The sequence below is a fragment of the Coregonus lavaretus genome (assembly GCF_964263955.1).
Source record: "Coregonus lavaretus genome assembly, chromosome: 22".
NCBI lineage: Eukaryota > Metazoa > Chordata > Actinopteri > Salmoniformes > Salmonidae > Coregonus > Coregonus lavaretus.
Genome location: NC_140009.1, coordinates 5816556 through 5888644, shown reverse-complemented (window position 1 = coordinate 5888644; position 72089 = coordinate 5816556). Strand labels below are relative to the sequence as shown.

The 72089-nt window shown below is 44.9% G+C and overlaps 2 protein-coding genes across 2 annotated transcripts; both read left to right on the top strand.

Moving 5' to 3' along the window:
* Window positions 1–23098: 23098 nt before the first annotated feature.
* LOC311149473 (monocarboxylate transporter 5-like) lies at window positions 23099–58309 on the top strand (the record flags this gene model as incomplete). Its single annotated transcript, XM_084186668.1, has 9 exons — window positions 23099–23103; window positions 23207–23357; window positions 23711–23843; window positions 24107–24250; window positions 26420–26581; window positions 26745–27428; window positions 42886–43097; window positions 48890–48983; window positions 58092–58309. The coding sequence occupies 9 exons, from the start codon at window positions 23099–23101 to the stop codon at window positions 58307–58309; spliced, it is 1803 nt and encodes a 600-aa protein (XP_084042794.1).
* An 8851-nt stretch (window positions 58310–67160) lies between these two features.
* Window positions 67161–70807, top strand: LOC311149441 (uncharacterized protein; the record flags this gene model as incomplete). Its single annotated transcript, XM_084186642.1, has 5 exons — window positions 67161–67180; window positions 69241–69516; window positions 69729–70148; window positions 70361–70693; window positions 70798–70807. 5 exons carry the CDS (start codon window positions 67161–67163, stop codon window positions 70805–70807), a joined length of 1059 nt encoding a protein of 352 aa, XP_084042768.1.
* Window positions 70808–72089: the final 1282 nt, after the last annotated feature.

The following is a 72089-nucleotide window of genomic DNA, read 5'->3' as shown; positions in this document are numbered from 1 at the left end:
GCCTGCTAAGCCCTTGTTGACACAACACTCCAAAAGGAGTTGGATGCTGTAACTGTAGGTAACTGAACCCACTGGGCATAGCCAACGTCAATTCAACGTCTACGTCAATTCAAAGCAAAGTTAATAAAAATGTGAACCATATCATTGGACTTAGGTTAAAAGTATGTTCAAAGATTGGATTTAGGTTAAAAGTAGATTAAAAGCTGGGTGAAAAAAAAAAAAAAAATCTGGAAATGAGTTTACGTTGATGACATTTTGGTAAATCCAATTAGTTTTTCAATTGCATTTTTGTTGAAACGATGTGGAAACAACAGCGATTTATCCAGTTTGTACCCAGCGAGAAAGCTTCTAACTAACACTTTGGCTGACCTGAAGGTTTCCATCATAGGGTTCTTATATAGATAGAGAGACAGGGCCCTTTGGCCTTAATATAGGAAATGAATATGCTAGCTTAGCTATCCAGATAGGGCTAGCTCTTCACACGGAAGATGGATATGGTAGCTGCCCAGACATAGCACACAGCTAGCTACGTGGCGTATAATGTGACATAATATAGTGTATGTCAGTAGCTAGCAGCCTCCACCTCAGGGCCCTAGCACCGCTCAGAAACTCAGCGATACTAGTACGCCTCCACCTCAGAGCACTGCTCAGGACAGAGATACTAGCATGTCTCCACCTCAGGGCCCTAGCACTGCTCAGGACAGAGATACTAGCATGTCTCCACCTCAGGGGCCCTAGCACTGCTCAGAACAGAGATACTAGCATGTCTCCACCTCAGGGCCCTAGCACTGCTCAGGACAGAGATACTAGCATGTCTCCACCTCAGGGCCCTAGCACTGCTCAGGACAGAGATACTAGCATGTCTCCACCTCAGGGCCCTAGCACTGCTCAGAACAGAGATACTAGCATGTCTCCACCTCAGGGCCCTAGCACTGCTCAGAACAGAGATACTAGCATGTCTCCACCTCAGGGCCCTAGCACTGCTCAGGACAGAGATACTAGCATGTCTCCACCTCAGGGCCCTAGCACTGCTCAGGACAGAGATACTAGCATGTCTCCACCTCAGGGCCCTAGCACTGCTCAGAACAGAGATACTAGCATGTCTCCACCTCAGGGCCCTAGCACTGCTCAGGACAGAGATACTAGCATGTCTCCACCTCAGGGCCCTAGCAATGCTCAGGACAGAGATACTAGCATGTCTCCACCTCAGGGCCCTAGCACTGCTCAGGACAGAGATACTAGCAAGTCTCCACCTCTGGGCCCTAGCACTGCTCAGGACAGAGATACTAGCATGTCTCCACCTCAGGGCCCTAGCACTGCTCAGGACAGAGATACTAGCATGTCTCCACCTCAGGGGCCCTAGCACTGCTCAGGACAGAGATACTAGCATGTCTCCACCTCAGGGCCCTAGCACTGCTCAGGACAGAGATACTAGCATGTCTCCACCTCAGGGCCCTAGCACTGCTCAGGACAGAGATACTAGCATGTCTCCACCTCAGGGCCCTAGCACTGCTCAGGACAGAGATACTAGCATGTCTCCACTTCAGGGGCCCTAGCACTGCTCAGGACAGAGATACTAGCAGCCTCCACCTTTTTATTTATTTTATTTAACCAGTTAAGCCAGTTGAGAACAAGTTCTCATTTACAACTGCGACCTGGCCAAGATAAAGCAAAGTAGTGCGATTTAAAAACAACAACAACACAGAGTTACACATGGGGTAAACAAAACGTAAAGTCAATAACACAATAGAAAATCTATATACAGTGTGTGCAAATGTAGTAAGTTATGGAGGTAAGGCAATAAATGACCGGGAGCCAGTGGGTTTGGCGACGAATATGTAGTGAGGGCCAGCCAACGAGAGCGTACAGGTCACAATGGTGAGTAGTATATGGGGCTTTGGTGACTAAACGGATGGCACTGTGATAGACTACATCCAATTTGCTGAGTAGAGTGTTGGAGGCTATTTTGTAAATGACATCGCCGAAGTCAAGGATCGGTAGGATAGTCAGTTTTACGAGGGCATGTTTGGCAGCATGAGTGAAGGAGGCTTTGTGGCGAAATTAGTCTGCCAATAAGAATGCGGTGATTGACGGAGTCGAAAGCCTCAGGGCCCTAGCACCGCTCAGAAACTCAGCGATACTAGTACGCCTCCACCTCAGGGGCCCTGGCACCGCTCAGAAACTCAGCGATACTAGTACGCCTCCACCTCAGGGGCCCTGGCACCGCTCAGAAACTCAGAGATAATGATAAGATCTGGACACACACACCCTACAGCCCCACCCCCACAATAGCTCATCTTCCTGCTTTTGAGCTTCTCCCTGGTATAACCCAACAGACAGCTTCTCCCTGGTATAACCCAGCAGACAGCTTCTCCCTGGTATAACCCAACAGACAGCTTCTCCCTGGTATAACCCAGCAGACAGCTTCTCCCTGGTATAACCCAACAGACAGCTTCTCCCTGGTATAACCCAGCAGACAGCTTCTCCCTGGTATAACCCAACAGACAGCTTCTCCCTGGTATAACCCAGCAGACAGCTTCTCCCTGGTATAACCCAACAGACAGCTTCTCCCTGGTATAACCCAGCAGACAGCTCCTCCCTGGTATACAGTGGGGGAAAAAAGTATTTAGTAAGCCACCAATTGTGCAAGTTCTCCCACTTAAAAATATGAGAGAGGCCTGTAATTCTCATCATAGGTACACGTCAACTATGACAGACAAAATGAGGAAAAAAAATCTAGAAAATCACATGGTAGGATTTTTAATGAATTTATTTGCAAATTATGGTGGAAAATAAGTATTTGGTCAATAACAAAAGTTTCTCAATACTTTGTGGCAATGACACAGGTCAAACGGGTTCTGTAAGTCTTCACAAGGTTTTCACACACTGTTGCTGGTATTTTGGCCCATTCCTCCATGCAGATCTCCTCTAGAGCAGTGATGTTTTGGGGCTGTTGCTGGGCAACACGGACTTTCAACTCCCTCCAAAGATTTTCTATGGGGTTGAGATCTGGAGACTGGCTAGGCCACTCCAGGACCTTGAAATGCTTCTTACGAAGCCACTCCTTCGTTGCCCGGGCGGTGTGTTTGGGATCATTGTCATGCTGAAAGACCCAGCCACGTTTCATCTTCAATGCCCTTGCTGATGGAAGGAGGTTTTCACTCAAAATCTCACGATACATGGCCCCATTCATTCTTTCCTTTACACGGATCAGTCGTCCTGGTCCCTTTACAGAAAAACAGCCCCAAAGCATGATGTTTCCACCCCCATGCTTCACAGTAGGTATGGTGTTCTTTGGATGCAACTCAGCATTCTTTGTCCTCCAAACACGACGAGTTGAGTTTTTACCAAAAAGTTATATTTTGGTTTCATCTGACCATATGACATTCTCCCAATCCTCTTCTGGATCATCCAAATGCACTCTAGCAAACTTCAGACGGGCCTGGACATGTACTGGCTTAAGCAGGAGGACACGTCTGGCACTGCAGGATTTGAGTCCCTGGCGGCGTAGTGTGTTACTGATGGTAGGCTTTGTTACCTTGGTCCCAGCTCTCTGCAGGTCATTCACCAGGTCCCCCCCCCGTGTGGTTCTGGGATTTTTGCTCACCGTTCTTGTGATAATTTTGACCCCACGGGGTGAGATCTTGCGTGGAGCCCCAGATCGAGGGAGATTATCAGTGGTCTTGTATGTCTTCCATTTCCTAATAATTGCTCCCACAGTTGATTTCTTCAAACCAAGCTGCTTACCTATTGCAGATTCAGTCTTCCCAGCCTGGTGCAGGTCTACAATTTTGTTTCTGGTGTCCTTTGACCGCTCTTTGGTCTTGGCCATAGTGGAGTTTGGAGTGTGACTGTTTGAGGTTGTGGACAGGTGTCTTTTTCACTGATAACAAGTTCAAACAGGTGCCATTAATACAGGTAACGAGTGCAGGACAGAGGAGCCTCTTAAAGAAGAAGTTACAGGTCTGTGAGAGCCAGAAATCTAGCTTGTTTGTAGGTGACCAAATACTTATTTTCCACCATAATTTGCAAATAAATTCATTAAAAATCCTACAATGTGATTTTCTGGATTTTTTTTCTCAATTTGTCTGTCATAGTTGACGTGTACCTATGATGAAAATTACAGGCCTCTCTCATCTTTTTAAGTGGGAGAACTTGCACAATTGGTGGCTGACTAAATACTTTTTTTCCCCACTGTAACTCAACAGACAGCTCCTCCCTGGTATAACCCAACAGACAGCTTCTCCCTGGTATAACCCAACAGACAGCTTCTCCCTGGTATAACCCAACAGACAGCTTCTCCCTGGTATAACCCAACAGACAGCTTCTCCCTGGTATAACCCAACAGACAGCTTCTCCCTGGTATAACCCAACAGACAGCTTCTCCCTGGTATAACCCAACAGACAGAGCACCAGGTCTGTGGTGGTTCAATGCATGTCATGCATGTGAGAGGTGACATTTAGCCTACTCCAGCCCTGGCTTGCAGGAAGGAAATTCAATCTGGCATGATCTAGTTTGAACCTGCTCTTGCTCTTAAAGTAATATTAAGATGCTCTGTAATGACATGACAGTTTTTTGTAGGACATCTTCAACTGACTTCCAAATGTTGCGGCATCTCTCCAATTTGATTTTAATAATATAACAAAAATACATCTATAGATTATCATTATTTCTCCATCTTTTTGGATGGTGAAGTGAGTAGTAAGGTCTGACTATTGCTTTATGTCCTGTGTTTCTGTCTGTCTGTCCAGAAATGCCTCTGCTTTTTTCAGAGTTTCTCAAAGAAAGATGGTCATTGTGCTAGTGGTCATCGTTGACGAACAGCCGAGTGTTTTTGAAAAAAACGGGGATCTTGTCTCGTTCATTATCTCAACACTAGTTTGTCCTGATCCCTGGGTCCTCCTGGGTGATCTGTTAGATCTATTTGATCACCCTGAAGAGAATCTGGAAAGGCACGAAGATAGTTGCATCATTTCTGCAAAAGGTGGTCATAGTGAGATCTCTCACTCAAATGGATCTCATTTAAATACTGTGTCTTCACTCTCATGTTTTGATGGGTGGTTATCTGTGTATGACACTTGCTAACTTCACTCAGGGAAAAGTTTTTCTCTCAAGACAAGTCACACCGTTGCCATGAATTTCATTTCATTTAACCTTTATCGAACCATAAAAGACCCTTGAGGTTAAAAAACAAAAAATGTTAGGGTGATTTTGATGTTATTTCTAACTTGTGTGTGTGTTGTTACAGGTGCAAGGCTAACCTTGAAACAGCTGTAGATGCATCTCCCGATCCACACACCAGAGGATGACGCTACAATAGACAACAGATCTGCCTTTCACCATGCTACCTAAAGACCACAACAGGTAAATGAAACCTCCAACTGTTATCTGTACCTGTAACCGCTAATGTCTGTTATCTGTACCTGTAACCGCTAATGTCTGTTATCTGTACCTGTAACCGCTAATGTCTGTAGAGCTCCTATGGCTGTTTTTAATTAATCTAATTACTAATAATAATATGTATAAATATGTATAGGATTCCCGAGTGGCGCAGTGGTCTAAGGCACTGCATCGCAGTGCTAGCTGTGCCACTAGAGATCCTGGTTCAAATCCAGGCTCTGTCATAGCCGGCCGCGACCGGGAGACCCATGGGGCGGCGCACAATTGGTCCAGGGTAGGGGAGGGAATGGCCGGCAGGGATGCAGCTCAGTTGGTAGGGCATGGCGTTTGCAACGCCAGGGTTGTGGGTTCGATTCCCACGGGGGGCCAGTATGAAAAAAAACAAAATAATGTATGCAATCACTAACTGTAAGTCGCTCTGGATAAGAGCGTCTGCTAAATGACTCAAATGTACAAACAACATAGATCATACAGTGATGACTATTACAATATTACTTCTACAAATGTTGTGGGAAAATGTCCATTCAACTGAAAGGTACATTTGTGCCGTTGGCTATTTACTTGACAAAATATTACCTTCTGTTTTTAAAGAAATGACTTATGACTAACTAATGTAAATCTGTTGATGTGTTTATGGGAATGTTCGCTGCAGTGTTTTCTCATCTTCCCTTCACTTAGTGTCACTGTGTCACTCAATGAACATGATTCACATACCTTCAGCATTTTGACCTATACAAGCTGTACATGTCTCTTCTCTGATTCCTTACACACAAACACACACTCATTCATTACAAGTGAACCAACCAGCGTCATGTTCTGATCGGCCTGATCGACCTGTTCCCAGATCTGAACCAGCGTCATGTTCTGATCGGCCTGATCGACCTGTTCCCAGATCTGAACCAGCGTCATGTTCTGATCGACCTGCTCCCAGATCTGAACCAGCGTGATGTTCTGATCGGCCTGATCGACCTGTTCCCAGATCTGAACCAGCGTGATGTTCTGATCGGCCTGATCGACCTGTTCCCAGATCTGAACCAGCATCATGTTCTGATCGGCCTGATCGACCTGCTCCCAGATCTGAACCAGCATCATGTTCTGATCGGCCTGATCGACCTGTTCCCAGATCTGAACCAGCATCATGATCTGATCGGCCTGATCGACCTGTTCCCAGATCTGAACCAGCGTCATGTTCTGATCGGCCTGATCGACCTGTTCCCAGATCTGAACCAGCGTCATGTTCTGATCGGCCTGATCGACCTGCTCCCAGATCTGAACCAGCGTCATGTTCTGATCGGCCTGATCGACCTGCTCCCAGATCTGAACCAGCGTCATGTTCTGATCGGCCTGATCGACCTGCTCCCAGATCTGAACCAGCATCATGTTCTGATCGGCCTGATCGACCTGTTCCCAGATTTGAACCAGCATCATGTTCTGATCGGCCTGATCGACCTGCTCCCAGATCTGAACCAGCGTCATGTTCTGATCGGCCTGATCGACCTGCTCCCAGATCTGAACCAGCATCATGTTCTGATCGGCCTGATCGACCTGTTCCCAGATCTGAACCAGCATCATGTTCTGATCGGCCTGATCGACCTGCTCCCAGATCTGAACCAGCATCATGTTCTGATCGGCCTGTCATTGTTTGGTATGAGAATGAGTGACAAGGAGTTGGCATTATAGCACAAACAGATGCACATCTTTGTTGAGAAGAAAATACTAGCTTTGTATACTGGTTCTAATGCGTTCTGTTAATGCCTGTGTGTGGACAGTAGCACAGTGGTGGTAGACCTGAAACATGTATTTTGTTGGTGGCCCACTGTTGGAAGGTATGCACATTAAGGAGTGTAGCTTTAATGCTTGTGTCTACGGCGGCGGTGGTAGACTTGAAAGGGTCTTAAAAACGTTCTGCTGCTGATCTGTATTGGACACATGGTAGATCACATGGTAGGTCACAGATGTGGACAAGTAAAAAATGAAGCAGACGCAATAATAACTTTCACTACACTTTTTCCTCTCTCAGAGAGTTTTGTCTCTCTCTCTCTCTCTCTCTCTCTCTCTCGATCTCTCTCTGTTTCTCTCAATTCAATTCAATTTAAGGGCTTTATTGGCATGGGAAACGTATGTTAACATTGCCAAAGCAAGTGAAGTAGAGAGTAAACAAAAGTGAAATAAACAATAACTATTAACAGTAAACATTACACTCAGAAGTTTCAAAAGAATAAAGACATTTCAAATGTCTTATTATGTGTATATATACAGTGTTGTAACAATGTGCAAATAGTTAAAGTACAAATGGGAAAATAAATAAACATAAATATGGGTTGTATTTACAATGGTGTTTGTTCTTCACTGGTTGCCCTTTTCTTGTGGCAACAGGTCACAAATCGTGCAGCTGTGATGGCACACTGTGGTTTTTCACCCAGTAGATAAGGGAGTTTATCAAAATTGGGTTTGTTTTCGAATTCTTTGTGGATCGCTGTAATCTGAGGGAAATATGTGTCTCTAATATGGTCATACATTTGGCAGGAGGTTAGGAAGTGCATGTCACGCCCTGGCTCGGGGGACTCTCGTATGTTGAGCCAGGGTGTTAGTTTCTATGTTTTGTGTTGTAGGTTGTTGGTCTAGTTTTGCTTTTCTATGTTGGCCAGGGTGGCTCCCAATCAGAGACGGCTGTAGCTCGTTGTCTCTGATTGGGAGTCATACTTAGGTAGCCGTTTGGCACTCATTCATTGTGGTTTCTTGTTCTTATTTGGTTTGTGTTAAACCGTAGACGTCACGTTATCGGCTGTTGTTTTGATCGTGTGATCCTTCTCTAAATAAATATGTTCACCCTCAACGCTGCGCCTTGGTCCTCCTCCTTAGACGATCGTGACAGAAGAAACCACCTCGACTGGATCAAGCAGCGTGACGAGGAGAGAGGATGGACTTGGGAGGAGATGAGTGCGAGTCTGGCAAGAGGGATGGAGGCCTTGGCCACGGGTAGGAGTGAAGCCCATACATTTTTTAGGGGGGGGCTAACGCCGTGGACGACGGGGCAGCAGGAGGCCGCCAGGTTACGGGAGTCACTGGTCACCAGGGGGAAGGAGGATGTAGAGGCACGGCGAGAGGTACTGGCGTGTGTTGCCAGTCCGGTCCGGCCTGTTCCTGATCCCCACGTAGGGCCAGTGGTGTGTGTTCCCAGTACGGTCCGGCCTGTTCCTGCTCCCCGCACCAAGTCAGTAGTGCGCTTCGTCAGCCCGGTCCGGCCCGTTCCTGCTCCCCGCACCAAGTCAGTGGTGCGCTTCGTCAGCCCGGCTCGGCCCGTTCCTGCTCCCCGCACCAAGTCAGTGGTGCGCTTCGTCAGCCCGGCTCGGCCCGTCCCTGCTCCCCGCACCAAGTCAGTGGTGCGCTTCGTCAGCCCGGCTCGGCCCGTTCCTGCTCCCCGCACCAAGTCAGTGGTGCGTTTTGTCAGCCCGGCTCGGCCCGTTCCTGCTCCCCGCACCAAGTCAGTGGTGCGCTTCGTCAGCCCGGCTCGGCCCGTTCCTGCTCCCCTCACCAAGTCAGTGGTGCGCTTCGTCAGCCCGGCTCGGCCCGTTCCTGCTCCCCGCACCAAGTCAGTGGTGCGTTTCGTCAGCCCGGTTTGGCCCGCTCCTGCTCCCCGCACCAAGTCAGGGGTGCGTTTCGTCAGCCCGGCTCGGGCCGTCCCTGCTCCCCACACCAAGCCAGGGGTGTGCGTCGTCAGTCCGGCACAGCCCGTGCCTGTTCCACTGGTGCCTGGTTCGGCACGGGTCAGCTGCTTCACGCCGGAGCTAGAGCAATCCGCTCCACCAGTGTGCAGTCCAGCTCCGGTCAGCAGGACCAGACCGGACCAGGGGTACTTTGGGGGGTTAGAGAGCGAGTGGGGATCATGCCCGGAGCCGGATCCGCCGCCTAGGCGGAGTGCCCACCCGGTCCCTCCCCTGTTGTGTTTGGTTGGCGCGGTCGGAGTCGGCGCCTTTAGGGGGGGGTACTGTCACGCCCTGGCTCGGGGGACTCTCGTATGTTGAGCCAGGGTGTTAGTTTCTATGTTTTGTGTTGTAGGTTGTGGGTCTAGTTTTGCTTTTCTATGTTGGCCAGGGTGGCTCCCAATCAGAGACGGCTGTAGCTCGTTGTCTCTGATTGGGAGTCATACTTAGGTAGCCGTTTGGCACTCATTCATTGTGGTTTCTTGTTCTTATTTGGTTTGTGTTAAACCGTAGACGTCACGTTATCGGCTGTTGTTTTGATCGTGTGATCCTTCTCTAAATAAATATGTTCACCCTCAACGCTGCGCCTTGGTCCTCCTCCTTAGACGATCGTGACAGTGCAGCTCAGTTTCCACCTCATTTTGTGGGCAGTGTGCACATAGCCTGTCTTCTCTTGAGAGCCAGGTCTGCCTACGGCGGCCTTTCTCAATAGCAAGGCTATGCTCACTGAGTCTGTACATAGTCAAAGCTTTCCTTAAGTTTGGGTCAGTCACAGTGGTCAGGTATTCTGCCACTGTGTACTCTCTGTTTAGGGCCAAATAGCATTCTAGTTGTTGTTGCCTAATAGTTTTTTGGTAGGTTTCAACACTACTTTCCTTCCATCTATAGCATTTCTTATTATTATTCAGTTCCTTTGGCTTTGATGCCTCATGATTGAGTATTGCTCTGTTCAAGTAGACTGTGATTTTGCTGTGGTCTGATAGGGGTGTCAGTGGGCTGATTGTGAACGCTCTGAGAGACTCTGGGTTGAGGTCAGTGATAAAGTAGTCTACAGTACTACTGTCAAGAGATGAGCTATAGGTGTACCTACCATAGGAGCCCTCGAAGCCTACCATTGACTATGTACATACCCAGTGTGCGACAGAGCTGCAGGAGTCGTCACCCGTTTTTGTTGGTTATGTTGTCGTAGTTGTGCCTAGCCCCCCTAGGGAATGCTGTCACCTCCAGGTAGGTGTTTGTCCCCCTGTGTGCTGAGGGTGTCAGGTTCTTGTCCAGTTCTGGCATTTAGGTCGCCACAGACTAGTACATGTCCCTGGGTCTGGAAATGATTGATTTCCCCCTCCAGGATGGAGAAGCTGTCTTCATTCAAGTATGGGGATTCTAGTGGGGGGATATAGGTAGCACACAGGAGGATATTTTTCTCTGTTGAGATAATTTCCTTTTGAATTTCTAACCAAATGTAAAGTGTTCCTGTTTTGATTAATTTAATAGAGTGAGTTAGGTCTGCTCTATACCAAATAGTGAAGGCTTTGTGTTCCATAAAGTGTCTAATGTTGTTGGTTGTGTGGTTTGGCTCTCTCTCTCTCTCTCTCTCTCTCTCTCTCTCTCTCTCTCTCTCTCTCTCTCTCTCTCTCTCTCTCTCTCTCTCTCTCTCTCTCTCTCTCTCTCTCTCTCTCTCTCTCTGTGTTTCTCTCTCTCTGTGTTTCTCTCTCTCTCTCTGTTTCTCTCTTTCTTTCTCTTTCTTTCTTTCTCTCTCTGTTTCTGTTTCTCTGTTTCTGTCTCTCTCTCTCTCTCTCTGTTTCTCTCTTTCTTTCTCTCTGTTTCGCTGTTTCTGTTTCTCTCTGTTTCTCTGTTTCTCTCTCTCTCTGTTTCTCTCTCTTTCTTTCTTTCTTTCTCTCTCTGTTTCGCTGTTTCTGTTTCTCTCTGTTTCTCTCTCTCTGTTTCTCTCTCTCACGGTTTCTCTTGCTCTCTGTTTCTGTCTCTTTCTCTCTTTCTCTCTCTCTCTCTCTCTCTCTCTCTCTCTCTCTCTCTCTCTCTCTCTCTCTCTCTCTCTCTCTCTCTCTCTCTCTCTCTCTCACTCTCTCTCTCTCTCTCTCTCTCTCTCTCTCTCGCCTTTTGTGCCAGTGGATCTCGTATTTAGAAACATAAAAACATTAGCCAAGTAGCCTATGAATAAAGGGGTTTTAAATGGTCTACTGAAAGTGCTTTGAAATATTGTGGAGTTTTTTTTGCCTTCATGCTTTTCAATGATTCAAGTACCTGCATACTTCATTTTGCTTGTTCAAGTAGGTTATCCATCCCCATTTTCAAAGAGCGCCCCTCGTCCGATTACCAAAGACACGCTCCTTCAAACTATTCAGTCCTCCTATAATGCCATATTAATGGGGAAAATATGTGAGTCTGCCTTGCACATAGGCAATGATACAATTGACAGGAGCCTAGTATTTTGTATACAGTGCATTCGGAAAGTATTCAAACCCCTTGACTTTTTCCACATTTTGTTACATTACAGCCTTATTCTAAAATTGATTAAATTGTTTTTTCCCTCATCAATCTACACACAATACCCCATAATGACAAAGAAAAAGCAGGTTATTAGAAATGTTTGCAAAAAAAATTAAATGAAATATGAAATTTACATAAGTATTCAGACCCTACCCTTTACTCAGTACTTTGTTGAAGCACCTTTGGTGGTTCCAAACTTCTTCCATTTAAGAATGATGGAGGCCACTGTGTTCTTGGGGACCTTCAATTCTGCAGAATGTTTTTGGTAACCTTCCCCAGATCTGTGCCTCGACACAATCCTGTCTTGGAGCTCTACGGAGAATTCCTTCGACCTCATGGCTTGGTTTTTGCTCTGACATGCACTGTCAACTGTGGGACCTTATATAGACAGGTGTGTGCCTTTCCAAATAATGTCCAATCAATTGAATGTACCACAGGTGAACTCCAATCAAGTTGTAGAAACATCAATGTTAGATTGATGAGGAAAAAAAATAATATCATCAATTTTAGAATAAGGCTGTAATGTAACAAAATGTGGAAGAAGTAAAGGGGTCTGAATACTTTCCGAATGCACTGTGTATATACAGTACCAGTCAAAAGTTTGGACACACCTACTCATTCAAGGGTTTTTCTTTATTTTTACTATTTTCTACATTGTAGAGTAATAGTGAAAACTATGAAATAACACATATGGAATCATGTAGTAACCAAAAAAGTGTTAAACAAATCAAAATATATTTTAGATTCTTCAAAGTAGCCACCCTTTGCCTTGATGACAGCTTTGCACACTCTTGTCAAAAGTATGTGGACACGTGCCCGTCAAACATCTCATTCCCTTTGCTGCTATAACAGCCTCCACTCTTCTGGAAATGTTTTCCACTAGATGTTGGAACATTGCTGTGGGTACTTGCTTCCATTCAGCCACAAGGGCATTAGTGAGGTCGGGCACTGATGTTGGGCAACTAGGCCTGGCTCGCAGTCGGCGTTCCAACTCATCCCAAAGGTGTTTGATGGGGTTGAGGTCAGGGCTCTGTGCAGGCCAGTCAAGTTCTTCCACACTGATTTCAACAAACGATTTCTGTATGGACCTCGCTTTGTGCACGGGGGCATTGTCATGCTAAAACAGGGAAAGGGCCTTGAATGTCATTGTATGCTGTAGCGTTAAGAGTTCCCTTCACTGGAACTAAGGGGCCTAGCCCGAACCATGAAAAACAACCCCAGACTATTATTCCTCCTCCACCAAACTTTACAGTTGGCACTATGTATTGGGGCAGGTAGCGTTCTCCTGGCATCCGCCAAACCGAGATTTGTCTGTCGGAGTGCCAGATAGTGAAGCGTGATTAATCACTCCAGAGAATGTTTCCACTGCTCCAGAGTCCAATGGCGGCGAGCTTTACACCACTCCAGCCGACGCTTGGCATTGCGCATGGTGATCTTAGGCTTGTGTGCGGCACCTCCATTTCATGAAGCTCCCGACGAACAGTTATTGTGCTGACGTTGCTTCCAGAGGCAGTTTGGAACTTGGTAGTGAGTGTTGCAACTGAGGACAGAGGATTTTTACGCGCAACGCGCTTCAGCACTCGGCGGTCCCGTTCTGTGAGCTTGTGTGGCCTACCACTTCGCGGCTGAGCCGTTGTTGCTCCTAGACGTTTCCACTTCACAATAACAACACTTACAGTTGACCGGGGGCAGCTTTAGCATGGCAGAAATTTGACGAACTGAATTGTTGGAAAAGTCACTGAGCTCTTCGGTAAGGCCATTTTACTGCCAATGTTTGTCTTTGGAGATTGCATGGCTGTGTGCTCGATTTTATACACCTGTCAGCAACGGGTGTGGCTGAAATAGCCGAATCCACTAATTTGAAGGCGTGTCCACATACCTTTGCATATATAGTGTACGTCACTCACTGACACTCAATTAGCCCATGTCAGTTAAAACATTTTAGATTGGTAAGTTAGTCATGCCGGCTAACTTAACTTGTAGTAATGAACGCAAGATTCATGATGCCTCCAGTAGGCACCATTTGATTTTCACTCTCACTCAGATATCATATTAATGGCATACGGTGCATTCGGAAAGATTTCAGACCCCTTGACTTTTTTCCACATTTTGTTACGTTACAGCCTTATTCTAAAATGGATTACATTGTTTTTTCCCCCTCATCAATCCACACACAATACCCCATAATGACAAAGCAAAAACAGGTTTTTAGAAATTTAAAATTGTAAAAAAATAAAAATGATATATCACATTTACATAAGTATTCAGACCCCTTTACTCAGTACTTTGTTGAAGCACCTTTGGCAGCGATTACAGCCTCCGAGTCTTCTTGGTTTTAACGCTATAAGCTTGGCACATCTGTATTTAGGGAGTTTCTCCCACTCTTTTCAGCAGATCCTCTCAAGCGTCGCTGCACAGCTATTTTCAGGTCTCTCCAGAGATGTTAGATTGGTTTCAAGTCCGGGCTCTGGCTGGGCCACTGAAGGACATTCAGAGACTTGTCCCGAAGCCACTACTGCGTTGGCTTGACTGTGTGCTTAGGGTTGTTGTCCTGTTGGAAGGCGAACCTTTGCCCCAATCTGAGGTCCTGAGCGCTCTGTAGTTTTCTCTGTTCATCTTTCCCTCTCCTGACTAGTCTCCCAGTACCTGCAGCTGAAAAACATCACCACAGCATGATGCTGCCACCACCATGCTTCACCGTAGGGATGGTGCCAGGTTTCCTCCAGACGTGACGCTTAGCATTCAGGACAAAAAGTTAAATCTTGGTTTCATCAGACCAGAGAATCTTGTTTCTCATGGTCTGAGAGTCCTTTAGGTGCCTTTTGGCAAACTCCAAGCGGGCTGTCATGTGCCTTTTACTGAGGAGTGACTTCCGTCTGGCCACTCTACCATAAAGGCCTAATTGGTGGAGTGCTGCAGAGATGGTTGTTGAGATGGGAGAACCTTCCAACAATCAGGCACTCTGGAGCTCCGTCACAGTGACCATTGGGTTCTTGGTCACCTCCCGGACCAAGGCCCTTCTCCCCCGTTTGCTCAGTTTGGCCGGGCGGCCAGCTCTAGGAAGAGTCTTGGTGGTTCCAAACTTCTTCCATTTAAGAATGATGGAGGCCACTGTGTTCTTGGGGACCTTCAATGCTGCAGAATGTTTTGGTACCCTTCCCCGGATCTGTGCCTCGACACAATCCTGTCTCGGAGCTCTACAGACAATTCCTTCGACCTCATGGCTTGGTTTTTGCTATGACATGCACTGTCAACTGTGAGACCTTATATAGACGGGTGCGTGCCTTTCAAAATCATGTCCAATCAATTGAATTTACCACAGGTAGACTCCAATCAAGTTGTAGAACATCTCAAGTATGATCAACGGAATTAGGATGCACCTGAGCTCAATTTCGAGTCTCATAGCAAGGGTCTGAATACTTATGTAAATAATATTTATTTATATTTATTTATATAATATTTATTTCAGTTTTTTATGTTTAATATATTTACAAACATTTCTGAATACTTTCCGAATGCACTGTAAGTCATGGTAAAATGTGTAGAATTGCAGGAAATTAGCTTTTAAAACACTCCAAAACATGTGGGATGTGGCTGGTTAATTGTATTTATTTTTGTTTGGAGAAGCGCATCTTTGGTATCCGATTTGAGAGGTTCTCTTTGATGGGGATGGATACTTGAACAAGCCAAATGAAGTATGCGGGAAGGCCTGTGTGTGTGTATGTTTTAGGATGTGCAGTATCTTTTCAATTCAAGGCACTCTGACGAATAGACCAACATGCACGAATAAAAAACAAGATTGTTATTTTTCCCTTTCATATGATTAAAAACCAAGCCCTCCATTTACTCTAGTTCTAGACTACTATAATGAAGTCTGGTTCAACAGCAATGCGTCAAGTATTTTTTATCCTGGCCTATTCATCAAAGGTGTTTAAATGGTCAAAGTGCCTTGAATAATATAAGATTGCCTATCTAGTACATGATGCAAAGTACCAACCGAGGTCAACAGACACCAAAAGGAAGTGTGGTCAGTAGTCAGGGGTCAGGGGTCAGTCAGTATCCATCACCTATCTGTGTGCTGATGTGAATGACCCTCTGTAGCCAGAGACTTTGACCTCTGGCCTTTGTCCAGGACTGTGTCAGTAATCAATGAAGTATGGAATATGTTGCAACGTTTTGGTTGTTGTACGAGAGGATATGTAGTTCACTTGAAGACTGCTGACTCAGTGTGTGGCTGTTGGGAATAGTTCACACATTACATTTCAGTCATTTACCAGACACTCTTATCCAGAGCGACTTACAGTTGGTGGGTGGGTAAGACAACCACATATCAGTCCCTACACCCAAACGAGGGCATTGCGTTCATCCACCTCTGGCCTGCTGGCTCCCCTACCTCTGCTGAAGCACAGTTCCCGCTCAGCCCAGTCAAAACGGTTCGCTGCTCTGGCACCCCAATGGTGGAACAAGCTCCCTCACTGTCAAGGGGTGCTGAAGGTGGGTGTGGTGCATGAATCAGGCGCAGGACGCAGAGGCTCAGTCCAAAATACTTTAGTGTAATATACGTAGAGAAAAAGCACAATAAGCCCGAAGGCGAAAACACGGCGCACACAGGCGTCAAATAAACGGTGCACAAACATGTGCGGAAAAACCTCTCCAAAACACTGGAGGGAAATACTTAGCTCCAACACGAGAACAGAAGAGCAATCACACACAAAGACAAACACAACTAACGAGAACTAAATAGGACACTAACGAGGACTAACAAGACACAGGTGTACCACATCAAGACAAAACCAAACGAACATGAAACACAGATCGGTGGCAGCTAGTACTCCGGGGGACGACGATCGCCGAAGCCTGCCCGAACCAGGAGGAGGAGCAGCCTCGGCCGAAACCGTGACAGTACCCCCCCCCTTGACGCGCGGCTCCAGCCGTGCGCCGACCCCAGCCTCGGGGACGACCAGGAGGACGAGGAGCAGGGCGCGCGGGTGGAACTCCGACAGGAGAGATGGGTCTAGGATGTCCCTCCGCGGCACCCAGCACCGCTCCTCCGGGCCGTACCCCTCCCACTCCACGAGATACTGGAGACCCCCCATCCGGCGTCTGGAGTCCAAGATGGACCGAACGGTGTACGCCGGAGCCCCCTCGATGTCCAGTAGGAGTCTCTCCTATCTCATTGTCCTGGAGTGGACCAGCTACCACCGGCCTGAGAAGAGACACATGGAACGAGGGGTTAATATTCTTATACTCAACAGGTAGATGTAACCTATAACACACCTCGTTCAATCTTCTCAGGACTTTAAAGGGCCCCACAAACCGCCGACCCAGCTTCCGGCAGGACAGGCGGAGGGGCAGGTTTCTGGTAGAGAGCCAGACTCGATCTCCGGGTGCGTACACCGGCCCCTCACTGCGGTGGAGATCGGCGCTCGCCTTGTGACGAAGGACGGCCCGCTGCAGGTGGACGTGGGCAGCGTTCCACGTCTCTTCCGAGCGCCTCATCCAATCATCCACCGCAGGGGCCTCGATCTGGCTCTGCTGCCATGGTGCCAGGACCGGCTGGTAACCTAATACACATTGGAAGGGGGTTAGGTTTAGGAGGAGTGGCGTAGAGAGTTCTGGGCCATCTCGGCCCAGGGAAGGTACCGTGCCCACTCCTCAGGCCGGTCCTGGCAATACGACCTCAGAAACCTACCCATATCCTGGTTGACACGTTCTACCTGCCCGTTACTCTCCAGGTGGTACCCTGAGGTAAGGCTAACCGAGACCCCCAAACGCTCCATGAACGCTCTCCAAACACGGGAGGTAAACTGGGGGCCTCGATCAGACACTATATCCTCGGGCACCCCGTAATGCCGGAAGACATGGGTAAATAGGGCCTCAGCGGTCTGTAGGGCAGTAGGAAGACCCGACATAGGGAGAAGACGACAGGCCTTAGAGAACCGGTCCACAACGACCAGGATGGTGGTATTCCCCTGAGAGAGGGGAAGGTCTGTCACAAAATCCACCGAGAGGTGGGACCATGGTCGTTGTGGAACGGGCAGGGGTTGTAACTTACCCCTGGGCAGATGTCGGGGCGCCTTACACTGGGCGCACACCGAGCAGGAGGAGACATAAACCCTCACATCCCTAGCCAAAGTAGGCCACCAGTATTTAGTGCTAAGGCAATGCACTGTCCGGCCAATACCCGGATGTCCAGAGGAGGGGGACGTGTGAGCCCAGTAAATGAGTCGATCCCGAATCTCGAGCGGAACGTACTTCCGACCCTCAGGACACTGTGGAGGGCTGGGGTCGGTACGCAACGCTCGCTCGATTTCGGCATCGACCTCCCACACCACCGGTGCCACAAGGCAAGACTCCGGTAGTATGGGAGTAGGCTCAACGGACCTCTCCTCCGTGTCATACCGCCGGGACAGCGCATCTGCCTTACCATTCTGGGATCCAGGGATGTACGTGATTTTAAATACGAACCTGGTGAGAAACATACTCCATCGAGCCTGGCGAGGGTTCAGTCTCCTCGCTGCCCGGATGTACTCCAGGTTCCGATGGTCAGTCAAAATGAGGAAAGGGTGTTGAGCCCCCTCAAGCCAATGCCTCCACACCTTAAGGGCTTGAACTACAGCTAACAGCTCCCTGTCCCCAACGTCATAGTTACGCTCCGCCGGGCTGAGCTTTTTTGAGTAAAAAGCACAGGGGCGGAGTTTAGGTGGCGTGCCGGACCGTTGAGAGAGAACGGCCCCTATACCTGCCTCAGACGCGTCCACCTCAACCTGAAAGGGTAATGCGGGATCCAGATGCGCCAGCACCGGAGCCGACGTAAACAGGTCCTTCAGTCTCCCAAAGGCCCTGTCCGCATCAGCTGACCACTGCAGGCGCACCGGACCCCCTTTCAGAAGGGACGTGATGGGAGCTGCCACCTGTCCAAAACCCCGGATAAACCTCCGGTAGTAATTCGCAAAGCCCAAGAACTGCTGCACCTCTTTTACAGTGGTTGGGGTTTGCCAATTACGCACAGCGGACACACGATCCACCTCCATTCTCACCCCTGACGCGGACAACCGATAACCCAAAAAGGAGACCGACTCCTGGAAAAACAGACATTTCTCTGCCTTGACATATAGGTCGTGCTCCAACAGCCTCCTCAATACACGACGCACCAGGGTTACATGCTCGGCTCGGGTAGACGAGTACACCAGAATATCATCAATGTACACGACCACCCCTTGTCCCTGCATATCCCGGAAAATGTCATCTACGAAGGATTGGAAGACTGATGGAGCATTCATCAACCCATATGGCATGACAAGATACTCGAAATGACCTGACGTGGTACTAAACGCTGTCTTCCATTCATCGCCCTCCCTAATGCGCACCAAGTTATACGCGCTCCTAAGATCCAATTTTGTGAAAAACCGCGCTCCATGCAATGACTCCGTCATGGTCGCAATCAGAGGGAGTGGGTAACTGTATTTCACAGTAATCTGATTGAGACCACGGTATTCAATGCACGGGCGCAACCCTCCATCTTTCTTCTTCACAAAAAAGAAGCTCGAGGAGGTGGGAGAAGTGGAAGGCCGAATGTATTCCTGTCTCAAAGATTCAGCTATGTAAGTCTCCATAGCTTTTCTCTCCTCTTGAGACAAAGGATACACATGGCTCCGTGGGAGCGCTGCTCCTGCCTGGAGATCAATCGCACAATCCCCCTGTCTATGAGGAGGCAACTGCGTCGCCCTAGTTTTACTAAACACGAGAGCTAAATCCCCATACTCAGGCGGAATGTGCAGTGCGGGCACTTGGTTTGGACTTTCCACCGAAGTCGCCCCCACGGAAACACCCAGACATCGCCCCTCGCACTGAGCAGACCACCCATCGAGAGTCCTCTGTTGCCACGAAATAGCAGGGTTATGGGTGCTTAACCAGGGAATTCCCAGCACCACTGGGTACGCAGGAGAGTCGATCAGATACAGCTGTATAGTCTCTTCATGACCCCCCCTGCGCACACATCCTAAGTGGCGCTGTGATCTCCCTAATCAACCCCGACCCCAACGGGCGGCTATCTAAGGCATGAACGGGAAAAGGTTTGTCAATAGGTAGGAGAGGGATCCCTAAATCTAAACAAAACTTCCGATCAACAAAATTCCCAGCTGCGCCTGAATCTACTAGCGCCTTATGCTGGGAATGAGGTGCAACCTGTGGGAAACACACAGTTATACAAAAGTGCGCAACAGAAAGCTCTGGGTAAGTGGGACGTCTACTCACCTGGGAGGCCCCCCCAGTGCGTGGCCTGTTGTCTTCTCCCCCGGAGAACCCTCCCCAGCACCTGGCCGCAGTGTGCCCTCCACGACCGCACTTGGTGCAGGAGACAGGCCCCCTCGGGCTCCTCCTCCTCCTTTCTCTAGCGCCGGCACCCCCGAGCTCCATAGGGCTCGGCTCGGAGATGCCGAAGGGCGGAATGGACGGACCCCCCTCGGGACGTCCACGGGTGGCCAGCAGGGTGTCCAGACGGATGGACATATCGACCAACTGGTCGAAGGTAAGATGGGTATCCCTGCAGGCCAACTCACGTTGAACGTCCTCCCGTAGGCTACATCGAAAATGGTCGATGAGGGCCCGTTCATTCCACCCTGCGTCCGCCGCTAGAGTCCAGAACTCTAGAGCAAACGCCTGTGCGCTCCTCCTCCCCTGTCTCAGGTGGACTAGACGCTCCCCCGCCGCTTTGCCCTCAGGTGGATGGTCGAACACGGCCTTGAAGCGACGGGAGAACTCGGCGTAGGAGATGGTGTTGGCGTCCATCTTCCTCCACTCGGCGTTAGCCCACTCCAACGCCTTGCCCGTGAGACAGGAGATGAGGGCGGAAACGCTCTCGTGTCCCGAGGGCACCGGGTGTACAGTGGCCAGGTAGAGCTCCACCTCTAGGAGGAACCCCTGACACCCGGCAGCTGTACCGTCATACGCCCTCGGGAGCGAGAGTCGAATCCCCCTGGGTTCCGGACCTGGGACTGGTGGACCGGCCGATGGGGTTGGCAGGGTAGGTGGAGGTGTGGGTACCCCGCTGGCCTCCCATCGGTGCAAGGTGTTGATTACATCCTGTAGAGCGGTCCCCAGTTGTCTTATCTGGTCATCTTGCCCACGGACATGCTCCTCGAGCGACTCAGGCGTAACTGCAGATCCTGCTGATTCCATTATGGTGTGTGATTCTGTCAAGGGGTGCTGAAGGTGGGTGTGGTGCATGAATCAGGCGCAGGACGCAGAGGCTCAGTCCAAAAGACGTAAATGTAAATGTAATATCACAGTCATAGTAATTAAAACTTTTCCTCAATAAAGCAGCTATCAGCAAAGTCAGTGCTAGTTAGGAAAGACAAGTGCAAACTGCTAGGTGTTAGTGGTTGTCTAACTGGGATAGATGTTTCTGAAGAAAGCAGTTGCTAGCAACTGGGCTGAGCTGGCAGGAATCTTGGAAATGTGGAGGTGTTTCTTGGAATGCTTTTGTGGTTAATCTACAGAGTTTCACCAACACAACCAAACATTGGCCAGGCTGACTACATTGCAGACTGACATACCAGCTAACCACATCATATGATATACAGACGTAGCATCTTAATTTGAGGCAGGTTGCTACAGCAGGAAAATAATCCTGCAGCAACAGGAAATGTAAATTATTATGTGGATTATAATTCATCAACATTTCTGTAGGAGTTGATTATGTTTTTCGTAAGGGAAAATCAAGTCTGAAATTTCATAGGTGAAATTTCAGACCTCAGGTAAGCACTCCTGCAACAAGATGATCAAATTAAGATCCTACATCTGTAGCAATCGGACGCCCAACAATGCAGCGTCGGCAACATAGTTGGCCTGGAACCAGTACCTTCCAAGTTTGTTTTTTGCATGTTAAGGTGTTTTTGGCTGGTTTATGGAGCGACCAAGTCCAGGCTTAGGCTGTGTCCCAAATGTCAGCCTGTTGTCTTTATAGTACACTGGCACTGCTAGTCATTATCGCCCCACAGAAGGCTCAGACAGATTTAAAGAGTCACGACCAAGTCAATCTCCTCAACCACTCCTAATTCCAGGGAGAACCTCACAACACAAGGCTACAGATTCATGTTAGCAAAGCTGGGGTCTTACACACACACACACACACACACACACACACTCTCACACACTCACACACACACTCTCACACACTCACACACACACACTCTCACACACTCACACACACACACACACACACACACACACACACACACACACACACACACACACACACACACACACACACACACACACACACACACTCTCACACGCTCACACACACACACACACACTCTCACACACACACACACACACACACACACACACACACACACACACACACACTCACACACACGAAATCATGTGTAGCTAGATGGGTGATAAATAATCATTTACAGTTTCTAAGAAGAACTCCAACCTCTCAGTATCCTCAACTCTCCGTCTGTAGAGTCCCTCGAGTGAAGCGCTGTCAGCAGCTTGGCCAGTGACTATACAGACGGAGCGTGTTGAAATATTAAGGCCGAGTTCGTCTCGCATCGCCGGGTTCCCTCGTTGGGAGGAGTTTGCACATTCTAATTTAGACCATTCTATTGGTCCTAGTGTGAAATCTTCAAATTCGCCCACACAGTCAGTCAGACCAAGGAGATCTACTGTACTTCAGACATGTGTTGTAAAAACACACCTGAAAACACTAAGGTGCAGTGACTGTTTACCTGTTAACTAGGGCCGGGACGATACCAGTATCGCGATACTCGTTAGGATCGTAGCAAGGAAATAAAACACGAAGCGGATTTAACTTCTTTAGGAAAACAGCCCTAATGTTGGAAACAAACATCATTATGGTTGTCATCCAGAGTCACATGTATTTATTTTCCAAGCTATAGCACACAATATTTACATACAGCAGGTTTTAAAGGACCAAAGAGTTTGGTCCGCTTGGTGTTTTTTATTTCTGCCATGGAAAAAAAAATATTGCGGTGCTGGTATCATCACATTCATACCGTTAACACCCCGGAAATACTCTGCCAAGCGACGCTGTCTGCACTAACCAATAGGAGTTAGTAGCCTGTCCTTTATCTATCACTGAACCAAATAAATGAATAAGTAGCCACGGTTGATTACTTTAAAACTATTATTTAACATATGAAGACATTGCAGTGTCTCTACGATAGCTACTGTACAACTAAAGCTTTGTCAGTAGAGGTCAAATGAGGTCAAATGAGCCACTACTTTTAGAGGTTTTTTGTGTTGATGACCTACATTTGGAATACTACTTATTTCATAAAATAAATAAAAAAGCACACAGTACTTTTCTGACCACAGCTTTTCGTGTACAATATATACCAGTGCAGTGTACAGTAGATTATTACGTTCTCATCAAGCGTTTAGCTGAGATTTACTGTAAGGCTCGTGATTATGATTATTATCAGAATGCAATGTGGCTGAGTAACTTAGCACGTAGATGTGGTGGGTTTACATTCCTTTGAAAGTGTTCCATTATGTGTTTTTGTAAGCATGACATTGTTACAGTTTCCTTTGAAAGTGTTCCATTGTTGTGGTATGTTTGCAGCGAGCCCAAGGCTGCCAAGCTCAGCCTGTTCAACAGGAATAATGCCCTGAACGCCTGTATGAAGACAGAGGAGAAGAAAGAGAAGGAGATCCAGTATGAGGATTCCCCGGATGGTGGCTGGGGCTGGATGGTCGTACTTCACTGCTTCCTGGTACAGCTTCTTCTTTCCTCATCTTTGAGTTTTTGGAGGTTCACCAAATGTTTATCTATTGGACATTTTTCTAGAATTGTTTGATATAATTGTTCATATGTTATACAATAATCTCAGGGTTTGGGTCAATTCCATTTAGATTCCAATAAATTCGTAAAAGTAAACCGAATTCCAATTCCAGCATTGAAGAGAATTGGAATTGCAGTGTACTTCCTGAATTGACTGGAATAGAAAGACAATTGACCCTGACCCCAACCCTGCATTTCGTAGTGTGGCAGATCATGTGCTCACATGTTGGTTTGTCTGTGTGTGCGTCTGCCTGCCTGCGTCCCTCTGTCTGTCTCTGCGTCCAGGTGAACATGCTGGTGATGGGGACCCTGAAGAGCTTTGGGATCTTCTTCGTGGCATTCCAGGATGAGTTCGGAGAGTCGGCAGAGCGTATCAGCTGGATCGGCTCTATCATGTCTTGCCTGCGGCTCTCTGGAGGTCAGAGTTCACGTGACATGAAAACACTCAGACTACTACTGTGTGTGTGTGCAGTGTGGTTGTGTGTGTGTGTGAGGTCAGAGTTCACATAAAAAGTCTGACCACATCACTCGTCCCTCTGGGTCTGGGGGGGTCTGGCTCTTGTGTTGCATCACTGACAACATCTGACGCCCGTCTGTCTTACTAAGAGCTTAGTGATTGGATGGATGAATGAACGAATTATGGGACACATTTTCACGTTTGTCTTTTTGTTCCTGTGTTAGGTCCCCTGGCCGCTGTAGCGTGTGCGAAGCTGGGTTACAGATTGACCTCTATAGCTGGGGCTGTGCTGGTCAGTGTTGGCTTCCTCATGAGTGTCTTTGCCACCAGCGTGGTATTCCTCTACATCAGCATGGGGCTGATTGTGGGTAAGTCTTCAGAGTTAAAAGAGGTTAAAAGAGGTTAAAGTGCTACCAGTGCTACAGAGTAGAGTAGGCCTGAGTCCAATATATGTGTAAAATACTTGAAAGGACTTGTCTTTAGGTATCTGATATACTTGAACTGTGTTTTTAATGAAGAAATCTGAATCTATGTCTGAATCTGTGATGATCACAATGTATTTGATCATAAATACACTGCATGACCAAAAGTATGTGGACACCTGCTCGTCAAACATCTCATTCCAAAATCATGGGCATTAATATGGAGTTGGTCCCCCCCTTTGCTGCTATAACCCCTTTGCTGCTATAAGGCTTCCCACTAGATGTTGGAACATTGCTGTGGGGACTCGCTTCCATTCAGCCACAAGAGCATTAGTGAGGTCGGCACTGATGTTGGGCGATTAGTCCTGACTCAGTCAGCGTTCCAATTCATCTCAAAGGTGTTCGATGGGGTTGAGGTCAGGGCTCTGTGCAGGCCAGTCAAGTTCTTCCACACCGATCTCGACAAACCATTTCTGTATGGAGCTCGCTTTGTGCACGGGGGCATTGTCATGCTGAAACAGGAAAGGGCCTTTCCCCAAACTGTTGCCACAAAGTTGGAAGCACAGAATCGTCTAGAATATCATTGTATGCTGTAGCGTTAAGATTTCCCTTCACTGGGACTAAGGGTCCTAGCCCGAACCATGAAAAACAGCCCCAAACCATTATTCCTCCTCCACCAAAATGTACAGTTGGCACTATGCATTCGGGCAGGTAGCGTTCTCCTGGCATCTGCCAAACCCAGATTTGTCCATCAGACTGCCAGATGGTGAAGCGTGATTCATCACTCCAGAGAACGCGTTCCCACTGCTCCAGAGTCCAATGGAGGCGAGCTTTACACCACTTCAGCCAACGCTTGGCATTGCGCATGGTGATCTTAGGCTTGTGCGCGGCTGCTCGGCCTTCAAAACCCATTTCATGAAGCTCCTGACGAACAGTTATTGTGCTGACGTTGCTTCCAGAGGCAGTTTGGAACTCAGTAGTGAGTGTTGCAACCGAGGACAGACGATTTTTACTCACTACGCGCTACAGCACTCGGAAGTCCGGTTCTGTGAGCTTGTGTGGCCTACCATTTCATGGCTGAGCCGTTGTTGCTCTTTCCACTTCACAATAACAGCACTTACCGTTGACCGGGGCAGCTCTAGCGGGGCAGAAATTTAACTAACTGACTTGTTGGAAAGGTGGCATCCTATGATGGTGCCACGTTGAAAGTCACTGAGCTCTTCAGTAAAGCCATTCTACTGCCAATGTTTGTCTATGGATATTGCATGGCTGTGTGCTCGGTGGTATACACCTGTCAGCAACGGGTGTGGCTGAAATAGCCGAATCCACTAATTTGAAGGCGTGTCCACATACTTTTGTATATATAGTGTATATATAGTGTCTATATATAGTGTATATATAGTGTGTGTATATATATATATATATATATATATATATATATATATAGTGTATATATAGTGTGTGTATATATATATATATATATATATATATATATATATATATATATATATATATATATATAGTGTGTGTATATATATAGTGTTTATATAGTGTATATATTGCAAAAATCTCTGAAGCTGCAGACTCTTATCTCCCTCACTAACTTTAAGCGTCAGTTGTCAGAGCAGCTTAGCGATCACTGCACCTGTACACAGCCCATCTGTAATTAGCCCACCCAACTACCTCATCCCCATATTGTTATTTATTTTGCTCTTTTGCACCCCAGTATCTCTATTTGCACATCATCTCTTGCACATCTATCATTCCAGTGTTAATACTAAATTGTAATTATTTTGCACTATGGCCTATTTATTGCCTTACCTCCATAACTTGCTACATTTGCACACACTGTATATATATTTTCTGTTGTATTTTTGACTTTATGTTTTGTTTTACCCCATATGTAACTCTGTGTTGTTGTTTTTATCGCACTGCTTTGCTTTATCTTGGCCAGGTCGCAGTTGTAAATGAGAACTTGTTCTCAACTGGCTTACCTGGTTAAATAAAGATATAAATATATAAATATATAATATATATATATATATATATATATATATATATATATATAGTGTATATATAGTGTATATATAGTGTATTTCCTGTATCCCCTCTCAGGTCTTGGTTTTGCGCTCCTGTACCAAGCCACCTCTGTTGTCACGGCAACATATTTCCGTAAGAGGTTAGGGATGGCATACTCCATCGGGCGGTCTGGGATGGGCTTGACCTTCGCCCTCGCCCCCTTCACTCAGCTGCTGCTGGAGCAGTACGCATGGCAAGGTACTGACACACACACACACACACACACACACACACACACACACACACACACACACTACATCTGTTGGGATGTGGAAATTATTTAATGATTCATAATTTCATTATGGGAATATCATAATGCTATTCTAGAATGACCCGTAACACCCCTATGCTCCTCCCATAGGAGCTCTGCTGATCCTGGGAGGCCTGATGTTAAACCTGGTGGCCTCTGGGATGCTGCTAAGACCCATCCACGTGAAGCCTGCACCACCCCCTTCCTCATCTTCATCCATCCAAAAAAGCCCTCTGATTGGTCCAGAGAAGGACAAGGACCGCCCTCAGAATGGATGCTGCTTTAACGGATCCACACCGTTAACCAATGGCATCGCCAAATCAGACTCTTCTCCTTCCACTCCACCACCCCTGCACTGGGACACTGAGACCCCAGAGAAGGTCTCCACACCTGGGCTTGGTCAGAGCAACTACAGCCCCCCACCACCAAACCCTGAACTGACAAAGCTGGTCCAAAACGGGCATGTTCAGGAGGCATCCCCCACCACGACCACCATAGACAGCCCCAGCCCCATGGAACAGAATGGTACCATTAGCCTAAACGGTCCCGCTGTGTTTGGGTTCTCCTCGCCGAACGGCACCACCACCACCACCGTGGACGACCCCATCCCACCGACCGTGAACAAGAACAGAGTCCTGGACTTCTCCCTGTTGAAGAACCCCTTCTTCTGCATCTACACCTGGTCCGTGGTGTTCAGCCAGCTAGCATACTTTATCCCCTACTTCCACCTGTCTGCCCGGGCCAGGAACCTGGGCATCGGGGCCATGGACGCTTCCTTCATCATCTCTGTGGCAGGTGAGTCTCAGACAGTCGAAACATGATCAACCTTTCCCTGAGACAAGGCTGCAGGGATTAGGACACCATACTGGGCAAGTAGTCAACCCACAGAATCTCTCCTTTTTCACTACATTTCCGCAGTGCAAACAAGCAAGGATGGTGACCAAAAAAGACAACAATCTCTCAGAATACTCATACTTGTACCCTTGATGATTAAACAGTTGAATTTGATTGTACCTTGTTGAATATAGAGTAGCAATAACGCCATCCCTAGTAGACAGGAGTATTGTGTTTGTTGTGAACAAGACACCTATTTGACCTCATGACCAACCAAGGGAGAATAATGGTGTAGATAATGGGGGACATTTTAAAACGCATTTCCTGCAATTCTACACAATTTGACATTAGTCATTATACCTCTCTAGAGGGGTATATGGCAGGGTATATGGACGGGGCTATATGGACGGGGCTATATGGACGGGGCTATATGGACGGGGGCTATATGGACGGGGCTATATGGACGGGGCTATATGGACGGGGGCTATATGGACGGGGCTATATGGACGGGGCTATATGGACGGGGCTATATGGACGGGGGCTATATGGACGGGGCTATATGGACGGGGCTATATGGACGGGGCTATATGGACGGGGCTATATGGACGGGTATTTTGAGGGCTATACGGAGTGCTATATGGAGGGTGTACAGTGCATTCGGTAAGTATTCAGACCCCTTGACTTTTTCCACATTTTGTTACGTTACAGCCTTATTATAAAAATTGATTAAAATATATATCCTCATCAATCTACACACAATTCCCCTTTAATGACAAAGCAAAATAGGTTTTTAGAAATGTTAGCAAAAATACCTTATTTACATAAGAATTCAGACCCTTGAGACTCGAAATTGAGCTCAGGTGCATCCTGTTTCCATTGATCATCCTTGAGATGTTTCTACAACTTGATTGGAGTCCAGCTGTGGTACATTCAATTGATTGGACATGATTTGGAAAGGCATATACCTGTCTATATAAGGTCCCACAGTTGACAGTGCATGTCAGAGCAAAAACCAAGCCATGAGGTCGAAGGAATTGTTCCGAGACAGGATTGTGTCGAGGCACAGATCTGGGGAAGGGTACCAAAACATTTATGCAGCATTGAAGGTCCCCAAGAACACAGTGGCCTCCATCATTCTTAAATGGAAGAAGTTTGGAACCACAAAGACTATTCCTAGAGCTGGCCGCCCGGCCAAACTGAGCAATTGGGGAGGTAACCAATAACCTGATGGTCACTATGACAGAGCTCCAGAGTTCCTCTGTGGAGATGGGAGAACCTTCCAGAAAGACTCTCTCTGCAGCACTCCACCAATCAGGCCTTTATGGTAGAGTGGCCAGACGGAAGCCACTCCTCAGTAAAAAGCACATGACATCCCGCTTGAAGTTTGCCAAAAGGCACATAAAATACTTTCAGACCATGAGAAACAAGATTCTCTGGTCTGATGAAACCAAGATTGAACTCTTTGGCTTGAATGCCAAGCGTCACGTCTAGAGGAAACCTGGCACCATCCCTATGGTGAAGCATGGTGGTGGCAGCATTATGCTGTGGGAATGTTTTTCAGCGGCAGGGAGACTAGTCAGGATCGAGGGAAAGATGGACGGAGCAAACTACAGAGAGATCCTTGATGAAAACCTGCTCCAGAGCGCTCAGGACCTCAGCCAAGACAACGCAGGAGTGGTTTCGGGACAAGTCTCTGAATGTCCTTCAGTGGCCCAGCCAGAGCCTGGACTTGAACCCGATCTAACATCTCTGGAGAGACCTAAAAATAGCTGTGCAGCAACACTCCCCATCCAACCTGACAGAGCTTGAGAGGATCTGCAGAGAAGAATGGGAGAAACTCCCCAAATACAGGTGCCAAGCTTGTAGCGTCATACCCAAGAAGACTTGAGGCTGTAAAGGGTACTGAGTAAAGGGTCTGAATACTTATGTAAATGTGATATTTCCGTTTTTTTGTTTCGTTCTTTATTCTAAAAACCAGTTTTTTCTTTGTCATTATGGGGTATTGTGTGTAGATTGATGAAGAGAAAAAAACAATTTAGTCCATTTTAGAATAAGGCTGTAACGTAACAAACTGTGGAAAAAGTCAAGGGGTCTGAATACTTTCCGAATGCACTGTATGGAGGGGTATTTTAAGGGGTATTTTGAGGGCTATATGGAGGGGTATTTTGAAAACCCAGTGTAAGTGGAAGGATAAGTAACCATCATCATTAAGGTATTTGAAGGCAAATATAACAAATTCACAAAATATGAAGACTGAGTTGCATTATAATGAAGCACACATGCATATTTATTCATATTAAGAAGACACAAAAGATGAAGACTGAGTTTTATTATAGACGACGTGGTGCTGTTTTGGTGCCTTCGTTTTAGCCTGCCAGAGGTGCCGGTTCAGCGCCAGAAGACGACATGGTACTGTTTTGGTGTGTTCGTTTTAGCCTGCCAGAGGTGCCGGGTCAGCGCCAGAAGACGACATGGTACTGTTTTGGTGCGTTCGTCTTAGCCTGCCAGAGGTGCCGGGTCAGCGCCAGAAGACGACGTGGTACTGTTTTGGTGTGTTCGTTTTAGCCTGCCAGAGGTGCCGGGTCAGTTTTCATCTCATAATTTTTTTTTATTCCAGCCAACGGGAAAACCAGAACAGGCTTTCCATCTTTGTCCTCTTCAAGTCTGACCCAGATTGACAGCGCTCTGACCCAATGAGAATGGAGGGATAACCAAGGGTGGCCAATCATATTTCAGGGGAGGCTGGTGCCACTTCGGGCCCTCACCCTCCTCTCCTCGTACCGCCCCTGACTGAAATTAGTTGGGGAGGAGCGCGAATAGACAGAGTCTATAGACCTGCTGCTGAGCGGAGGAGACGCAGTGCGTCCGAACAGGGCCGGACTAACGCATTTGGGACCCCGGGGGACTTACCCCCAACCAAACAGCTAAATTCCTGCATTTCAACACATTTTGCCATGGGGCAGGGAGAAAGTTTTGTAGTTTGATAATGCTGTTCTACACATTTTGTCATGAGGCTGAGAGAAAATGTAGCAGTTTTAAAGCAAATTTCCTGCAATTCTACACATTTTGCCATGGGGCAGAGAGAGAAATGGACTGTTTTATAGCCCATCTCATGCTATTCTTCACATTTTGCCATGAGGATGATATAACATTTTGCCATTTTAAAGCAAATTCTCTGCAATTCTACACATTTTGCCTTTTCTTATGATGTGTTCAAATGCTATCTGGGGAGGCCCCCGCCCTTAAATCAGTTATTGTGGGGGACGAATCGACTTGTTCTGAATATTGGGGGTGGGGATACAGTGCCTTGCAAAAGTATTCATCCCCCTTGGCGTTTTTCCTATTTTGTTGCATTACAACCTGTTATTTAAATGGATTTTTATTTGGATTTCATGTAATGGACATACACAAAATAGTCCAAATTGGTGAAGTGAAATGAAAAAAAGAACTTGTTTCAAAAAATTATACAAAATAAATAACGGAAAAGTGGTGCGTGCATATGTATTCACCCCCTTTGCTATGAAGCCCCTAAATAAGATCTGGTGCAACCAATTACCTTCAGAAGTCACATAATTAGTTAAATAAAGTCCACGTGTGGAATCTAAGTGTCACATGATCTGTCATATGATCTCAGTATATATACACCTGTTCTGAAAGGCCCCAGAGTCTGCAACACCACTAGGCAAGGGGCACCACCAAGCACCATGAAGACAAAGGAGCTCTCCAAACAGGTCCGGGACAAAGTTGTGAAGAAGTACAGATCAGGGTTGGATTATAAAAAAATATCAGAAACTTTGAACATCCCACGGAGCACCATTGAATCCATTATAAAAAAATGGAAAGAATATGGCACCACAACAAACCTGCCAAGAGAGGGCCGCCCACCAAAACTCACGGACCAGGCAAGGAGGGCATTAATCAGAGAGGCAACAAAGAGACCAAAGATAACCCTGAAGGAGCTGCAAAGCTCCACAGCGGAGATTGGAGTGTCTGTCCATAGGACCACTTTAAGCCGTACACACCACAGAGCTGGGCTTTACGGAAGAGTGGCCAGAAAAAAGCCATTGCTTAAAGAAAAAAATAAGCAAACATGTTTGGTGTTCGCCAAAAGGCATGTGGAAGAGTCCCCAAACATATGGAAGAAGGTACTCTGGTCAGATGAGACTAAAATTGAGCTTTTTGGCCATCAAGGAAAACGCTATGTTTGGCGCAAACCCAACATCTCTCATCACCCCGAGAACACTATCCCCACAGTGAAGCATGGTGTTGGCAGCATCATGCTGTGGGGATGTTTTTCATCAGCAGGGACTGGGAAACTGGTCAGAATTGAAGGAATGATGGATGGCGCTAAATACAGGGGAAATTCTTGAGGGAAACCTGTTTCAGTCTTCCAGAGATTTGAGACTGAGGTTCACCTTCCAGCAGGACAAAGACCCTAAGCATACTGCTAAAGCAACACTTGAGTGGTTTAAGGGGAAACATTTAAATGTCTTGGAATGGCCTAGTCTAAGCCCAGACCTCAATGCAATTGAGAATCTGTGGTATGACTTAAAGATTGCTGTACACCAGCGGAACCAATCCAACTTGAAGGAGCTGGAGCAGTTTTGCCTTGAAGAATGGGCAAAAATCCCAGTGGCTAGATGTGCCAAGCTTATAGAGACATACCCCAAGAGACTTGCAGCTGTAATTGCTGCAAAATGTGGCTTTACAAAGTATTGACTGGGGGGTTGAATAGTTACGCACACTCAAGTTTTCTGTTTTTTTTGTTTTATTTCTTGTTTGTTTGAAAATAAAAAATATTTTGCATCTTCAAAGTGGTAGACATGTTGTATAAATCAAATGATACAAACTCCCAAAAAAATCCATTTTAATTCCAGGTTGTAAGGCGACAAAATAGGAAAAATGCCAAGGGGGGGTGAATACTTTCACAAGCCACTGTATGTCCCCCCATCCCCCCCATGTGACCAACAGACCATGACTGACAAAGTAATTGATCCAAACAACGTCAAGCTATTGGCAGTCAATCCGGAAAGCCAGTACAGGAATTGAATGAGCCGAGTGTTCCACAATATTTCTATGAAAATGTCCAGTTTTCCCGTATGCCTAGTCAGAGGTAGAACCAGCCCAGCTGACTAGCTCGTTTTCTTTACAGTGGTTGTGAGACAAATTTTATTTTTTAGAAATGACGCAAACTATAAACTTCAAATGTGTCGTTTTCTGTGCACTGAGTTTTTAGAGGTAGAACCAGCTTTCTGTTGCAGTTGTGGTTGGACAGATTTTTAGAAGCAGTTTTTAGAAGTGAGGCAAAAGAAGACCTCGGCTAGTCAACTTGTTCTTCTTGTATTAATTATTTGTAGCAGCTCATACTCAGACCATAGCTGCAGTAGTCTTAAGTAACACGTTCCTATATAAAAACCTGAACTTTGGCCCAGTGGCCCGAGCCGTCCGGTTCAGCTCAGTAGTATCCCATTGATGAGGCTGGGGCCACGTATGATTACCAGGCTTGCATCCCAAATAGGGCCCTGGTCAAAATGTGTGCACTAAATAGAGGCATCTTTCTCCAACAACCGGACCGCTAGCCTGCCTGTACACACATGCATACTGTAGCTAAAGCCGGATGGCTGAATGTGCTTTGAACAATTCAAGTACACACATTTACATTTGAGTGTAATTTAGCAGACGCTCTTGGAGTACCATGTTAGTAGGTGATATGGAGCTGTGCAACACTGCTTGGTATGGCAACTGCATCGCCCTCGATAACGTGGTGCGGACAGCCCAGTACATCACTGGCACCGAGCTCCCTGCCATCCACGACCACTATATCAGGCGGTGTGAAAGGAATGCCCGGAAAATTGTTAGACTCGAGCCACCCAAGCCATAGACTGTTCTCTCTGCTTCCGAACAGCAAGCGGTACCGGAGCATCAAGTCTGACACCAACAGGCTCCTGAACAGCTTCTAACCCCAAGCCATAAGACTGCTGAATAGCTAACAAAATGGCTACACTGACTATCTGAGTTGATCCTTCAAGTGTTAATGTCACGTGCACAAGTACAGTGAAATGCCTTTCTTGCAAGCTCCAAACCCGACAATGCAGTTATCAATATCAAATCAAATGTTATTTGTCACATGCGCCGAATACAACAGGTGTAGTAGACCTTACCGTGAAATGCGTACTGACAAGCCCTTAACCAACAATGCAGTTTTAAGAAAATAAGAGTTAAGAAAATATTAACTAAATAAGCTAAAGTATAAAATAAAAAGTAACACAATAAAATAACTATAATGAGGCTATATACAGGGGGTACCGGTACCGAGGCAATGTGCGGGGGCACAGGTTAGTCCAGGTAATAATGAGGCTATATACAGGGGGTACCGGTACCGAGGCAATGTGCGGGGGTACAGGTTAGTCCAGGTAATAATGAGGCTATATACAGGGGGTACCGGTACCGAGGCAATGTGCGGGGGCACAGGTTAGTCCAGGTAATAATGAGGCTATATACAGGGGGTACCGGTACCGAGGCAATGTGCGGGGGCACAGGTTAGTCCAGGTAATAATGAGGCTATATACAGGGGGTACCGGTACCGAGGCAATGTGCGGGGGTACAGGTTAGTCCAGGTAATAATGAGGCTATATACAGGGGGTACCGATACCGAGGCAATGTGCGGGGGTACAGGTTAGTCCAGGTAATGATGAGGCTATATACAGGGGGTACTGGTACCGAGGCAATGTGCGGGGGTACAGGTTAGTCCAGGTAATAATGAGGCTATATACAGGGGGTACCGGTACCGAGGCAACACACACACACACACACATATACACACACACGCACATATACACACACACGCACATATACACACACACACACACATACACACACACGCACACACGCACACACACACACACACACACACACACACACACACACACACACACACACACACACACACACACACACACACACACACACACACACTAGGGCCGGGACCATACCAGTATTGTGATACTCGTTAGTATCGGGGCAAGGAAACAAAACACGAAGCGGATTTAACTTCTGTAGGAACACAGCCCTAATGTGGGAAAAGTACATCATTATAATAATAATAATATGCCATTTAGCAGACGCTTTTATCCAAAGCGACTTACAGTCATGCGTGCATACATTTTTGTGTATGGGTGGTCCCGGGGATCGAACCCACTACCTTGGCGTTGCAAGCGCCGTGCTCTACCAGCTGAGCTACAGAGGACCATTATGTTGTCATACAGCAGGGTTTTAAAGGACCAAAGAGTTTGGTCTGCTTGGTGTTTGATTTTCTGCTATGGAAAATTAATTGCAATACTTGTATCGTCCCAGCCCTAACACACACACACACACACACACACACACACTTAATTTGCTCACACACACATATAACACACACACACATTCATATTGACTCTACACACACGCACACACACTCACATAAAATCATCGTATAAGCTGCTGCTACTCTGTTTTATCGTGTATCCTGATGCCTTAGTCACCTTACCCCTATACATATCGAACCATCCCACTCATGTATCCCTGCACGTTGTAATATGGTGTTGGAACTGACCCTGGAACTGTCCCTGTATATAGCTACTGACCCTGGAACTGTCCCTGTATATAGCTACTGACCCTGGAACTGTCCCTGTATATAGCTACTGACCCTGGAACTGACTCTGTATTTTATTGTTATTTTTTTATTTCACCTTTATTTAACCAGGTAAGCCAGTTGAGAACAAGTTCTCATTTACAACTGAGACCTGGCCAAGATAAAGCAAAGCAGTGCGATAAAAACAACAACACAGAGTTACATATGGGGTAAAACAAAACATAAAGTCAAAAAATACAACAGAAAATATATATTCAGTGTGTGCAAATGTAGCAAGTTATGGGGGTAAGGCAATAAATAGGCTATAGTGCAAAATAATTACAATTAGTATTAACACTGGAATGATAGATGTGCAAGAGATGATGTGCAAATAGAGATACTGGGGTGCAAATGAGCAAAATAAATAACAATATGGGGATGAGGTAGTTGGGTGGGCTAATTTCAGATGGGCTGTGTACAGGTGCAGTGATCGGTAAGGTGCTCTGACAACTGATGCTTAAAGTTAGTGAGGGAGATAAGAGTCTCCAGCTTCAGAGATTTTTGCAATTCGTTCCAGTCATTGGCAGCAGAGAACTGGAAGGAATGGCGGCCAAAGGAGGTGTTGGCTTTGGGGATGACCAGTGAGATATACCTGCTGGAGCCCATACTACGGGTGGGTGTTGCTATGGTGACCAATGAGCTAAGATAAGGCGGGATTTGCCTAGCAGTGATTTATAGATGGCCTGGAGCCAGTGGGTTTGACGACGAACATGTAATGAGGACCAGCCAACAAGAGCGTACAGGTCACAGTGGTGGGTAGTGTATGGGGCTTTGGAGACAAAACGGATGGCACTGTGATAGACTACATCCAATTTGCTGAGTAGAGTGTTGGAGGCTATTTTGTAAATGACATCGCCGAAGTCAAGGATCGGTAGGATAGTAAGTTTTACAAGGGCATGTTTGGAGGGCCCGATGTTTACAAAATGGTGTCGTCTGCGTAGAGGTGGATCTGAGAGTCACCAGCAGCAAGAGCGACATCATTGATATACACGGAGAAAAGAGTCGGCCCAAGAATTGAACCCTGTGGGTCAGAAGTTTACATACACTAAGTTGACTGTGCCTTTAAACAGCTTGGAAACCAGTATATAGCTACTGACCCTGGAACTGTCCCTGTATATAGCTACTGACCCTGGAACTGTTCCTGTATATAGCTACTGACCCTGGAACTGTTCCTGTATATAGCTACTGACCCTGGAACTGTTCCTGTATATAGCTACTGACCCTGGAACTGACCCTGTATGTAGCTACTGACCCTGGAACTGACCCTGTATGTAGCTACTGACCCTGGAACTGTATATAGCTTACCAGTACTGCATTGTTGGGAAAGAGCAAGCAAGAAAGGCACTTCACTGTACCTGTGCACTTGACAATAACCACCCTTATTTTTTTATAGGGGGGGTGTAGAAGGATTACTGTTAGACTATTCCAGGTACTCCTTAAAGAGGTAGGGTTTCAAGTGTCTCCGGAAGGTGGTCAGTGACTCCGCTGTCCTGGCGTCGTGGGGGAGCTTGTTCCACCATTGGGGTGCCAGAGCAGCGAATAGCTTTGACTGGGCTGAGTGGGAACTGTGCTTCCGTAGAGGAAGGGGAGCTAGCAGGCCAGAGGTGGATGAACGTAGTGCCCTCGTTTGGGTGTAGGGTCTGATCAGAGCCTGAAGGTAAGGAGGTGCCGATCCCCTCACAGCTCCGTAGGCAAGCACCATGGTTTTGTAGTAGATGCGAGCTTCAACTGGAAGCCAGTGGAGTGTGCTGAGGAGCGGGGTGACAGTATTGACTTTGGGGGGGGTTGAATAGTTATGCACGCTCATGTTTTCAGTTTTTTTGTCTTATTTCTTGTTTGTTTCACAATAAAAAATATTTTGCATCTTCAAAGTGGTAGGCATGTTGTGTAAATCAAATGATACAAACCCCCCCAAAAATCCATTTTAATTGCAGGTTGTAAGGCAACAAAATAGGAAAAATGTCAAGGGGGGTGAATAATTTCTCAAGCTACTGTACTACACATGATTGAGGGATACAGTTTACTATAGAATTCTATAGTAAGTACTGTAGTATTCTATAGTAAACTGTGGTATTTTTTAATGTGGGCTGCTTTAACAGGGGGACCTCACTAGCACTTTGTGACAACTGCTGACGTAAAAAGGGCTTTATAAAATACATTTGATTGATTTAATGTCTCTTTGGAAGTGAGAATAATTGAAAAGCAAATCCTTCTGCCTTGTAGTTGGACCATTAGCTTGTTAAGGGTTATCTATTTGTTGCTTTTTAGCAATTTTCATGAAGACTTGATTGTGTGTTTTGGATCATTGTCTCGCTGCATGACCCAGCTGCGCTTCAGCTTCAGCTCACAGAAGGATGGCCTGACATTCTCCTGTAGAATTATCTGATACAGAGCGGAATTCATGGTTCCTTCTATTAAGGCAAGTCGTCCAGGTCCTGAGGCAGCAAAGCATTCCCAAACCATCACACTACCACCACCACCATCATGCTTGACCGTTCGTATGAGGTTCTTACTATGGAATGCAGTGTTTGGTTTTCGCCAGACATACTAATGGGTCCCATGTCGTCCAAAAAGTTATACTTTTGAATCATCTGTCAATAGAACATTCTTCCAAGAGTCTTGATGATCATCCAGGACATTTCCAGGGGCTTTTTGGCAAACTTGAGTCAACTTTTTGGACGACATGTGAGAGACTGATCAACAACTACAGGAAGCATTTGGTTGCAGTCATTGCAGCTAAAAGTGGCACAACCAGTTATTGAGTGTAAGGGGGCAATTACTTTTTCACACAGGTGAATTGGGTTTTGCAAAACTTTGTTAATTAAATAAATAAAATAAGTATCCATTTTTTTTGTTATTTGTAAACTCAGGTTCCCTTTATCTAATATTAGGTTTTGGTTGAAGATCTGATACATTCAGTATAAAATATATGCAAAAATTGAGTGTGCAAAGCTGTCATCAAGGCAAAGGGTGGCTATTTGAAGAATCTCAAATAGAAAGTATATTTTGATTTGTTTAACACTTTTTTGGTTACTATATGATTCCATATGTGTTATTTCATAGTTTTGATGTCTTCACTATTATTCTACAATGTAGAAAATAGTAAAAAATAAAGAAAAACCCTTGAATGAGCAGGTGTTCTAAAACGTTTGACCGTTAGTGTATAGACAATAGACTGCCATTTGGGCCGCAGCCTAGCACTGATCTGACTGCATGGGATGTCACCTGTTTACTTTATTTCATCGATCAATGGGATGATGCCGCTCACCTGCCTGCCTGTCCAGAGCTATTCCTGAACCCAGGTTCAATAAAGCCACTGCAGCAGCTATCACATTCACATTGACCTCAGAAAGACAGGGAAGAGAGAGGACACATCCCAAATGGCACCCTTTTTCCTATATAGTGCACTACTTTTGACCAGGGCTCATAGAGCTGTGTTCAACAGTTGCGTACTTTATAGGGAATAGGGTGTTATTTGGGATCCATCCCATTCTAGATGCAACGTCGTCATCATCAGCCACTAGAACCGATCAATTAAAACGTAATCAATAGCTGTGGTGTGGCAGATGATCATGAATATAGTAGTTGATGCAGATCTTATCTACTCATTAGATATTGCTTTGCTGTTATCTACTGATTGTCTATCATGTTCAGCTGTTAGAGTAAGCTGTTGTCATCAGCTGTTGGAGTAAGCTGTTGGAGTAAGCTGTTGTCATCAGCTGTTGGAGTAAGCTGTTGTCATCAGCTGTTGGAGTAAGCTGTTGTCATGAGCTGTTGGAGTAAGCTGTTGTCATCAGCTGTTGGAGTAAGCTGTTGTCATGAGCTGTTGGAGTAAGCTGTTGTCATCAGCTGTTGGAGTAAGCTGTTGTCATCAGCTGTTGGAGTAAGCTGTTGTCATGAGCTCTTATCAGCTGTTGGAGTAAGCTGTTGTCGTAAGCTGTTGTCAGCTGTTGTCATAAGCTGTTGTCAGCTGTTGTCATAAGCTGTTGTAAGCTGTTGGAGTAAGCTGTTGTAAGCTGTTGGAGTAAGCTGTTGCCAGCTGTAGGAGTAAGCTGTTGCCAGCTGTTGGAGTAAGCTGTTGTCATAAGCTGTTGTCAGCTGTTGGAGTAAGCTGTTGTCAGCTGTTGGAGTAAGCTGTTGCCAGCCGTTTTCATAAGCTGTTGTCAGCTGTTGGAGTAAGCTGTTGTCAGCTGTTGGAGTAAGCTGTTGCCAGCTGTTGTCATAAGCTGTTGTCAGCTGTTGGAGTAATCTGTTGTCAGTCAGGGCATTATGAATGAACACACTGTTGCTTATGATAAGCAAATAACCTCTGTATCCTGCTTTATATTGAGTAGGCAAACGGTGTGGAACCCTGCATAAAAATATCACTAATAGAAATGATGTGATTCCATCATTCCGTATTCTACAGAAGGTTGTTTACTCCATTGCTGTCATAGTCAAGCCAAAACAAAAGTGACAAGGAGTTGGAATGATAGAACAGACTGGCACTCAGGCATGATATCTTTCTGTCTGAGTGTTCCACAACCTGGTGCCCTGCTAAACGGAACGTGGCCCTGGACATTCTCTCCAACATGAGACGGAACACGTGACTCCAGATGGGAACTCTGTGGGAGGAGACTGAGTGGGAGGAGACTGAGTGGGAGGATGTCACAGATATCACGTTTCAGCACAGTGTGAAGACTGCTGCTGCACTCTCTCTCTCTCTCTCTCTCTCTCTCTATTTTTGTTTTTGTTTTTTTATTTCACCTTTATTTAACCAGGTAAGCCAGTTGAGAACAAGTTCTCATTTACAACTGCGACCTGGCCAAGATAAAGCAAAGCAGTGCGATAAAAATAACAACAACACAGAGTTACATATGGGGTAAAACAAAACATAAAGTCAAAAATACCACAGAAAAGATATATATATATACAGTGTGTGCAAATGTAGCAAGTTATGGAGGTAAGGCAATAAATAGGCCATAGTGCAAAATAATTACAATTAGTATTAACACTGGAATGATAGATGTGCAAGAGATGATGTGCAAATAGAGATACTGGGGTGCAAATGAGCAAAATAAATAACAATATGGGGATGAGGTAGTTGGGTGGGCAAATTACAGATGGGCTGTGTACAGGTGCAGTGATCGGTAAGGTGCTCTGACAACTGATGCTTAAAGTTAGTGAGGGAGATAAGAGTCTCCAGCTTCAGAGATTTTTGCAATTCGTTCCAGTCATTGGCAGCAGAGAACTGGAAGGAATGGCGGCCAAAGGAGGTGTTGGCTTTGGGGATGACCAGTGAGATATACCTGCTGGAGCCCATACTACGGGTGGGTGTTGCTATGGTGACCAATGAGCTAAGATAAGGCGGAGATTTGCCTAGCAGTGATTTATAGATGGCCTGGAGCCATCTATCTATCTATCTATCTATCTATCTATCTATCTATCTACCTCTCTGTCTCTCTTTTTTTTTCTTTTTTTAACCTTTATTTAACCAGGTAAGCCAGTTGAGAACAAGTTCTCATTTACAACTGCGACCTGGCCAAGATAAAGCAAAGCAGTGCGATAAAAACAACAACAACAACACAGAGTTACATATGGGGTAAACAAAACAAAGTCAATAACACAATAGAAAATCTATATATGGTGTGTGCAAATGTAGTAAGTTATGGAGGTAAGGCAATAAATAGGCCATAGTGCAAAATAATTACAATTTAGTATTAACACTGGAATGATAGATGTGCAAGAGATGATGTGCAAATAGAGCTAAGATAAGGCAGAGATTTGCCTAGCAGTGATTTATAGATGGCCTGGAGCCATCTATCTATCTACAGTGGGGAAAAAAAGTATTTAGTCAGCCACCAATTGTGCAAGTTCTCCCACTTAAAAAGATGAGAGAGGCCTGTAATTTTCATCATAGGTACACGTCAACTATGACAGACAAAATGAGAAAAAAAAATCCTGAAAATCACATTGTAGGATTTTTAATGAATTTATTTGCAAATTATGGTGGAAAATAAGTATTTGGTCAATAACAAAAGTTTCTCAATACTTTGTTATATACCCTTTGTTGGCAATGACACAGGTCAAACGTTTTCTGTAAGTCTTCACAAGGTTTTCACACACTGTTGCTGGTATTTTGGCCCATTCCTCCATGCAGATCTCCTCTAGAGCAGTGATGTTTTGGGGCTGTCGCTGGGCAACACAGACTTTCAACTCCCTCCAAAGATTTTCTATGGGGTTGAGATCTGGAGACTGGCTAGGCCACTCCAGGACCTTGAAATGCTTCTTACGAAGCCACTCCTTCGTTGCCCGGGCGGTGTGTTTGGGATCATTGTCATGCTGAAAGACCCAGCCACGTTTCATCTTCAATGCCCTTGCTGATGGAAGGAGGTTTTCACTCAAAATCTCACGATACATGGCCCCATTCATTCTTTCCTTTACACGGATCAGTCGTCCTGGTCTCTTTGCTGAAAAACAGCCCCAAAGCATGATGTTTCCACCCCCATGCTTCACAGTAGGTATGGTGTTCTTTGGATGCAACTCAGCATTCTTTGTCCTCCAAACACGACGAGTTGAGTTTTTACCAAAAAGTTATATTTTGGTTTCATCTGATCATATTACATTCTCCCAATTCTCTTCTGGATCATCCAAATGCACTCTAGCAAACTTCAGACGGGCCTGGACATGTACTGGCTTAAGCAGGGGGACACGTCTGGCACTGCAGGATTTGAGTCCATGGCGGCGTAGTGTGTTACTGATGGTAGGCTTTGTTACTTTGGTCCCAGCTCTCTGCAGGTCATTCACTAGGTCCCCCCGTGTGGTTCTGGGATTTTTGCTCACCGTTCTTGTGATCATTTTGACCCCACAGGGTTTGATCTTGCGTGGAGGCCCAGATCGAGGGAGATTATCAGTGGTCTTTTATGTCTTCCATTTCCTAATAATTGCTCCCACAGTTGATTTCTTCAAACCAAGCTGCTTACCTATTGCAGATTCAGTCTTCCCAGCCTGGTGCAGGTCTACAATTTTGTTTCTGGTGTCCTTTGACAGCTCTTTGGTCTTGGCCATAGTGGAGTTTGGAGTGTGACTGTTTGAGGTTGTGGACAGGTGTCTTTTATACTGATAACAAGTTAAAACAGGTGCCATTAATACAGGTAACGAGTGGAGGACAGATGAGCCACTTAAAGAAGAAGTTACAGGTCTGTGAGAGCCAGAAGTCTTGCTTGTTTGTAGGTGACCAAATACTTATTTTCCACCATAATTTGCAAATAAATTCATTAAAAATCCTACAATGTGATTTTCTGGATTTTTTTTCTCAATTTGTCTGTCATAGTTGACGTGTACCTATGATGAAAATTACAGGCCTCTCTCATCTTTTTAAGTGGGAGAACTTGCACAATTGGTGGCTGACTAAATACTTTTTTTCCCCACTGTATCTCTCTCTCTCTCTCTTTTTTTTTGTTGCTAAAGCTACTTGTTATGTCAGTGCATCTCTCGGAGCGCTACTCACTCAACAGCCCACCCACCTTTAAACCTCTCCCTCTCTCTCTCTCGCTCTCCCCCTCTCCCTCTCCCCCTCTGCCCCTCTCTCTCCCTCTCTCTCTCCTTCTCCCTCCCCCTCTCTCCTTCTCCCTCCCCCTCCCCCTCTTCCCTCTCCCTCTCCCTCTCCCCCTCTCCCTCTCCCTCTCCCTCTCCCCTCTCCCCTCGCCCTCTCCCCTCTCCCCTCTCCCCTCTCCTTCTCCCTCTCCCCTCTCCTTCTCCCTCCAGGTATCACAGAGTCTATAGCCCAGCTAGGCTCTGGCTGGCTAGCGGATAAGAACCTGTTCCATAAGCACCACTACCACAAGTCCTACCTGATCCTGTGTGGAGTGGTCAACCTCTTTGCCCCGCTGGCTAACACCTACATTCTGCTCATGGTCTACGCTGTGTTCTTTGCCATCTTCTGCGGCGGTTACATGGCACTGCTACTACCTGTCCTGGTAAGAATCACACACACACACCACACAAGGCACAAGCCTAAACAAACACTATATCAATATCATTGTTTGGTCTATTAAGCCATGTTCTGCGGAGGCTACATGGCACTGCTACTGCCCGTCCTGGTAAGAAATCAGTTCATCAGGATTGGGGTCGATTAGAATAATTGAAGTCAGTCAATTCAGGAAGTTAACTGAAATTCCAATTCAATAATTGAAAAAAATGTCATATTTTCTATGACTTCTCAATGAGTAATTAGATTATATATATATATATATAATTTAAGAAAATAACTTACTTATCGGTGTCTTGGCTGAGAGACAATACAAGGCCAATAGAATCTACTGTGATGCTGGCGAAGCGTGCAAGTTCTTCTTTTCTTTCAAGGTGACCTAGATACCACCCACCAATCAATGAAGATAAATAAAATAACCATACAGGGGAGATAAGAGAGAGAGAAATTGCTAGTAACATTTGTTCCACGGCAATAACATTTTCGGATTCTGATTAGAATGCAGTACTAGTGATATCTTTTGAGAGAGAGAACAGTTGTTTTTTTTTAAATAGCTGACCAACCATTTCGTAACAGGATCTTTGAAGGATCTGTTCACTGTTTGCTGATCAATGCCTTCCCAGCTAGCACATAACGTTCGGTGAATGTAATGTTATGACTATAACTACTGTTCCCTGAAGGAGGGAAATTAGGTACAATATACTATGGGGAGTCGCACTCTCGCGACACCTGTAACCGGTGACAGAGCGCAGTCACGGCATACAAAACGCCCAGGCAGACAAGACATTTGCACCGACCACCCAATCCATCTCTTATTCCTGCATTGCGGTCCCAGCCGAGGTACCAGCATCCGTGAAAGGTTAAGTTGCCATCTGTAATTCCAAGCTTTCTCAAGAATGCTACACACTTAATTTGGGAGGACGGGGCTCGTGGTAACGGCTGGAGCGGAATCAGTGGAATGGTATCAAATACATCAAACACATGGTGTCCAGGTGTTTGACGCCATTCCATTTGCTCCGTTCTGGCCATTTATTATGAGCCGTCCTCCCCTCAGTAGCCTCCACTGTTGTACACAGTACGTGGCGAGGGCCACGACTGCCGCCTGAGCGTGCTCCAAGCCGAGACAAAACTACACATAGATCGTGAGTATCTTTTCAGAGAAATGCTATAACCGCATGACTGGGGACGATCTCGACCGCGAACCCGGCTTAGCCATCGTCGTCTCGGTCGTTTTCTTAGCCATCTTTACTCATTGCACCAGCAAATGTAAGACTAATTAATTATTTCTGATTAGAAAACTTATGAGAACAAGTCCAACCTTCAGCACACAACGTGGAGGGAGTGAGCACGCTCTACCGCTATGGGACAGTTTAGTTGGCGCAATGTAAGACAGTCTCGTTTTTCTAATTGTTTGTTTTAGTAGCGGGAATCGTTCCTGTTCACACTGAGGTGAAGAGTGGAATAATTGAAGGAATGAATCCGAGCCTCACGCTTATCACCTGTGGAAGGCGGGGCTTCCAGCGAGGTGGGGATTTCATTGGCCTTGTCAGGCGTGATTGTAGATCCTTCAACCAAAGTCATGAGTGCGACTGCCCATAGTATGTTGTACCGAAGTTGACTTACTGAAAAGGAACCATATATTTCTTAGAGCTTTTTTATTTTATTTTTTTATTTTATTTCACCTTTATTTAACCAGGTAAGCCAGTTGAGAACAAGTTCTCATTTACAACTGCGACCTGGCCAAGATAAAGCAAAGCAGTGCGATAAAAACAACAACACAGAGTTACATATGGGGTAAAAAAAAACATAAAGTCAAAAAATACAACAGAAAATATATATACAGTGTGTGCAAATGTAGCAAGTTATGGAGGTAAGGCAATAAATAGGCTATATGATAGGCTAGCTTGGTGAGAGCGTGGTTGTCCTATGGGTATTTTGCATACAACCTTCTCACAATTTTAAAGTAATGGTGCAGAATAGTTGGAACATTCTCAGCACATTTTAAGGAACTTGAAAAAAAAAAAAGGTAATTTTCTTGGTATTTCATAACGTTAACAAAACGTTAACAAAACGTTTCCTAAAAGTTCAAACATGGTTACATTTCTTTTACATTTTGGTAACGTTCTAGGAACGTTCTCCAACTGATTTGACATTGGGAATCTTCTCAAATAGTTCAGAGAATGTTAAGAAACAACTTTCTTCTGTGGGAACTGTAATACTTCAGCATAACGTTTCCTACAGGTTTCCTCGTGGTTCTATTTAAAGTCATGTTCTCAGAACGTTAAAAAACAATGTTCTTCCTGCCCGGCGGAATGTTACATTTTTTACTAGACCATGACCTCGGTGTGCATAAATGAGAATAATTTGCTGATGTCAAACCTTATATGAAAACATGATACATATTTTAAAAGCTGAGAAACAGCTCTTTCAAATGGTATGACATACAATAGCACCACATCAATCAAGTTGTAATCAGTCAAGAAAATGTGTATCTTATAAGAAAATCAATGTTTTTCTCCCAAACAACTGCCATTTACAAAACTTTCTAATGATGATAGAGAAGAGGTTGGAGCATATTGAGTATTCTTTATTTTGTAAGGATTGATCAACTGAAATCAGAATAGAAATACCTTTTACTGTGAATGAGTTACAGACGTTTTATTGACCGAAAGTATTTTTCTCAAATTCTATGGAATGTTCTGTGATCAGACACTTTCTTATCTGGATAGAATATTAAACACATATCTGCACCCAAAAAATTACAAATAAGATTTAGTCTTACATATAAGGAAAGACATGAACAAGTTATATATATTAATAAAACAAGAACTTTATTGAAATAATAATCTTAGGGGAATATATTGTCTCATTCAAACCAGAAAATGAAGACACATTTAAATCACTATCATAACCATAACATTATACAACATTCATTTCAGGGCTACTTCCGGTTCATCAAAATCGAACTGGAATGACAAAATATTAAACAAATAAGGCATACAGTACATTCGGAAAGTATTCTGACCCCTTAACTTTTTCCAAATGTTGTTACGTTAGAGCCTTATTCTAAAATTGATTACATTATTTTTTCCCTCATCAATCTACACACAATACCCCATAATGACAAAGTGAAAACATGTTTCTAGAAATGTTTGCAAATGTATTCAAAATTTAAAAACAATTTAATATGTTTTAGAATAAGGCTGTAACATAACAAAATGTGGAAAAAGTCAAGGGGTCTGAATACTTTCCGAAGGCACAGTACCAGTACAAAGTTTGGACACACCTACTCATTCAAGGGTTTTTCTTAATTTTTACTATTTTCTACATTGTAGAATAATAGTGAAGACATCAAACTATGAAGTAACACATATGGAATCATTTAGTAACCAAAAAAAGTGTTAAACAAATCAAAATATATTTTGTATTTGAGATTCTTCAAAGTAGCCACCCTTTGCCTTGATGACAGCTTTGCACACTCTTGGCATTCTCTCAACCAGCTTCATGAGGTAGTCACCTGGAATGCATTTCAATTAACAGGGGTGCCTTCTTAAAAGTTAATTTGTGGAATTTCTTTCCTTCTTAATGCGTTTGAGCCAATCAGTTGTGTTGTGACAAGGTAGGGGTGATATACAGAAGATTGCCCTATTTGGTAAAAGACCAAATCCATATTATGGCAAGAACAGCTCAAATAAGCAAACAGAAACGACAGTCAATCATTACTTTAACTCATGAAGGTCAGTCAATCCAGAAAATGTCAAGGACTTTGAAAGTTTCTTCATGTGCAGTCGCAAAAACCATCAAGCGCTAAGATAAAACTGGCTCTCATGAGGACCGCCACAGGAAAGGAAGACCCAGAGTTACCTCTGCTGCAGAGGATAAGTTCATTAGAGTTACCAGCCTCAGAAATTGCAGCCCAAATGCTTCACAGAGTAACAGACACATCTCAACATCAACTGTTCAGAGGAGACCGCGTGAATCAGGCCTTCTTGGTCGAATTGCTGCAAAGAAACCACTACTAAAGGACACCAATAATAAGAAGAAACTTGCTTGGGCCAAGAAGCACGAGCAATGGACATTAGACCGGTGGAAATCTGTCCTTTGGTCTGATGAGTCCAAATTTGAGATTTTTGGTTCCAACCGCCGTGTCTTTGTGAGACGTAGAGTAGGTGAACGGATGAACTCCGCATGTGTGGTTCCCACCGTGAAGCATATAGGAGGAGGTGTGATGGTGCTTTTCTGGTGACACTGTCTGTGATTCATATAGAATTTGAGGCACACTTAACCAGCATGGCTACCACAGCATTCTGCAGCGATACGCCATCCCATCTGGTTTGCGCTTAGTGGGACTACCATTTGTTTTTCAACAGGACAATGACCCAAAACACACATCCAGGCTTTGTAAGGGCTATTTGACCAATAAGGAGAGTGATGGAGTGCTGCATCAGATGACCTGGCCTCCACAATCACCCAAGCTCAACCCAATTGAGATGGTTTGGGATGAGTTGGACCGCAGAGTGAAGGAAAAGCAGCCAACAAATGCTCAGCATATGTGTGAACTCCTTCAAGACTGTTGGAAAGGCCTTCTTCATGAAACTGGTTGAGAGAATGCCAAGAGTGTGCAAAGCTGTCATCAAGGCAAAAGGTGACTACTTTGAAAAATCTCAAATCTCAAATATATTTTGATTTGTTTAACACTTTTTTGGTTACTACTTGATTCCATATGTGTTATTTCATAGTTTTGATGTCTTCACTATTATTCTACAATGTAGAAAATAGTAACAATAAAGAAAAACCCTTGAATGAGCAGGTGTGTCCAAGCTTTTGACTGGTACTGTATGTGTTTGTGTGTGAATGTGAAATTGTATTATCCAAAGGTTTTCACTATAACATTTGTGACCGACCGCCTCGATTCGGTCTTATGTAGCAAAATAATTTGAAATGCTGTTTTTGACATTGGATAAAAGTAGAGACTCCGAGCTAGAAAATGGTATATCATACACAGCAGTTGAGTAACAATGGAAAAGTAATTCTGCTTTGAAGTTGATAAACTTGTAACCCCACTTTTGAGAAAATTGTATTTTCAATGTTTTTGGTACACCTACTGGAGAGCTCTTCTTTGTCTACACCCATTCAGCATCGTTCACACCCTCTTAAGCCTTAGCCCCACCCATCTCTATGTGCTAAACAGAGTGAGTAGTTTAGTAAACAACCAAAGATTTCAAGACTAAAAGTGGTAAAAGTAGTAGCCTACAATAAGGACAAAACTCCAGGTAAAAATACACTTGGCCTATATCCTAATCTGACTTTGGTGCAGGTCATGTTGTTCTTCACATTACCGTCTGTGGTAAACACACACTATATCACTATATCAAATATCATCTATGTTTATTTGTCACTGGATACAGAAGAAACAGTACAGGGTTGAATATTTTATTACTTTATTTATTACTTTATTATTACTTTATACTTTATTTATTTATTACTTTATTTAAATACTTATTGACTCAATTTATTTTTAATTAATTTGTAAAAATGTCTACAAACATAATTCCACTTTGACATTATGGGGTATTCTGTCTAGGCCAGTCACAATTTCAATTGAATCAATTTTTAATTCAGGCTGTAACACAACAAAATGTGGACGATTTCAAGGGGGTTGTGAATACTTTCTGAAAGCGCTGTACTGTACCTGGGTTGTGATCCTACTCAGAGAGTTTAGTAACAAAGACTAGTTAGTTGGACTGGTGTGTAATGTTTCTTTGTTCATTCCCTCCACAGGTGGACCTGGTAGGGCAAGAAAAACTCAACAACTCCATGGGATTCTCTATGTTCTTCGTAGGCCTCGGCTGTCTGACAGGACCTCCTCTCGCAGGTGAGGGAGTGTGACACACAAGAAAGGCATTTCACTGTACTTCTGCATGTGACAATAAAAACTTGAAATCAAAATCAAAAAATCAAATCAAATGAGAAATCAAATCAAATCAAGTTGTATTTGACACATGCGCCGAATACAACAGGTGTAGACCTTACAGTGAAATGCTTACTTACAAGCCCTTAACCAACAATGCCGTTTTAAGAAAATAAGAAAAAAGAAGTGTTAAGTAAAAAATTTATAAATAAAAAATAGCAAATAATTAAAGAGCAGCAGTAAAATAAAATAACAGTAGGGAGGCTATATACAGGGGGGGTACCGGTACAGAGTCAATGTGCGGGGGCACCGGTTAGTCGAGGTAGTTGAGGTAATATGTACATGTGGGTAGAGTTAAAGTGACTATGCATAAATAATTAACAGAGTAGCAGCAGAGTAAAAGAGGGGGTTGGGGTGGGGTGGCAATGCAAATAGTCTGGGTAGCCATGATTAGCTGTTCAGGAGTCTTATGGCTTGGGGGTAGAAGCTGTTAATAAGCCTTTTGGACCTAGAAGAAGCATGCATGCACACAATCACAAATGAGTGAGTCATCGGTTGTGTGTGTGTGTGTGTGACCACAGCTGTTCTTAACTAACTGGTGAAGTTTGAGGAGATTAGCTAACGTGTGTTCATGTTTCGAAAACAGAAACAGACAGGTGAAAATCAACTTATAATTAGCCGTTTGGGGGATGATTGACAGAAATGCAAAGCAGTGAAGGGCTCACATTTCATCAGTCCTTCTACGCAAGCTAAGCCTTAGAAAAACAATGTTGTGTTCATTTCATCAGCCCCTCCCACATGAAAAAATACTATATTATAAACTGGGTGGTTCGAGCTCTGAATGCTGATTGGCTGACAGCCGTGGTATATTTTCATTATATACAGTGGGGAGAACAAGTATTTGATACACTGCCGATTTTGCAGGTTTTCCTACTTACAAAGCATGTAGAGGTCTGTAATTTTTATCATAGGTACACTTCAACTGTGTCCAGAAAATCACATTGTATGATTTTTAAGTAATTAATTTGCATTTTATTGCATGACATAAGTATTTGATACATCAGAAAAGCAGAACTTAATATTTGGTACAGAAACCTTTGTTTGCAATTACAGAGATCATACGTTTCCTGTAGGTCTTGGCCAGGTTTGCACACACTGCAGCAGGGATTTTGGCCCACTCCTCCATACAGACCTTCTCCAGATCCTTCAGGTTTCAGGGCTGTCGCTGGGCAATACGAACTTTCAGCTCCCTCCAAAATGTTCTATTGGGTTCAGGTCTGGAGACTGGCTAGGCCACTCCAGGACCTTGAGATGCTTCTTACGGAGCCACTCCTTAGTTGCCCTGGCTGTGTGTTTCGGGTCGTTGTCATGCTGGAAGACCCAGCCACGACCCATCTTCAATGCTCTTACTGAGGGAAGGAGGCTGTTGGCCAAGATCTTGCGATACATGGCCCCATCCATCCTCCCCTCAATACGGTGCAGTCGTCCTGTCCCCTTTGCAGAAAAGCATCCCCAAATAATGATGTTTCCACCTCCATGCTTCACGGTTGGGATGGTGTTCTTGGGGTTGTACTCCTTCTTCTTCCTCCAAACACGGCGAGTGGAGTTTAGACCAAAAAGCTATATTTTTGTCTCATCAGACCACATTATCTTCTCCCATTCCTCCTCTGGATCATCCAGATGGTCATTGGCAAACTTCAGACGGGCCTGGACATGCGCTGGCTTGAGCAGGGGGACTTTGCGTGCGCTGCAGGATTTTAATCCATGACGGCGTAGTGTGTTACTAATGGTTTTCTTTGAGACTGTGGTCCCAGCTCTCTTCAGGTCATTGACCAGGTCCTGCCGTGTAGTTCTGGGCTGATCCCTCACCTTCCTCATGATCATTGATGCCCCACGAGGTGAGATCTTGCATGGAGCCCCAGACCGAGGGTGATTGACCGTCATCTTGAACTTCTTCCATTTTCTAATAATTGCGGCCAACAGTTGTTGCCTTCTCACCAAGCTGCTTGCCTATTGTCCTGTAGCCCATCCCAGCCTTGTGCAGGTCTACAATTTTATCCCTGATGTCCTTACACAGCTCTCTGGTCTTGGCCATTGTGGAGAGGTTGGAGTCTGTTTGATTGAGTGTGTGGACAGGTGTCTTTTATACAGGTAACGAGTTCAAACAGGTGCAGTTAATACAGGTAATGAGTGGAGAACAGGAGGGCTTCTTAAAGAAAAACTAACAGGTCTGTGAGAGCCGGAATTCTTACTGGTTGGTAGGTGATCAAATACTTATGTCATGCAATAAAATGCAAATTAATTATTTAAAAATCATACAATGTGATTTTCTGGATTTTTTCTCTCACAGTTGAAGTGTACCTATGATAAAAATTACAGACCTCTACATGCTTTGTAAGTAGGAAAACCTGCAAAATCGGCAGTGTATCAAATACTTGTTCTCCCCACTGTATATACACTACCAGTCAGAAGTTTGGACATACCTACTCATTCAAGATATTTTCTCAATTTCTACTATTTTCTACATTGTAGAATAATAGAGAAGACATCAAAACTATGAAATAACGCATATGGAATCATGTAGTAACCAAAAACGTGTTAAACAAATCAAAATATATTTTAGATTTTAGATTCTTCAAAGTAGCCACCCTTTGCCTTGATGACAGCTTTGCACACTCTTGGCATTCTCTCAACCAGCTTCATGAGGAATGCTTTTCCATCAGTCTTGAAGGAGTTCCACATATGCTGAGCACTTGTTGGCTGCTTTCCCTTCACTCTGCAGTCCAACTCCTCCCAAACCATCTCAATTGGGTTGAGGTCAGGTGATTGTGGAGGTCATCTGATGCAGCACTCCATCACTCTCCTTCTTGGTCAATGGTCTAATATCCATTGCTCATGTTTCTTAGCCAAAGCAAGTCTCTTCTTCTGATTGGTGTGCTTTAGTAGTGGTTTCTTTGCAGCAATTCAACCATGAAGGCCTGATTCACACAGTCTCCTCTGAACAGTTGATGTTGAGATGTGTCTTTTACTTGGGCTGCAATTTCTGAGGCTGGTAACTCTAATGAACTTATCCTCTGCAGCAGAGGTAACTCTGGGTCTTCCATTCCTGTGGCAGTCCTCATGAGAGAAAGTTTCATCTTAGCGCTTGATGGTTTTTGCGACTGCACTTGAAGAAACTTTCAAAGTTCTTGACATTTTCCGCATTGACTGACCTTCATGTCTTAAAGTAATGATGGACTGTCGTTTCTCTTTGCTAATTTGAGCAGTTCTTAATATGTATACCACCCCTACCTTGTTACAACACAACTGATTGGCTCAAACGCATTAAGAAGGAAAGAAATTCCACAAATTAACTTTTAACAAGGCACACCTGTTATGGACTAAGATACAGTAGAATATTATAGAATAGAATACAGTATATACATATGAGATGAGTAGTGCAAGATATGTAAACATTATTTAAGTGACTAGTGTTCCATTTCTTAAAGTGGCCAGTGATTTCAATAGGCAGCAGCATCCTCTAATGTGCTAGTGATGGCTATTTAACAGTCTGATGGCCTTGAAATAGAAGCTGTTTTTCATTCTCTCGGTCCCAGCTTTGATGCACTTGTACTGACCTCGCCTTCTGGATGATAGCGGGGTGAACAGGCAGTGGCTCGGGTGGTTGATGTCCTTGATTATCTTTTTGGCCTTCCTGTGACATCGGGTGCTGTAGGTGTCTTGGAGGGCGGGAAGTTTGCCCCCGGTAATGCGTTCGGCAGACCGCACCACCCTCTGGAGAGCCCTGCGGTTGCGGGCGGTGCAGTTGCTGTACCAAATCAAATCAAATCAAATCAAATGTTATTGGTCACATGCGCCGAATACAACAGGTGCAGACATTACAGTGAAATGCTTACTTACAGCCCTTAACCAACAGTGCATTTATTTTAAACAAAAAAGTAAGAATAAAACAACAACAAAAAAGTGTTGAGAAAAAAAGAGCAGAAGTAAAATAAAGTGACAGTAGGGAGGCTATATATACAGTAAAATAAAGTGACAGTAGGGAGGCTATATATACAGGGGGGTACCGTTGCAGAGTCAATGTGCGGGGGCACCGGCTAGTTGAGGTAGTTGAGGTAATATGTACATGTGGGTAGAGTTAAAGTGACTATGCATAAATACTTACTTAACAGAGTAGCAGCAGCGTAAAAAGGATGGGGTGGGGGGGCAGTGCAAATAGTCCGGGTAGCCATGATTAGCTGTTCAGGAGTCTTATGGCTTGGGGGTAGAAGCTGTTGAGAAGTCTTTTGGACCTAGACTTGGCACTCCGGTACCGCTTGCCGTGCGGTAGCAGAGAGAACAGTCTATGACTAGTGTGGCTGGAGTCTTTGACAATTTTGAGGGCCTTCCTCTGACTCCGCCTGGTATAGAGGTCCTGGATGGCAGGGAGCTTGGCCCCAGTGATGTACTGGGTCGTACGCACTACCCTCTGTAGTGCCTTGCGGTCAGAGGCCAAGCAGTTGCCATAGCAGGCGGTGATGCAACCAGTCAGGATGCTCTCGATGGTGCAGCTGTAGAATTTTTTGAGGATCTGAGGACCCATGCCAAATCTTTTTAGTCTCCTGAGGGGGAATAGGCTTTGTCGTGCCCTCTTCACGACTGTCTTGGTGTGTTTGGACAGGTTGAAGCTCTCAACCTGTTCCACTACAGCCCCGTCGATGAGAATGGGGGCGTGCTCAGTCCTCTTTTTTTTCCTGTAGTCCACAATCATCTCCTTTGTCTTGGTCACGTTGAGGGAGAGGTTGTTGTCCTGGCACCACACGGCCAGATCTCTGACCTCCTCCCTGTCGGTGATCAGGCCTACCACTGTTGTGTCGTCGGCAAACTTAATGATGGTGTTGGAGTCGTGGTCTTTTACCAGGCGGTGATACAGCCTGACAGGATGCTCTCAATTGTGCATCTGTAAAGGTTTGTGAGGGTTTTAGGTGCCAAGCCAAATTTCTTCAGCCTCCTTAGATTGAAGAGGCTCTGTTGCGCATTCTTCACCACACTGTCTGCGTGGGTGGACCATTTCAGTTTGTCAGTGATGTGTACGCCAAGGAACTTGAAGCTTTCCACCTTCTCCACTGCGGTTCCGTCGATGTGGATAGGGGGGTGCACCCTCTGCTGTTTCCTGAAGTCCACGATCATCTCCTTTGTTTTGTTGACGTTGAGTGAGAGGTTATTTTCCTGGCACCACACTCCCAGAGCCCTCACCTCCTCCCTGTAGGTGGTCTTATCATTGTTGGTTATCAAGCCTACTACTGTTGTGTTGTCTGCAAACTTGATGATTGAGTTGGAGGCGTGCTTGGCCACGCAGTCATGGGTGAACAGGGAGTACAGGAGGGGGCTGAGCACGCACCGTTGTGGGGCCCCAGTGTTGAGGATCAGCGAAGTGGAGATGTTGTTTCCTACCTTCACCACCTGGGGGCGGCCCGTCAGGAAGTCCAGGACCCAGTTGCACAGGGCGGGGTTCAGACCCAGGGCCCCGAGCTTAATGATGAGCTTGGAGGGTACTATGGTGTTGAATGCTGAGCTATAGTCAATGAACAGCATTCTTACATAGGTATTCCTCTTGTCCAGATGGGATAGGGCAGTGTGCAGTGTGATGGCGATTGCATCGTCTGTGGTCTATTGGGGTGGTAAGCAAATTGAAGTGGGTCTAGGGTGACAGGTAAGGTAGAGGTGATATGATCCTTGACTAGTCTCTCAAAGCACTTCATGATGACAGATGTGAGTGCTACGGGGCGATAGTCATTTAGTTCAGTTACCTTTGCTTTCTTGGGTACAGGAACAATGGTGGCCACCTTGAAGCATGTGGGAACAGCAGACTGGGAAAGGGAGAGATTGAATATGTCCGTAAACACACCAGCCAGCTGGTCTGTGCATGCTCTGAGGACGCGGCTAGGGATGCCGTCTGGGCCAGCAGCCTTGCGGGAGTTAACATGCTTAAATGTCTTAATCACGTCGGCCACAGAGAAGGAGAGGCCACAGTTCTTGTTAGTGGGCCCCGTCGGTGGCACTGTGTTATCCTCAAAGCGGGCAAAGAAGGTGTTTAGCTTGTCTGGAAGTGAGACGTCGGTGTCGGCGACATCCACACAGCATGATGCTGCCACCACCATGCTTCACTGTGGGGATGGTGCCAGGTTTCCTCCAGATGTTACGCTTGGCATTCAAGCCAAAGAGTTCAATCTTGGTTTAATCAGACAAGAGCATCTTGTTTCTCATGGTCTAAGAGTCTTTAGGTGCCTTTTGGCAAACTCCAAGTGGGCTGTCATGTGCCTTTTACTGAGGAGTGGCTTCCGTCTGGCCACTCTACCATAAAGACCTGATTGGTGGAGTGCTGCAGAGATGGTTGTCTTTCTGGAAGTTTCTCCCATCTCCACAGAGGAACTCTAGAGCTCTGTCAGAGTGACCATCGGGTTCTTGCTCACCTCCCTGACCAAGGCCCTTCTCCCCCGATTGCTCAGTTTGGCCGGGCGGCCAGCTCTAGGAAGAGCGTTGGTGGTTCCAAACTACTTCTATTTGAGAATGATAGAGGCCACTGTGTTCTTGGGGACCTTCAATGCTGCAGACATTTTTTGGTACCCTTCTCCAGATCTGTGCCTCGATACAATCCTGTCTCGGAGCTCTACGGACAATTCCTTCGACCTCATGGCTTGGTTTTTGCTCTGGCATACACTGTCAACTGTGGGACCTTATATAGACAGGTGTGTGCCTTTCCAAATCATGTCCAATCAGTTGAATTTACCACAGGTGGACTCCAATCAAGTTGTAGAAACATCTCAAGGAAGATCAATGGAAACAGGATGCACCTGCGCTCAATTTCGAGTTTCATAGCAAAGGTTCTGAATACTTATAAAAATAAGGTATTTCTGTTTTAAATGTTTCATGCAGTTGCTAAAATTTTGAAAAAACTGTTTTCGCTTTGTCATTATGGGGTATTGTGTATAGATTGCTGAGGATGTGTATTTATTTAATCCATTTTAGAAAAAGGCTGTAACGTAACAAAATGTGGAAAAAGTCAAGGGGTCTGAATACTTTCCGAAGGCACTGTATAAAAGGTCATGTTTACATCCTAGGGCCTGTATTCATCTCTGAGTAGGACTGCTGATCTGGGATCAGGTCCCCCCTGTCCATGTAATCTTAAAAAGGGCCAGTATTCAGAGTCGTGGAGTAGGACTGCTGATCTGGGATCAGGTCCCCCCTGTCCATGTCATCTTAAAAAGGGCCAGTATTCAGAGTCGTGGAGTAGGACTGCTGATCTGGGATCAGGTCCCCCCCTGTCCATGTAATCTTAAAAAGGGCCAGTATTCAGAGTCGTAGGATAGGAATGCTGATCTGGGATCAGGTCCCCCCTGAAAAATAACACTGCATTCCCCTTTACTGGTGACTTTTGACTTCCGTAGGAGAGGTACCCTTCAACGTTTATTCGCCACAGGATACAACAGGTGTAAAACAGTACAGTGAAATTCTTACCTTCAGAGCTCTTTCCCACAATGCACTGATAATAATATATATAGTAATAGAAAATAGAATAAAACATTAAAGGAATAAAAAAAAACTCATAAGAACTACGATGACACGATCGTTTGGGGGAGGAGTGGGAGGGTCTAAGAGCTGAGAGGGGATCTGCATTCCAGGGTCTGAGAGGGGATCTGCATTCCAGGGTCATTGGGGTCCGGAAATAGCGTGCTGCTGTGTTTGCCATTCGTGCCGCTAGTCCTGCAGGATGAACTCTATTCACCGCAGTCCACCATGACCCCAACACACACACACACACACACACACACATCCCCACCTCTCCCCACGAACAGCAAGCTATACTTTCCTCCCCCCTCCTCCTCCCCCCAGCTATAAATGACCTGACACACACACACACACACACACACACACACACACACACACACACACACACACACACTTCCCACGACCAGCTATACAGGCTGTGTGTTAGCTATCCAATTCCTACTGGACTGGGCTGGCATCTTCCCTTCAGGCTGGTGACTGGGCTGACCAGCCCTTCTGTTCCCTTCAGGCTGGTGACTGGGCTGGCCAGCCCTTCTGTTCCCTTCAGGCTGGTGACTGGGCTGGCCAGCCCTTCTGTTCCCTTCAGGCTGGTGACTGGGATGGCCAGCCCTTCTGTTCCCTTCAGGCTGGTGACTGGGATGGCCAGCCCTTCTGTTCCCTTCAGGCTGGTGACTGGGCTAGCCAGCCCTTCTGTTCCCTTCAGGCTGGTGACTGGGCTGGCCAGCCCTTCTGTTCCCTTCAGGCTGGTGACCTAAAGAGCCATGATGATGAACTGAGATCTAACAGAAAAAAAAAAACAGAAATAGAGCTTACTTATTCACGACATACTGTACAATGACTCCTTCCATTCCATTCAGAAATGATCACCACTTTTGAAATATGTCTTGGGGCCTTAATTTTAGAGTAGCCTCGTGCAGATTGTATTTCAGTTCTAAACCAGAAAATGCTCATAGCTATATAATGTTGTCTGTTAGTATGTACGCAAGATGTTATGCTTACGCCCCCCCCGATGTATTGTTCAGTTGACCTTATGATTAAAAGAGTGCAGTTAACTCTTGACATCTATAGCCGCGTGAGAAGTCTGCTGTTATTGAACGACGTTACTAACGGTCTCCCTTTGCTGTGGTGTCTTCTGTCATTATAATGTGTGGTGTCGGGGGATGCCAGTTCCTCTCTGGTATTGCTGACGTTATTAACGTGTGTTCATAAAAATAGAATCTAAAATGAGGAGCAGGCTGTTGTATATTGAGGAGCAGGCTGCTGTATATTGAGGAGCAGGCTGTTGTAGATTGAGGAGCAGGCTGCTGTATATTGAGGAGCAGGCTGCTGTATATTGAGGAGCAGGCTGCTGTATATTGAGGAGCAGGCTGTGTGCTGTATATTGAGAAGTCATTCTATATCTATGTGTCTGTTGCTTCCTTCCTTCGCGGTGGTGTCTTCTGTCATTTTAATGTGGATGTCCGTTTCTCTCTTTTCATTGAATGACGTCTCCCCTGTGCGTTTCCTCTGTCTTCCATCCTCCAGGTTTCCTGTATGACTACACCCAGACCTACGACTGCTCCTTCTACCTGGCGGGGGTGTGTTACCTGCTGTCCTCTGTCTCTCTCTTCCTGGAGCCCGTGGCAAGGAGGTGGCAGAGCAAAAACAAGAACGCAGACGCCGGCTGGAAGTCCAACGGCTGCTTCTGCCCTGAGCCTGAGCTTCCTGGCCCGAAGAACAGCAACGACAACGGCGTCGTCTAGAGGGTAGCTTCACCCCAGCTAGCACATTTGGTTCCTTGGAAGTTTGTACGCAAAATAACCATAGGGCAATCACCATGCCTTAACAACCACTACGGTCCTTAGAACGTTTTGGGCTAGCTGGGATATTACCATACTCCCCAAGTCTCCTTCATCAAGCCTGGAATCAAGGTTATGTAGACGGAGGGAGGGGAGGATTGGCTTCCTGATCCTAATATATGCCATTTAGACTTACAGTGAAGTGAGTACAGACATTTTGGGGATTTGTGATCCCAGCGGGAATCGAACCTGCGACCTTGACATTGCTCTTACTAACTGAGCCACACAGAACTGTGTAGAGGGAGGGCAGAGTTGTCTGCTTCCCCTTTCTCTCTGCCTCCTTAAAACAAGCATGGACCTCCATGTGCCAACTGTGCCAGTTACCAAGGAATACCCAACTGATTGACTGTCTGACTGTCTGACTGACTGACTGTCTGAGGAGAAAGCCAATGAATACCCAACTGACTGACTGACTGAGAATAAATTATTATGACCACAGCAATGTTACTGTAATATCCTAATAATGGTTGTATATATAACGAAGACTTTTCCTTCAGTCCATAAAGAGAGGCGGCAGACGGATAATCCTGTTTTGTAACTTTTTGGATATAAGACAAATGTACACTTATTCTGCTTCTGGTCACAAATGTTATCTCTCATGGTCTCATGGCATCGCCTGACACCTGCTACACAAATCTCATTGTAGTGTTGACTAACGTGGCTGGAACACCGTTCGGTATGAGGAGGAATTGAACAACGCAACAACCACCCCGTTGTCTCTACAATCACATTTCCTGTTAAATCAGAAACGGTACACCAATGTGGTACAACGTTCTAAATAGCACCCTATGTTCCCTATATAGTGCACTACTTTAGACCAGGGCCCATAGGGCTCCCATAGGGGGGCTGGTCAAAAGTAGTGCACTATATAGGGAACATAGGGTGGTTTTTGGCATGCAGCCTTGTTCAACAGCTGTCTTTTTTATACCTATATAGTTATACCTGTTCACAGAAACATGCACTTTGTGGCATTTTGAGATCATGTTGTATATAGTATGGGTTATATACCATATAGATTATGTACCATATTTATGGTATATACAGTGCCTTCAGAAAGTATTCACACCCCTTGACTTTTTACACATTTTGTTGTTACAAAGTGGAATTAAAATTGATTTAATTGTCCTTTTTTTGTCAACGATCTACACACAATGCTCAAAATGTGAAAGTGGAAAAAAATTATGAAAAATAAAACACTAATATATCTGGATTAGATAAGTATTCAATTCCCTGAGTCAATACAGTCGTGGTCAAACGTTTTGAGAATGACACAAGTATTGGTCTTCACAAAGTTTGCTGCTTCAGTGTTTTTAGATATTTTTTGTCAGATGTTACTATGGTATACTGAAGTATAATTACAAGCATTCCATAAGTGTCAAAGGCTTTTATTGACAATTACATTAAGTTTATGCAAAGAGTCAATATTTGCAGTGTTGACCCTTCTTTTTCAAGACCTCTGCAATCCGCCCTGGCATGCTGTCAATTAACTTCTGGGCCGCATACTGAATAATGGCAGCCCATTCTTGCATAATCAATGCTTGGAGTTTGTCAGAATTTGTGGGTTTTTGTTTTGTCTACCCGCCTCTTGAGGATGCCCCAAACAATCTGAAAGGGGATTCATCAGAGAAAATGACTTTACCCCAGTCCTCAACAGTCCAATCCCTACCTTTTGCAGAATATCAGTCTGTCCCTGATGTTTTTCCTGGAGAGAAGTGGCTTCCTCGCTGCCCTTCTTGACACCAGGCCATCCTCCAAAAGTCTTCGCCTCACTGTGCGTGCAGATGCACTCACACCTGCCTGCTGCCATTACTGAGCAAGCTCTGCACTGGTGGTGCCCCGATCCCGCAGCTGAATCAACTATAGGAGACAGTCCTGGTGCTTGCTGGACTTTCTTGGGCAACCTGAAGCCTTCTTCACAACAACTGAACCTCTCTCCTTGAAGTTCTTGATGATCTGTGAAGCCCTTTTTGTGCAAAGCAATGATGACGGCACGTGTTTCGTTGCAGGTAACCATGGTTAACAGAGGAAGAACAATGATTTCAAGCACCACCCTCCTTTTAAAGCTTCCAGTCTGTTATTCTAACTCAATCAGCATGACAGAGTGATCTCCAGCCTTGTCGTCGTCAACACTCTCACCTGTGTTAACGAGAGAATCACTAACATGATGTCAGCTGGTCCTTTTGTGGCAGGGCTGAAATGCAGTGGAAATGTTTTTGGGGGATTAAGTACATTTTCATGGCAAAGCGGGACTTCGCAATTAATTCCAATTCATCTGATCACTCTTTATAACATTCTGGAGTATATGCAAATTGCCATCATAAAAACTGAGGCAGCAGACTTTGTGAAAATTAATATTTGTGTCATTGTCAAAACGTTTGACCACGACAGTACATCTTAGAATCACCTTTGGCAGTGTTTACAGCTAAGAGCCTTTTTACAATCCTTCAAGCTCTGGTTGTTGCTAGACAGTCATTTTCAAGTCTTGCCATAGATTTTCAAGCCGATTTATGTCAAAACTGTAACTAGGCCGCTCAGGAATATTCAATGTCTTCTTGATAAGTAACTCCAGTGTATGTTTGGCCTTGTGTTTTAGGTTATTGTCCTGCTGAAAGGTAAATTTGTCTCCCAGTGTCTGGTGGAAAGCAGACTGAAACAGGTTTTCCTCTAGGATTTTGCGTATGATTAGCTATATTACGTTTATTTTTATCCTAATAAACTCCCTAGTCCTTGCCGATGACAAGCATACCCATAACATGATGCAGCCACCTCCATACTTGAAAATATGAAGCGTGGTACTCAGTGATGTGTTGTGTTGGATTTGCCCCAAACATAACGCTTTGTATTCAGGACAGAAAGCTAATTTCTTTGCCACATTTTTTGCAGTATTACTTTAGTGCCTTGTTGCAAACAGGATACATGTTTTGGAATATTTTTTAATTCTGTACATGCTTCCTTCTTTTCACTCTGTCATTTAGGTTAGTATTGTGGAGTAACCAAAATGTTGTTGATCCATCCTCAGTTTTCTCCTATCACAGCTATTAAACTCTGTAAATCATCGTTGGCCTCATGGTGAAATCCCTGTTTCCTTCCTATCCGGCAACCGCTCTGGATAAGAGCGTCTGCTAAATGACGTAAATGTAAATGTAAACCGAGTTAGGAAGGACGCCTGCATCTTTCTAGTGACTGGGTGTTTTGATACACCATCCAAAGTGTAATTAATAACTTCACCATGCTCAAAGGGACATTCAAACAATCAAATGTATTTATAAAGCCCATTTTACATCAGCAGATGTCACAAAGTGCTATACAAAAACCCAGCCTAAAACCCCAAACAGCAAGCAATGCAGATGTAGAAGCATGGTGGCTAGGAAAAACTCCCTAGAAAGGCAGAAACCTAAAGAGGAACCAGGCTCTGAGGGGTGGCCAGACCCGTTCTGGCTATGCCGGGTAGAGATTATAACAGTACATGGCCATTAAGGCCAGATTTTTCTCCAAGATGTTCAAACGTTCATAGATGACCAGCAGGGTCAAATAATAATCACAGTGGTTGTAGAGGTTGCAACAGGTCAGTACATCAGGAGTAAATGTCACTTGGCTTTTCATAGCCGGGCATTTAGAGGTTGAAATAGCAGGTGCTGTAGAGATGTTAGCTAAAAATAAAGAGCTATCTACCAATAGGTGCCCTTTTTTGCAAGGCGTTGGAAAACCTTCCTGGTCTTTGTGGTTGAATCTGTGCTTGAAATTCACTTATCCACTGAGGGACCTTACAATTATCTGTATGTGTGTGGTACAGAGATGGGGTAGTCATTCAAAAATCATGTTAACCGCTATTATTGCACAAAGAGTAATTCCATGCAACTTATTATGTGACCTGTTAAGCACATTTTTACTCCTGAACTTATTTAGGCTTGCCATAAAAAGGGGTTGAATGCTTATTCTAAAAACACATTTCCACTTTGACCTTATGGGGGTATTGTGTGTAGATCAGTAACACAAAATCTCAATTGAATCCATTTTAAATTCAAGCTGTAACACAACAAAATGTGGAAAAAGGAGGTGTTCCCACCTAGAGCATTTTCTGCCACAGTTCCAAACCATTTGACCCATCCCACTAATCAAAGTGCTATTTCTATTATACGATACTATGAGTCTGTCAACTACACAAATGTCTTAATGAGCTATGTTCACATAATATCACCAAGGGTTGCAGTCAGTCAATCAGACCCATATATAATAGTTTGGGAATCGAACCACTGCACCATGCCCAGTCAAAACCCAGTCAAAACTGTTCGCTGCTCTGGCACCCCAATGGTGGAACAAGCTCCCTCACGACGCCAGGACAGCGGAGTCACTCACCACCTTTCGGAGACATTTGAAACCCCACCTCTTTAAGGAATACCTGGGATAGGATAAAGTAATCCTTCTTCTTGGGTATGAGGCTACACGCTTGGCACACCTGTATTTGGGGAGTTTCTCCCATTCTTCTCTGCAGATCCTCTCAAGCTCTGTCAGGTTGTATGGGGAGCGTTGCTGCACAGCTATTTTCAGGTCTCTCCAGAGATGTTTGATCGGGTTCAAGTCCGGGCTCTGGCAGGGCCACTCAAGGACATTCAGAGACTTGTCCTGAAGCCACTCCTGCGTTGTCTTGGTTGTGTGCTTAGGGTCGTTGTCCTGTTGAAAGGTGAAAGGTGAACATCAGACCAGAGAATCTTGTTTCTCATAGTCTGTGTCACGGTCGTTGAGAGTCGGGTCAGACCAAGGTGCAGCGTGAAAAGCGTACATGTTTATTTAACTCAATAAACATACAACAAAACAAGAAATAACGTAATGTGAAGTCCTCAGGCTATACACATACAAGCATAAACACGGAACAAGATCCCACAACTAAGGTAGGCAAACAGGCTACTTAAGAATGATCCCCAATCAGAGACAACGAGCGACAGCTGTCTCTGATTGGGAATCACACCCAGCCAAACATAGAAATACAATACCTAGAACATAAACATAGAATTTCTAGCATAGATTCTCACGCCCTGACCAAACCAACTAAAGACGACCGGCCTCTCAAGGCCAGGGCGTGACAGTCTGAGAGGCTTTAGGTGCCTTTTGGCAAACTCCAAGGGGGCTGTCATGTGCCTTTTACTGAGGAGTGGCTTCCGTCTGGCCACTCTACCATAAAGGCCTGATTGGTGGAGTGCTGCAGAGATTGTTGTCCTTCTGGAAGGTTCATCTCCAAAGAGGAATTCTGGAGTTCTGTCAGAGTGATCATCAGGTTCTTGGTCACCTCCCTGACCAAGGCCCTTCTCCACCTATTGCTCAGTTTGTCCGGGCGGCCAGCTCTAGGAAGAGTCTTGGTGGTTCCAAACTTCTTCCATTTAAGAATGATGGAGGCCACTGTGTTCTTGGGGACCTTCAATGCTGCAGAAATGTTTTGGTACCCTTCCCCAGATCTGTGCCTCGAAACAATCCTGTCTCGGAGCTCTACGGACAATTCCTACGACCTCATGGCTTGGTTTTTGCTATGACATGCACTGCCGACTGTGGGACCTTATATAGACAGGTGTGTGCCTTTCCAAATCATGTCCAATCAATTGAATTTACCACAGGTGGACTCCAATCAAGTTGTAGAAACATCTCAAGGATGATCAATGGAAACAGGATGCACCTGAGCTTAATTTCGAGTCTCATAGCAAAGGGTCTGAATACTTATGTAAATAAGGTATTTCTGCTTTTATTTGTAATACATTTGCAAAAAATTCTAAAAACCTGTTTTTGCTTCGTCATTATGGGGTATTGTGTGTAGATTGAAAATGTATTTAATCGATTTTAGAATACGGCTGTTACGTAACAAAATGTGGACAAATAATTTCCAAAGGCACTGTAGGTACTGTGAAGCTGTTTTTGAGTCAGCAAACCAATATTTGGGTTAGCATCTCTGATTCACAGGTGCTTAAACAAAGTATTATGGTACAGTAGTATTTTCCAATACCACACATATCATATCGCCATTCAACTGGATTTGGAGTTTGTTAAAATAGTTCACTATTAGTGTTATCATGAGAGACCTATTTCAGTATGTATGTTATACCATTGAGGGGAGATGACTTTGTACACAGACCATCATTTAGGTTAGCCTGGTCCCAGATCGGTTACTTTGTGCTGTCTTGCCAATGTTTGGCGTGCCACGTGTCACAATCACACATAGAAGTTGGCAAGGACCAAGGTACAGTACCAGTCAAAAGTTTGGCCACACCTACTCATTCAAGGGTTTTTCTTTATTTTTACTGTTTTTTTTACATTGTAGAATAGTAGTGAAGAAATCAAAACTATGAAATAACACATATGGAATCATGTAGTAACCAAAAAGTGTTAAACAAATTGTGTTAAACAAATAGTGTTAAACAAATAAAATAGATTTTAGATTCTAGATTCTTTAAAGTAGCCACTCTTTGCCTTGATGACAGCTTTCCACACTCTTGGCATTCTCTCAACCAGCATCACCGGGAATGCTTTTCCAACAGTCTTGAAGGAGTTCCCACATATGCTGAGCACTTGTTGGCTGCTTTTCCTTCACTCTTTGGTCCAACTCATCCCAAACCATCTCAATTGGGTTGAGCTTGGGTGATTGTGGAGGCCAGGTCATCTGATGCAGCACTCCATCACTCTCCTTATTGGTCAAATAGCCCTTACACAGCCTGGAGGTGTGTTGGGTCATTGTCCTGTTGAAAAACAAATGATAGTCCCACTAAGCACAAACCAGATGGGATGGCGTATCGCTGCAGAATGCTGTGGTAGCCATGCTGGTTAAGTGTGCCTTGAATTCTAAATAAATCACAGACAGTGTCACCAGCAAAGCACCCCCACACCATCACAACTCCTCCTCCATGCTTCACGGTGGGAACCACACATGCAGAGATCATCCGTTCACCTACTCTACGTCTCACAAAGACACGGCGGTTGGAACCAAAAATCTCAAATTTGGACTCATCAGACCAAAGGACACATTTCCACCGGTCTAATGTCCATTGCTCGTGTTTCTTGGCCCAAGCAGGTCTCTTATTATTATTGGTGTCCTTTAGTAGTGGTTTCTTTGCAGCAATTCGACCATGAAGGCCTGATTCACACAGTCTCCTCTGAACAGTTGATGTTGAAATGTGTCTGTTACTTGAACTCTGTGAAGCATTTATTTGGGCTGCAATTTCTGAGGCTGGTAACTCTAATGAACTTATCCTCTGCAGCAGAGGTAACTCTGGGTCTTCCTTTCCTGTGGCGGTCCTTATGAGAGCCAGTTTCATCATAGCATTTGATGGTTTTTGCGACTGCACTTGAAGAAACTTTCAAAGTTCTTGAAATGTTCCGGATTGACTGACCTTCATGTCTTTAAGTAATGATGGACTGTAGTTTCTCTTTGCTTATTTGAGCTGTTCTTGACATAATATGGACTTGATATTTTACCAAATAGGGCTATCTTCTGTATACCACCCCCCCCCCCCCCCCCCCCCCCCACCACCACCTTGTCACAACACAACTGATTGGCTCAAACGCATTAAGGAAAGAAATTCCACAAATTAACTTTTAAGAAGGCACACCTGTTAATTGAAATGCCTTCCAGGTGACTACTTCATGAAGCTGGTTGAGAGAATGCCAAGAGTGTGCAAAGCTGTCATCAAGGCAAAGGGTGGCTACTTTGAAGAATCTCAAATATAAAACATATTTTGATTTGTTTAACACTTTTTTTGGTTACTAAATGATTCCATATGTGTTATTTCATCGTTTTGACGTCTTCACTATTATTCTACAATGTAGAAAATAGTAAAAAATGAAGAAAGACCCTTGAATGAGTAGGTGTGTCCAAACTTTTGACTGGTACTGGACATGTAGGTGGAAGAGTAGATCATATAGGGTGAAATACCTGGGTTTCCTTTGTATGTACACGGTGGACAGCCATGTTGGTTGATGCTGTTTTACTGTGTAAACTACTGACCAAGTGCTTTTAAAAGACTATTTGGTTAGCCTTTGTGCCTGTTTGTTTTTGCTATATTGCCAACGAGCGACAAGGAGTTGGCAATAGAGAACAAACAGATTGGCACTCAGGCTATTATTTACTTATTATAGCCCAGATAATAAATCTTATTTAGATGTTACTACCCATATACTGTATAAGGCTGGTAGAATGAGTTGTTGTAAGCTGGCTACTTCAGGCAGACAGAATGACAATGCAATTCATAATGCTATGATATGGGAGTTTAGTCTATCTGTTGTTTAAATTCTGTAATCTAGTTGGTATATGTTTTTTTTTTTTTTTTTTTTACCACGGTGATTCCCCATTCTTTACTAAATGTTCCTAAGTATGTGTTGTATACTGTATGTCCCTAGTTCAGTGTTTTTCAACCCCCCGGTCCATGGACTTGTGCCGGTCCGTGGGATACTGCTGACCTGTCAAACAACACGGATACAGCGAAACAGAATGTAAGATCGTGAGATCAGGTGGTTCGTACGATGTTAGGTTCCTGGCACCAGGTTGAGAAACACTGACCTGGTCGGGTTGAAAATTGAGTGACAAACATTTGTTTTCTACCGCCCTCTAGTGGCGCTGAAAAAGCTTAAACTCAAAGAACGCTTCATCAGTACCAAATCTCTCATCCCCCTCAACTCACTCTCACAAAGCTCATCAGCTTGCACAGCTCTGTGTATTGTCTCAGCACATTCTCCCATTAACCGTTATCCACACGCAGCAGCTCTGCTCGCTCCTAAAATGGATGCCAAGAGAGCCCTGTAAGGTTCTGGTGAAACGTAGTGCTCTATTTAGGGAATAGGGTTCCAATTGGGAAGCAACCTGTGTGTTCACATCCAGTGGCATTACCAAGAAGTGATTGAGGGCCACTGAATGTTATGTTAAAAATGATATTTTGATGATTTAAAAGTAGATGAGTCTTTATTTTGTTCTTCTATTATGTATATAGGAAGTAACTGTGGTTTAAGCAATATCCTGAAAAAGCTATTTTGTCCAACAATTGTTTTCAAGAATACAGGAACAAATGGAACACTTAGCTCAACAAGTGCTTAAATGTATATTGGTAATACCTAGAAATGTATTTGATATTCTATTCTGATTGCAATAATTTCTTGTTGGACAAGATGATTTTCTTGACATTTTATACATTGGTTTCGGGTGTTATTTGATTAAAGGGTTACTAGAAAACATGCTTAACCAATCATATTCCTAATAGTTACTATGACTGTCATATTAACGTGTAGTTATTTTTGTATGCCTTTTAACTGACTGAACAATCAGCTGCAACTAAAGTGACCCGTGACGTAGATGGTGAGGTTTGTTAGGGTTCTTTCTGCTTCTATTCAGACGCCTGGAGAAAATAATTCTCACACACAAAGAAATTGCATCAAAATTACTTTTATTAAGAATCAATGAATAATAAAAAAATATATATATATCGGACCAATATGATAAGTAACATTGACATTCTCTTTAATCTCGTATGATATCAAATTCAATCGTTTCAAAATACAATAAATAATTTTAAAAGAGGTAAACAGGATGTGGATTGTTCAATTCAACAGCACTGAGTTTGTAAAGATGACATATAGAGAGTAACACACCTTGTATGAATTGCAGTATAAAAATAAAAACTACATGTTTTACTTTCACATTACACCGGATGGGTGCAGTGAAATGGGTTGTTTTACAGGGTCAGTCACAGTAGCATGGCGCACCTGGAACAAATGAGTGTTAAATGCCTTGCTCAAGGGCACATCGACAGACTCTTCACCTCGTCACCTCAGGTATTCAAACCAGCAACCATTCGGTCACCGGCCCAACACTCCAACCACCAGGCTACCTGCCGCCCTACTTGCAGTATTTCATTACGTCCAGTACTTACAGTCTGAGGTCTATGACAGTGTCTTGGACGGTCCGGGGCCAGTGTGTTCTCTAGAAGAGATACTCTATAGGGAACAAACAGACAATAGAATAGAATAGATACTTTTTATTGTCCATTTTGTGAGAAACAAAAATGTATCTTCTGCCATTCACGTCCCTCCCAGTCACACACATAGAGAGGCACAGGGTCAGCCACAATGCAGCGCCTTGCACATGGGCACAACGGCAGATGGTCTGGGGTCTTTACCTGCAGCCTTTTTTTTTTTCAGTTCCTAATTTTTATCATCCTACCCAAGATTTGAACCGGCAACCCTACATCTGCCTTATACACAATTAATTGTCATCCGGAACTTACCGTCTCAGCCTTGGGGCAATCTGTTGTCACATCTGTTTTGATCTAAAACTGGTAGCACTGTCAGACACTAGTGAGTAATAATAGAGTGTCATAAAACCTGGTGCTTATCTGCAAGTGTAATGTTCAACTAGAGTAGTTTGATTGAGCCTGCCCGGAGTATCAGGTGTAATCAACTAGAGTAGTTTGATTGAGCCTGCCCGGAGTATCAGGTGTAATCAACTAGAGTAGTTTGATTGAGCCTGCCCGGAGTATCAGGTGTAATCAACTACTGTATAGTAGTTTGATTGAGCCTGCCCGGAGTATCAGGTGTAATCAACTATAGTAGTTTGATTGAGCCTGCCCGGAGTATCAGGTGTAATCAACTATAGTAGTTTGATTGAGCCTGCCCGGAGTATCAGGTGTAATGTTCAACTAGAGTAGTTTGATTGAGCCTGCCCGGAGTATCAGGTGTAATGTTCAACTAGAGTAGTTTGATTGAGCCTGCCCGGAGTATCAGGTGGGTGGGGGACTATTCCATTGGTTCCATTGCGACAGGCTAAATAAAGTGCACCTAAAGTATTACATAATAGGATCTCCTTTCAGCCACAGAGTACTACAACACACAGTTACTGTTAGCAGGTGGTACTACAACACAGTTACTGTTAGCAGGTGGTACTCCAACACAGTTACTGTTAGCAGGTGGTACTCCAACACAGTTACTGTTAGCAGGTGGTACTCCAACACAGTTACTGTTAGCAGGTGGTACTCCAACACAGTTACTGTTAGCGGGTGGTACTATAACACAGTTACTGTTAGCAGGTGGTACTCCAACACAGTTACTGTTAGCAGGTGGTACTACAACACAGTTACTGTTAGCAGGTGGTACTACAACACACAGTTACTGTTAGCAGGTGGTACTCCAACACAGTTACTGTTAGCAGGTGGTACTCCAACACAGTTACTGTTAGCAGGTGGTACTACAACACAGTTAGTGTTAGCAGGTGGTACTCCAACACAGTTACTGTTAGCAGGTGGTACTCCAACACAGTTACTGTTAGCAGGTGGTACTCCAACACAGTTACTGTTAGCAGGTGGTACTACAACACAGTTACTGTTAGCAGGTGGTACTCCAACACAGTTACTGTTAGCAGGTGGTACTCCAACACAGTTACTGTTAGCGGGTGGTACTCCAACACAGTTACTGTTAGCAGGTGGTACTCCAACACAGTTACTGTTAGCAGGTGGTACTACAACACAGTTACTGTTAGCAGGTGGTACTACAACACAGTTACTGTTAGCAGGTGGTACTACAACACAGTTACTGTTAGCAGGTGGTACTCCAACACAGTTACTGTTAGCAGGTGGTACTCCAACACAGTTACTGTTAGCAGGTGGTACTCCAACACAGTTACTGTTAGCGGGTGGTACTATAACACAGTTACTGTTAGCAGGTGGTACTCCAACACAGTTACTGTTAGCAGGTGGTACTACAACACAGTTACTGTTAGCAGGTGGTACTACAACACACAGTTACTGTTAGCAGGTGGTACTCCAACACAGTTACTGTTAGCAGGTGGTACTCCAACACAGTTACTGTTAGCAGGTGGTACTACAACACAGTTAGTGTTAGCAGGTGGTACTCCAACACAGTTACTGTTAGCAGGTGGTACTCCAACACAGTTACTGTTAGCAGGTGGTACTCCAACACAGTTACTGTTAGCAGGTGGTACTACAACACAGTTACTGTTAGCAGGTGGTACTCCAACACAGTTACTGTTAGCAGGTGGTACTCCAACACAGTTACTGTTAGCGGGTGGTACTCCAACACAGTTACTGTTAGCAGGTGGTACTCCAACACAGTTACTGTTAGCAGGTGGTACTACAACACAGTTACTGTTAGCAGGTGGTACTACAACACAGTTACTGTTAGCAGGTGGTACTACAACACAGTTACTGTTAGCAGGTGGTACTACAACACAGTTACTGTTAGCAGGTGGTACTACAACACAGTTACTGTTAGCGGGTGGTACTACAACACAGTTACTGTTAGCGGGTGGTACTATAACACAGTTACTGTTAGCGGGTGGTACTCCAACACAGTTACTGTTAGCGGGTGGTACTACAACACAGTTACTGTTAGCGGGTGGTACTCGAACACAGTTACTGTTAGCGGGTGGTACTACAACACAGTTACTGTTAGCGGGTGGTACTACAACACAGTTACTGTTAGCAGGTGGTACTCCAACACAGTTACTGTTAGCAGGTGGTACTCCAACAAAGCTACTGTTAGCAGGTGGTACTCCAACACACAGTTACTGTTAGCAGGTGGTACTACAACACAGTTACTGTTAGCAGGTGGTACTACAACACAGTTACTGTTAGCAGGTGGTACTACAACACAGTTAATGTTAGCGGGTGGTACTCCAACACAGTTACTGTTAGCAGGTGGTACTACAACACAGTTAATGTTAGCGGGTGGTACTCCAACACAGTTACTGTTAGCGGGTGGTACTACAACACAGTTACTGTTAGCAGGTGGTACTACAACACAGTTACTGTTAGCGGGTGGTACTACAACACAGTTAATGTTAGCGGGTGGTACTCCAACACAGTTACTGTTAGCGGGTGGTACTACAACACATTTACTGTTAGCGGGTGGTACTACAACACAGTTACTGTTAGCAGGTGGTACTACAACACAGTTACTGTTAGCGGGTGGTACTACAACACAGTTAATGTTAGCGGGTGGTACTACAACACAGTTACTGTTAGCAGGTGGTACTACAACACAGTTACTGTTAGCAGGTGGTACTCCAACACAGTTACTGTTAGCGGGTGGTACTACAACACAGTTACTGTTAGCAGGTGGTACTCCAACACAGTTACTGTTAGCAGGTGGTACTACAACACAGTTACTGTTAGCAGGTGGTACTCCAACACAGTTACTGTTAGCAGGTGGTACTACAACACATAGTTACTTACGGAGACAGGTCACATGGTGCTGCTTGGATACGCTGGACATGGTGCTGCTTGGAAACGCTGGACATGGTGCTGCTTGGAAACGCTGGACATGTTTGGTGGCATTTAAAAATCAATATCAAGAGACTGTAACCACTTAGTCACTTCATAAGTGTTTATATTCATGACAGTGTATAATTGGTGAATAGACCCAGTGCTTCCTAACACTACTGTAGACCTATGGCTGTAATGTAACAAGTAGTAATATAATAACGTGTTAGTGAATCGATTACAGCCAAGGGAGGTGGAAAATCATGTTCGGTTGTATTTTCAGTGGCCTGCCAGACTAGACTGAATGGACTGTAGGTGCTAGTTAAAACGAGAGGAACCCCTTACGTGGTGCCATACTTACTGTAACATAATATTGGTAATATACGTACCTCTGCTTCTTCCAGACTTACAATAACAGCCAGGCAGCAGCCTCCCCTCTCCTT